Source organism: Cetorhinus maximus, chromosome 16, assembly GCF_964194155.1.
Source record: "Cetorhinus maximus chromosome 16, sCetMax3.hap1.1, whole genome shotgun sequence".
In the NCBI taxonomy this organism is placed as follows: domain Eukaryota; kingdom Metazoa; phylum Chordata; class Chondrichthyes; order Lamniformes; family Cetorhinidae; genus Cetorhinus; species Cetorhinus maximus.
The window spans coordinates 46,440,590-46,512,678 of NC_135894.1; the positions used below are offsets into that span (position 1 = coordinate 46,440,590).

Here is a 72,089-nt window from a genome sequence, read left to right on the forward strand (position 1 = left end):
TGAACCACTCTGGAGTACATGATTTGTGGTATGCTGCATCTTGCACAACTTCGCCATCAGAAGGATCCAGCACTTGCCACCAAGCGAGCAGCTGAAGAAGAAGTAAGAGACGGAGAAGAAGGAAAGGTGGAAGCTGCCAATACAACCCCTTTCTGGCCGGGTTTTCTGAAATAGGTTCATCTGATGATAGCACCAGTGAATGCAACCCCAATTCCCCATTCAACAACAGTCCTACCCTTTACCCTACCCCTCTATAATGGACCATCACAGCATCCTCTGAGTCATAATGCTTTTTTAAAAATTTCTTTCATGTGATATGGGTATCACTATCTATGCCAGCATTTGTTTCCCATCCCTAATTGCCCTTGAGAAGGTGGTGGTGAGCTGCCTTATTGAACTGCTGCAGTCCCTGTGGTGTAGGTACACCCACAGTGCTGTTAGGAAAGGAGTTCCAGGATCTTGACCCAGTGAAAGTGAAGGAATGGCAATATATTTCCAAGTCAAGATGGTGAGTGGCTTGGAGGGGAACATCTAGATGTGTTCCCATCTATTTGCTGCCTTTGTCCTTCTAGATGGTAGTGGTCGTGAGTTTGGAAGGTGCTGTCTAAAGAAGCCTTGGTGAGTTCCTGCAGTGCACCTTGTAGATGGTACACAGTTCTACCAGTGTGCATTGGTGATGGGGGGAGTGAATGTTTGTGGATGGGATGCCAATCGAGTGGGCTTCTAGGTCTTGGATAGTGTCAAGCTTCTTGAATGTTGTTGGAGCTGCACTCATCCAGGCAAGTGGAGAGCATTCCATCACACTCCTGACTTGTGTTTCATGGAGACAGTTGGTAGGTGAGTTACAGATGATGTGGCACGTTAAGCAGAGCTTGAGGTTAGGGCTTCAGTTGTAAGAGTATGGTATTTGAAGATGCATTCTCTGATCTTGACCACTTGTGGGAGGTCATTAAATTTCTTCTAACGCTGCATCCAGATTCTCAAAGCTACAATGTTGTCATTGACTGTGGCAGCTATCTGTTCCCTTTACCTGCTCAGAGTTAGTCTTGAGGGTCTCCTAGTCTCCTGTGGAAGATCCCCTCACTCCTCTTGTCCAACTCCTGTGCCAAGACCTCCAGTGCTGACTCTGAGAAACTTGGAACGTGTTCTCTGCCCTGCTACAACATTCATCAGTAGGGTGGTCATTCACCCAGTTTTGTACTAGACAATCCAGCTTTCAGTGGGTCTGCCTTTGTTCCAGTACTGGATGCTCTTATGCCCAGTATTTTGAACTTGGGAATGTCCAGTCAGAGGCAGGTCCAACAGGGTCTTTATCTTTGGGCATTCACTGAGCAACATAAATAATTTTAAATGACATTGATCTTTATATTCCAAAGCAGATTTCATTTTTCTGTCAGGGCGATGACCGAACATGATTTTTCTGAACAGGGCTGTTTTCAGGTTTGTGTTGGTGTTTTTTCAGTGACAGTTATGTTGCTGGCCAAGCCTTGGGGGTCCATCTGAACCTGCAAACCACCCCTCCCGGTGTGATATAACAGCCATTTGCTCAACTGCACCAGCCACAGTGCAGCTTTTACCAACACTGGCTGCTTCATATCCCCTGTTGGTGAAAACCTCACCAATGAGTCTTCACTCCTCCTCCTCGTGCTCCATTCATTCAAAACACGAGCTGCACGTGCAAATCAAATGTTTGTTTGTGCATTGACAGGGGAGGCAGTGGCGTAGTGGTGTTGTCACTGGAATGGTAACCCAGAGACCCAGGGCAATGCTGTGGGGCCCTGAGTTCAAATCCCACCATGGCAGATGGCGGAATTTGAATTCAATAAAACAATCTGGACTTAGAAGCCTAAAGATGTCTGTGGAAAGGGAAAAAATCCACTGTTGGAAAAACTCATCTGGTTCACTAATGTCCTTTATGGGGGGAAAACTGCTGCCTTTACCTGGTCTGGCCTACATGTGACTCCAGTTCCACAGCAATGTGATTGACTCTTAGATGGCCTAGTAAGACACTCCTTTCAAGGCAAACTAGGGATGGCCAGCGATGTCCATATCCCATGAATGAATTTAAAAAAACAAGATGTTTTTCCCTCTTTAGAATAAATGTCTAATAGTGTAACGATTAAACAGAAACTGGCTTAAGCCCGGACCTTAAGCTCATAATCATTATTGCTTGTGTGCATGCACCGGGCTTTGGGGGTGGAGGGGGGCGTGGTGGAGTAGAGTATCCTGTATTCTTGAGCTCTGTCAGTGACCATCCCATTAGTCAATCTTCCCAAGCCATTTCTAGTGCTTATTCTAACCTGAGTACACCTTCTCTTTAAGTAGTGCAGGCTGGCTTTTTAAATGGTGCTAGCTTCACAGGAGGCTGGGTCCTCTGCTGAGGCATGCAGCCACTCAATAGCATGTTTAGTGCTGGTCTGCATGCTACTGTCATTTAAATTAGCTGCCAGCATCACAAAGGAATGGTTGCGAATTAATTGCACACCATGATCCCCAAGTACATTTTTGAACCTTATTCAACTTTGCCCCAAAGAAAGAGGAACAGGCAAACCTCAAGTTCTTGAAGCAGCATCACTATTAATGCATTGATAAAACTTGGAGTGCTGAACTTATGATGTCAACTGGAACTTGCAGATAAGGCAAAACAATGTCACCACCATGTTTGCCTGTAAAAATGATTTTTTTTTTAAATGGTTTCCGGAACAATTGATGCTGAGAAAGCACATGTCATGTGCCACACCAGTGAGCTCCTCACACCCACCACCCAAAGCTGGTGCCCTTGCCATTGCCTGCCAGCCAGTCAGCCAGCAACTGCCCATGCCGAGTTAGTCAATCCCAAGCCAGGCCTTCTAGGCCCAGAGCTGCATTAGGGTATCCTTGAGGACCACCTGTGGTCTTCCCCAGTGAAAGTCAGCAACCTTCCATAGGCCTCACTGCAGTCTCTCGGGTAGCATTATGTGGGCAACTTTTGAGCCAACAAACCAGCTCTACTGGCTGACAACCAATGTCCTTGCTGTGGGAGAGCCCATGAGGCAAAAAAAAGCACCCAGAAGATAGGCACTAAAGGAATGCACAAAGGTGATTAGTTCACTCACATATGGAATATTGGATGGCTTGCTTGATAAGATTAGTTTGAAAAAGGTTCTTTGTTGCATTCCTGATTGCAAGGTCATTACTTTCTTGATGACCATGCTGTGCAGGATACAGCAGGCCATGATGACTCATGGCACACACTCTGGAGAGCAACACTTTACAACCTGCCTCCCAGGAGCCAGTAAAATCCTAATCATTAATCCTGCCCAGAAGGAAAAAAACAGTAAAAACTGGGAAATAAGAATATTGGTCCGAATTGTTTTTTTTTCCTTCTGGGTGGTTTGTTTCTACACAAATGCTGCCTGACCTGCTGAGTACTTCCAGCATTTTCTGTTTTACAACCTTTAAGTTTCCTGTCATAAAGAAGTTCTGGGCCACGATCACAATGCTGTCTTTGTCCTGCTGAAGACTGCCTACAAGAGCTGGGAGATTTCAGAGACCTTGGCCGGGATTTCCCGGTCCAGCCCGCGGCAGAACCCATTGGCGGCGGCAACAGAAAATCTCGGCCCTTGTTTGTAAAGTAGGGATGTCGCACACATTGCTCCTTAGTGAAATTGAGGTAAGAAAAATGCTCCCAGAAGACTGCAGGTGAACAGGGCCTCCTGGAGAGAGCCCTTCTCTCTTTCCTCCTCCCTCTGTGAGCAGCTTGTCACTCTTCCTTTGTGTCACCTCTGCTAATTTTCCCTGTCATTCTGCAAGCTAAGGGAGGATAGAGACAATAGTAAAATGACTGGGAGCAACAGAACACTTGAAGTCAGAACCAAGGTATTCACCATGTGCAAAACTACTTTATGTCAACTTCACCAACTTTAAATAGCAATAGAAAACTCTTCAACAAGCTCAGGCAAAGCCGGGAGAAATCAGTTAGCAACTAAACTGAAAGCAGATGATGATCCCTTTAAATAGCGATGGTGTGGGCCCTCCTGAATGCATGTTCAGCTGTGCAAGCTTAAGAAAGGATGTTAGCTGAATTGGTGAGGTCAAGATCGGTCTGCTGGTGTCAAATCAGTGTTATACACTGGCTGACATCACATTCCGCCTGCTTTGCATACTTTCAGAATGTGCACCTAGTGCCCTCACCAAAATGGCATCCAACTCAGCCCACTCCAGATGTGTGCACAAACCCTAAGTTCACTATTTGGGCCTGAAACAATACCCATAGCGCTGAAAATTGAGTGCTGCTTATCTGTATTTAGCAGCTTTGATGTTTAATGCACCAGGAAATCATGACAAATTGCTAATTCCTTTTATAGAACTTTCACCGTACATTCTCCTTTAATTCAGGCCTCTTGAGTATTACCAATTTCAATTGCCCCACCATTGGCAGCTGTGCCTTAAGCTGCCAAGGCTCTCAGCTCTAGAATTCCCTGCCTAAACCGCTCCTGCTCTCTACCTCACTTTCGTCTTTTAAGGTGCACCTTAAAAACTATCTCTTTGACTAAGTTTTTGGTCATCTGCCGTAATATCTCTTTATATGTTCTATGTCAAATTTTGTTTGATAACGTTTCTGTGAAACACCTTGGGAATTTTCACATTGTTATAGATGTGGTTGTGCATGCTGTTGTTGACACTGTTGACATTATCATCATCTGAGTTTATGGTCCAGAATTGGTCCAGACAATCATGAGCACCAAGAGAACTGACCTGTGCCCATGTTGATCCCTCAGCCTTGACCAGCACAAAGCACCATTAATCATCAGAGAACATATAATTGATCACCATAATGAGATTATGAACAACTGAAATAGCCTCTCTTATCGTGACTTGCAGGTGTAGAAGTTTTAAGTGAGGTTATCGATATAATCCTTCCACAATTTCTTGTGTTCATTATCACCAAAACATCTATTCTTTTGAACAGAAACATTTCATGTCATTTTTGAACCTGAAGCACTGATCTCTCATCCACATGGACAGACTTGAACACATCTGGCACATAAATGATTTCATCATCCAGCGTCAGATATTGCTGAACCACATCAAGCACTGTAGGCCCCACACTTCTCTGCCATAATTGTTCACTACTCAAACTTCATCCTGCAAAGATAGCTGCTGGCTTCTTTTCTCCAGGACCTACTGTACCCTTAACCCCTCTCCCTGACTTCTCCACCAACAACTCAGCCCTCCCATTTGTGACTCATGTACTAGAACACCTAGATCCCACTGCACCTCAGAATTCTGTCGCCGTTCTCCATTTAAGTAATGCTGTGCTTTTTTGTTCTTCCTGCCAAAATGAACATTTTCCCGCATTATACTCCATCTGCCAGATTTTTGACCACTCACTCAATCTATCTATATCTGTCTGCAACCTCCTCGTGTCCTTTTCACAACATACTTTCCTACCTATCTTTGCGTCATCTGCAAATTTAGCTACTATGCCTACACTCCCCTCACCTAAGTCATTGATGTAAAATAGAAGAAGTTGAGTCATTAGTACAGACCCCTGTGGGCCTCCACTCGTCACATCCTGCCAACCTGAAAAAAACCCATTTATGCATACTCTTGGTTTTCTGCCAGCCAGCCAATCTTCTATTCATACTAATATGTTTCCCACTACACTATGCGCTTTTATTTTACATAATAATCTTTGATGTGGCACTTTATCAAATGCCTTCTGGAAATCCAAGTACAGTACGTCACAGCACATGTTACTCCTTCAAAAAACTCCAATAAATTGGTTAAACATGATTTTCCTTTCACAAAACCATGCTGACTCTTCCTGATTGCTTGCATTCTTCTAAATACCCAGCTATAACCACCTTAATGATCAATTCTAACAACTTCCCCACAACAGGTGTCGAGCTAACTAGCCTATAGTTTCCTGTTTTCTGCCTCCCTCCCTTCTTGGTTGGAGGGGTTATATTTGCTACTTTCCAGTCTGATGGAACCTTTGCAGAATCTAGCAAATTTTGGAAAATTAACACCAGCTCATTGACTACCTCATTAGCCACCTCTTTTAAGGCCTTGGGATGTAGTCCATCAGGACCTGGAGACTTGCTAGCTTGCAGCTCCATCAATTTGTCCTGTATCATTTCCCTAGTGATTTCAATTTCACCAAGTTCCTCTCTCCCTTTCACCTCCTGATTTACAGCTATTACAGGAATGTTTTTTGTATCCTCTGTGGAGAACACCGAAGCAAAATAGTTGTTCATTTCTTCTGCCATTTCCTTATTATCTACTATTAGCTCCCCACTGGCACTCGCTAACAGACCAACACTCTATTTACTCCTTCCCTTTTTAAATGCTTGTAGAAGCTCTTGCTATCTGTTTTTACATTTCTAGCTAGCTTCCTCTCATACTCTAATTTCTTTCTCCTGGTTAACCTTTTAGCCATTCTTAGCCATTCCTTATATTCTGACAATCATCTGTCCTGCCACTCAACTTTGCGGAGTTGTATGCTTCTCCTTAAGTTTGATGTTTTCCTTAACTTCTTTAGTTGCCCACGGATGGTGGGTTCTCCCATTAGAATTTTTCTTTATAATAGGAATGTACTTATTCTGAATACTCTGAAATATCTCCATAAATTCACTGCGTCTCTATTGATCTAACCTTTAGCCGAGTTTCCCAGTTCACTTCTGCTAGCTAGCTAGTCTGCTAGCTAACCCTCTCTCTCTTTTTAAGATCCACTTTAAACCCACCTCTTGGACTGAGCTTTTGGTCATCCCTCTTAATTTCCGTCTATAGATTGGTGTCTTTTTATTTCTGAATATATTTTTGTGGACTAATTTGAGATATTTTTCTACCTATTTGTATATGCACAGGGCCTAACACCTGTTTGAGGCATTGACCCTGCAAAGCTTTGTTGGCTTCACTAATATGTTGGACAGTGCATTTCTGGCTCATAATGAACACAAGCTTCTTACCTGCCTTATTGGAGGCTTAGACACTCAACAGCAACTGAAAAGCAATGAGTTTTTTCCTATATATGTGACCACATGCCCTTTAAATGTGAAAGACTGTTGACCTGAAATTTCCCTGCTTTCTATTTGGTGAACTTCTAGCATCTGGCCCCAATCTTGCTAGTTCATTTGTATACAAATTGGGTCTGACCTAAGAACGAGAAGGGTCAGATATGAGTCCAGCATGTGTGACCAAGACTGGCTCTGCAATGTCTACAACTTTGCAGCAGTCAACCTCAGTGCTTTTACTTACTCTGCTACACAGTTTCCCTAAACAGTTAAGCTTTGCCTGTGAAGGTTGTGGTTTGTCTCTATATCATACTGTAGATACAGTAACTTCCTGGTTCTGTCATTGCTAAGCTGTTGGATAGCTGTTGAAATAAATCTTTGCTAAAAGTAGTTTTTGATATGGTGTTTTGGTTAATAGCTGTGAAGAAGTTGTTGAATGCCTTTGCCATTTACATGCTGTTTGTGTCTGGTAAGTGTTTAGAGCAAATGGTTTAAGCTGTAGCATTATTCAGTCTGAACAAAAGAAATGCATTGCTAGATGAATTGCTTATTTGACATTTTTAATGCAGAAATAAATATTTTGTAACTATGCATAGTTTATAATAAGTATAATTGTTTCAAGCCCTCATTTAAATAATATATACTGTGAAGTTTTTTAAGTTTGTTAGCAAAAGATCCATTGTTCAATAAGAAAACTAAACATTTTGTACCTGAAGTAAAAAAAGAATCACTTTAACATCGTACATTACATAGTAAAATTTATTACTTCTTCAGTTTCTACAAATTAGTTCACAAAATTTTGTGTGTTCATCCACCTTCTGATCTTAAATCTGATTATAATTTTCTTAATTTGTATGTTCTATGTCTTTTATTTTCTGGAGTTTGTCGTTCTGATTAATCACCCCTTGTGTCTCTTTTCATTTCTTGTTTCCTAGTGTAGAATAGTACAAATGCTCAAATAAATGAGATAAAAATACTTGTTTTTGCAGAGGAATAAAGTATAAGTGGAACATAAGAATAGCTTTTTAAGCCTGGCCCACCTTTCAATGAGAACATGGTTCACCTACACCCTAACTCTGTCCACTTGGCTTGGCTGTATATTCTTTAATACCTTTGGCTAACAAAAATTATCGATCTCAGACTTAAAATTTAAAATTGAAAATGTATCAATTGCTGTTTATGGGAGAGAGTTCCACACTTCTACCACCATCTGTGTGAAGAAATGTTTCCTAACTTCTCTCATGAATGGCCTGCCTCTTGATCTAGACTCCCCAGCCAGTGAGAAAAGTTTCTCTCAATCCACTGTTACGACCAGGATAGAAGGAATGTGTGAATTGTTAAGCCCCACTACTCCACAGGCCGTATGATTAATTTTAATGTTTAATTTTATCCCAAAGTGGCCAATTGGGTACCTATATCACTAGTGCCTCGAAGAAAAGAGACTATGACCAGGCTTCTTTCAAAAACGCAGAATGATTAATTTATTCTTAAAACAAAACTTCTTTTAACAAGTTGCAAGTACTAGTTAATAAACAATTGCAATCAGGGAGTATAGCTATTGAACTCTTCCTAAAATATTCTCCCAAACATGCACACAGACACACACACAGACAAACAAAGGACAAACAGGCAATATCTCTCTGCAGAGTTGGACTTTTAAAGAGGGTATAAGAATAAAGGATAAAGTCCATAGGGTCTCAACGCTGTCAACTTGGAGTTCTCTCGTGTGACAACTTGCTGCTGGTCCTGGTGGATACCTAGGAGTTCTCACCAGTTTGTTTCAGCTGTGTCCAATTGTAGACTAGTTGCACTCATGAGAGTTCTGGCTTACAGTTGATACACACAATTTAGGCAAAGGAGGAGAGAGAGAGAGCCTTCAGCTTCAGGTTGGTCTGCTATCTCTGCTGCTTCCAACCAAACTGCTCTCAAATAGCTTCCAAAGCAAAACTGCCGTTCTCTCCTTGTGGCCTCTGGTCGTAAAAGCTTTCCATTAATTAACACAACCGACTCCTCCAATCATAAAACTCCTTCAAAAAACCAAGTATACAATAGAGCCTTAGACTTGCTGTCTCCATTTCAAAAGTAGATCCCAGGCCAGTGTCCACCTGTCCAGCTCAGGTCATGTTCTTCCATTTTGTAAGAGAAAGATTCAATCTTAAAAAATATGCTTCTGACACTACCCTATCAATTCCTTTCAAAATCCTAGAAACTTCAATCAAATCACTCCTTAACAATCTATAATCTAGGGAATACAAGCCTAGTTGATGTAATCTTTCTGCAACTCTAACCCTTAGAACTCTGGTCACATTTTGATAGAATCGGTGCTGCACTCTTCCAATATAAGGTATGGTGTCCAGAACACTGTACAGTATTTCAGGCTTTGTATAGCAGTAGCAAAACTGTAGGAAAAGAACAATTTTAGATTCCTGCTGAGATTCATCTATGTTGTGATGAAATTTGAAAGAATCAGGCTAGTAATTCTTAAAGATGCACTGCAAACTCAGATAATGATATCAAGTGCTTGCCATGATACATTTCCTACTAAAAAAAAGAATTTATTTAACATAATTTATGAACTATTACAACATGCTACCTTTACAAGTAATTAATATTAGCAGAAACAACAAGAACAAAGTTCCATAATTAAACTTGTAATTCTAAACTTGACTAATCATAATGTAACATGACAGAATCAAACTGCTGTAGTCACAGTGGTAAGGCATTAAGTTGATAAAATATCCATGTATAGAAACAGCTCAAGTGTGCTTCTGTCCCTTTCTCCATTGATGAAACAATCGATTCAGTCATTTGTTCAATGCGCTGACAAATGTCTCTTAAGTGTCTTTGCGGCCACCATTGCACAGCTAAAACTGCTTCCATTTTACGTTGCTATCGCATGTATCAATACAAGATACTCACTGAAAGGCACCGGATAGAAACCATGTTTTAAATTCTGTTGTCAAAAATGTCCTAAGCAGTTCAAAAATATAAAATCAGTAGGTGAGTGCATCCCAGTGTTAAGTGCCAGAATATACCCAACCAGCAGTTCAGCTGCTCACTGCACTAAATTCTTTGGGGTCATGTAGAAGTTCTTTAATTAAATTGCCACTGGTGGGCATTTGCAATACTAAGGGTGCACCTAGGAAACCCATCTGTCAAAGAAGTGTCAAGAAGATATAAGAATGTCTATAATGTTAATGGAAATTATTTTAAAACTGAGTTCCAGTGGTGTCTGTGTCTATGTGTGTGTGTGTGTTGTGTCTTAATTGGATTAAAGCCAGCTGGTCCAAAGGCTTTGATGTATAGAAGAGAAGTAGGTTTGAAATGTTAATTAGGTAAATTACAAGGTGAAGTGTGAAGGGGGCAATTTGCATTTTTAAATAAACCATTCAAAAGAATGGGTGAAATATTACACCTAGCCAGAAGAAACCAAACAATGTGTTGACTTTTTTCAAAGTTTACTAATAAACTTGGTGTTATGAAAGGGTTTTATAGTTAGAAAAGGTAAATTTCAAAAAACCTAGCGATACAATGAGAATTTCCATTCAAAGAAGAAATATGTATAAAGGAAGAGAAGGCTGTATTAGGTAGAGGGATTCTAAGATCTAAAGCCTCCAGCCTGTTAGCCTCAAGCCACTGTCTGCAAGACCCAGAGCTGAAAGAAACTCATTTTGAACGTGACTGTCCAGGGTGTGCTGTGCCAGGGATCTGTTTAAATCTACGTGCTTTACTGTTGCCTTAACGGAGGTGTAACTGAGGGTCAAATTAATTAGGGGATTTTTGTAGTTATTATAGTAGTAATTTTGTAGACATATGTATGTGCCTACAATCTTTCTTGTAATAATAAATGTTTAATTTAGTTTTATAAAAAAAGCTCTTGAGACTCGGCGTTCTTATTACTGCTGAATTCAAAGCTTATATCTCAAAACGTACAAATTGCAAAAAATGGGTTATGACAGATGTTTAAAATTTCCCTCTGGGATTTGAACAACTCAACCTTTACCATTGGCTGTGTCATAATAGAAGATTCATCTGTGCCTGGTCCATAGGGTTATCGGGATCACTCCACAGAAAGATTAAGAAACTACCCTTCAACTCCCTTTGTAAGTGTACCACTTTAAAGATAAAAAAAGCCCCTTGTGACAAATTTTAAAGGCCCAGGCCATAGTGCTCAGTCTGAAGTTCCAGATGGGGTCCACCTCTGTATTTTTGCAGGTTTGTGATGATAAGTCAAGTAAGTGTGAGACATTGAAAGCATTTGTCATGCCCGTCTGACGTGGTAATGTTCTTGTAAGGTTAGAGAGAATCTTCACCCTTTACAAGGCCAGGAGCCAAATTTTCAGCCTCTCAGTTGCACCTGAGTTACAGTGGGAGGATGTCAAAAAGGCTAAAACTTCCAATCCTATTGCTTCCTTATTTTGCATTTATTCAACTGCCCAATTACCGACCATTACAGAAAGGATATCTGGTCACTATAATAAAGTGCTTTAGCCTTTAGCTTTCAGAGCTGTCAAATTAATCAGAGAGGGCACTGGGAACCCACCTTGGGAGGATGGAAGGGTGTACCCGGAAGTATCCTCACATGGCTGCAGACCCTAAAGACATGAGCAAAATGCCCATAGAGATGGGTAGTGGGCCCTAACTGGACCCTTAAGTGGTTCTGTTGGCCACTTGGTGGGTGGCTGAGCCATTGAGATGCCAGCCACTGTCCATATGCCATGGCAGTGGGAAATCTTCCAGCTGTCCTCCCAATGCCTTAACTCCTACCATATTGCCAGCTCTCCCACATATCAGCCTGACACCAATGAGCCTGGAAAATTCATCCCAATATTACAAGAGTGGTATGATCGCCAACCTAGAGTGTTCCTACAAACTGCTGAATATATTCCAAACCTTTAGGATACTTAAATACAATTTACACCATTTCATTAGGGTTTTGATGCTCAGCCTCATGGACCAGCAGGAGAACCCTTGTAGAAAATAATTATATTATGGGTAATAACAAGCCAAAGCCAAGTTGCACAACTCCCCTCCAGGAGAACACCTGTGATTCTGTTGTTAAATAAAGCAGTCCACCAACATTGAGTTCAGAGTGACAGAGAATCAACTGGATAAAAAGCTGATCAACACCAATGCATGTTATACACATTGAATCCTGGGCTATTTTTTCTCAGGGCTGAAGGTTTAAGTGGGGCACAGAGGAAAGTGGAGTTCAGGTCAAAATCAATCAGCCATGATCTATTGAATGACACAGCAGGTTTAGTGGGGTGAATGGAATTGGAAGACAGGAGTAAAGAAGTCGTGCTACAATTGTACAGGGTTTTAGTGAAACCACATCTAGATAATGTGTGTAGCTTTGGTCTCCACACTTAAGAAAGGATATACTTACATTGGAGGCAGTACAGCAAAGGTTCACTAAATTGGTCCCTGAGATGAAGGGGTCATACTATGATGAGAGGTTGAGTAAATTGGGCCTATATTCTCTGGAGTTTGGATGAATGAGAGGCGATCTCATTGAAACATACAAGATTCTGAAGGGGCTTGATAGGGTGGATGCTGAGAAATTGTTTCCTTTGGTCAGGGGATATGAAACATGGGGGCACAGTCTCAGGATAAGCAGCCAATCATTTAGAACTGAGATGAAGAGAAATTACTTCCCTCAAAGGCTTGTGAACCTCTGGAATTCTCTACCCTAAGGGTTGTAGATGCTTCATCGTTAAATACATTTAAGCCTGGAATAGACAGATTTTTAGTCTCTCAAGGAATGAAGGGATATTGGGAGCCAACAGGAAAGTGGAATTGAAACCCAAGATCAGCCATGATCGCATTGAATGGTGGAGCAGGCTTGAAGGAACATGTTTGTCTATTCCTGCTTTTATTTCTTGTGAATGGCTTACTCCTGCTCCTATTATGATATGATCTTATTCTGTTAAAGAGGCAGCCACTTGTAAGAGTTATAATTTCATAAGTCTCAGAACATCAGGTAAGCTTAAAAGTGGAGAAATCAGTTATAAAGTGATTTAAATAAATTAAGGTCAAAGGGAAATAATGGAGAAAGACTACATCAAAATGGAGTGTCTGTGATAATTATGTTAAAGAAGACTACCTGAGTTCAAAGGGAACCAAGATTGAAGGAAATTTATTAAAAGAGCTTTTAAATTAAGTTAATCTCTAAGAGGGCTAACAAAAAGAGCATAAGTAACAAATGGCACCTGTGAGAACTTAAAACAAAATGAATCAACCATAAGAAAGAAATTGTAAAAGGTAACAAAAGACATGTAACAATCTGATGGCAGGCATGAGGTGTGTTTGCTATAGGATGTTTAAGGTAAAAGTAAGGAGATTTTTAAGGGTAAATAAATGGCCTTGAACTCAGCAAATGAGTCTGTAAGAGGTCAGTGAGATTTTCAAGTGAACATCAAATCCCAAGAGCAAGCCATCAGCGATCAAATGTTGGAATAGTACAATCAGGGGTGTTAGAACCAAGAAATCAAGGCATGTGCTGAAAGAAGCAAATAAGGTGGGAATAATGAATGGATTAAAGTTGATAAAAGTCGTGCAAAAGGAATGAAACCTTTTTAAACTAAAAATAAAGCATTTGCAAAGGGATATAGACAGGTTAAGTGAGTGGGAAAAAAATTGGCAGATGGAGCATAATGTGGGAAAAGGTGAACTTGTCCACTTTGGCAGAAAGAATAGAAGCAGCGTATTATTTAAATGGAGAGAGATTGCAGAACTTTGTGGTACAGAGGGATTTGGGTATCCTGGTACATGAATAAAGTTAGTATGCAAGTAGAGCAAATGATTAGAAAGGCAAATAGAATGTTGTCGTTTATTACAAAAAGAATGGAGTATAAAGGTAGGGAAGTTTTGCTACAGTTTTGTGGGGTTTTGGTGAGGCCACATCCGGAGTACTGAGTATAGTCTCCTTGGTCTCCTTACTTAAGGAAGGATATAATTGCTTAGAAGCATTTCAGGGAAGGTTCACTCAACTGATTCCTGGGATGATAGGGTTATCTTATGGGGAAAGGTTAGACAGCTTGAGTCTGTATCCATTGAAGTTTAGAAGAATGAGAGGTGATCTTATTGAAACATGTAAGATCCTGAGGGGACTTGACATGGTGGATGCTGAAAGGATGTTTCCCCTTATGGGAGAGACTATGAGTAGGGGAAACGGCTTAAAAAATAAGGGGTGTCCCAGATAGGACTGAGATGGGGAGAAAACCTTTCCCCAGGAGGGGTGTTAGTCTGTGGACTTCTCTTCCCCAGAGAGCAGTGGAGCCAGGGTCTTGAATATTTTCGAGGCAGAGTTAGACAGATTCTTGCTTGACAAGGGAGTCAAAGGTTTTAGGGGGTGAACAGGAAAGTAATGTTGATGCCAGTGTCAGATCAGCCATGATCTTATCAAATGGCAGAGCAGGCTCAAAGGAATGAATGGCTTACTCCTATTCCTAATTCGTATGTTTGTATGTATAATGCGATCACAACAAGAAGATTCCAAGAGGAATCAGCTATAAGGAGCAAACTTGAAGATTGTCTGCATATTAAAACTTAATACACAGCAGTTAACCCAATTGGACTGTGGATAACTCTATAAAGTTGCATACCTAGACTACCAAAAGATATTTGACATAGTTCCACACAAGAGACGATTAGTTAAACTCAAAGTTATAGAGATTCAAAGTAAACCCGAGAATCGATTTTTAAAAAATTGCTGAAGGATGGAACACCTTAATTGGAGGCGTTATGTTGAGGTGGGCAGTGCTGAGTGCTGTGTCCAGGCCTAGCCCAAACCACTAATAAGGCATAACTGGATTCTAACAGTGCACTATGTTCATAATTACTGCTGAACCTCCTCACTTGTGATGAAAATCTAATTTCATATTTGTATAATATCACAATTCTCTATATGATAACAAAAGCACATTTTAATTTTATTTTAGAAGTTTATTGTATCATAGCTTCTACCTTAATTCAATGTGTATGTCCCAATTATTTATTTCATTTTCTGTAAAATTTTGATTAAAAATGAAGAATTCAGTGGTTTTCACTTCCTGTGAAAATGCTACAATGTAATTGCCTACTTACCATGCCTAATGACACCACAGTTGCTGGATGCATGGGGATCCCCTTGACGTGGTATCAGATTTAAACTGACATCAGGAAAAGGGGAAGTCCATGCCAGAGAGATCACCAGATCCTTTTTCACTCACTTTTCCAGAACCGCTTCATCAAGGTCACAGGGAGTCAGAGCCTATCCTGACAGGCAATGGGCATTAGGTAGGATACACCCAGGACAGGATGCCAGTCCATCATAGGACACACACACACTGGGGGGCAATTTTCTGTAGCCAATCCACCTAACCAGCACACCTTTGAGTGGTGGGAGGAAACCAGAGCACCTGGCAGAAACTCACACAGACAGATCCCCAAGGTCAGGATTGAACCTAGGTCCCTGGAGCTGTGAGGCAGCAGCATTAACCATTGCACCACCATGCCACCCGATCACTAGCTCTTTATGGACAATTTCTTCAAAGTCACTGGTGAGTGCCATTGCTTTGCTGCTGACTGCAAAATCTGGGTAATTGTATTCAGGATTAAGGTTTCAGAATCTAAAGCATTTATTTAATGGCTACTAATCAATTAGGCAGGCTAGTGAGGCTGTTCAGCAGTAATGATGAACTTAGTACATTGGCATTGTTAGATCTCAATTACACATCATTCAACAAGTTGTAAATTTTAAATAGTTTTTACAGTGAGACAAATAGTATAAAATTGTAAATTCTAGTCAGTTCAGTGATTTCTACATGATGGCAGGCATGGGGGGCGGAGGCAGTGGGGGTTGGGGGGGAGACTTCAACAACACATCTTGTGGGTAAGTGTAGAATCACTGACAACAATTTCTGGCTGTCTGCATTTAACTGTACATGTGCAGCCTCCAGAACCATGGTCATTTTCAGAGGAGAGGCGAGTAATGAGTGTGCATGCTGACAGTTTTGGTATCATGACTACCGTAAAATCCAGGCCATTAGAAAACCAGGGGTGCCAATGGAGTTAAAGGAAGCAGTTCATCAATTACAAAATGAGTTGGATCAAATTTGTAAGTGGGGAGAGAATCAGCAGATGAAATAAAATGCAAAAAATGGAAATAAGGAAAACAAATAAAAACATGTACTCTATGAATGATGGTGATATACCCATAGACCCATGAAAGAGGCCTGGAAATCGTACTAGATTTATCTTTCAACACTTCCAATGAATGCAATGAAAACAGCAATTAACAAAATCAATTGAATATTAAACCAATGAGCTAAAATAGTTAAAGAAGACATGGCCAAACTGTACAGTGCCCCAGACAGACCACATATTAGGTACATCAGCCAATTAGGGCTGTTGATGCAAAATGCTGATCTTCAATCATTAAAAGGCAGTGCAAAATAGGGCCATGTGGTTGACCACAATTGTTAAAGGACTGACATATATGAAAAGAGCAAATGGACTTTTCAGCCTAAAAAGGGACTTATAATAGATGATCCGAAAGCGATATCTTGGACAATTAAAAAAATAAAGAAGGTAAATCCTGACTATCACTTTAAATAAAATTAAGGAAGTACAGCAGGGAGACACATTCAAACTAACAAAAGTTCAATTTGGAACTGGTTCAAGGAATACTTTTTCATACAGATAAATGTATCAAATAGTAAGAGTAGTAAAGGGGGAAACCCTAGAATCTTTTAAGAAACAATTGGAAATGGAAATGGGACCATTCTTCGGATTTCTATGGATGGATGAATTAAAATGGGATAATTATCTTCCTCATCTGTGATTACATTGTGCTGCAGAGAGAATATTAAGATAGGATCTTGAATGGTCCACTTGCTTCCTGGTTGCCAGTCAACAGTAACCTGGCAACCTGCTATCAGGCCTGCCCTGTTAGACAATGAGGGATATATTGAGGGTCACATTGTGCATTCTAAAGAAAATTTTACAGGAACATTAAACAGATGGAATTTTGGCAAATGAAAGAAGAGTGAGTGCCAGAAGAGACCCCAAAAGGTAAATTTTACTTTTTTGGTTTTCCTTATGGGGAGAAGGGGAGCAAGAAAGCATCTTTGGGCTCCACGAGGAAAGTTTAGTCTGCCCTTGTGGTAATTATGGTTTTATGTAATGTGTAGTATATGTTTAAGAAGGATGTTATAATGGAAGATGACATGATCTTATGTAACCAAGAGAGGAGTAGCATGGGCTACCTTTATAGTCAGTAGTCTGAGTTAGTAAGGAGAAGTATGGAGACAGGGTTTGAGTTGAAAGCACACAAGCGTAACTGCTAAGCACCTTTGTAAATAAACAGAATGTGTTCCACCTAAGAACTGTCTGCTGATCAACTCTGTCTATTGTACCAACTCGGCCATCCCAAATCAAGCATGCAACCCAGATCCATAAGTCCCAACAAACTGGGGGCCAGGATCCAACAAATTGGTGATGAGGAAAAAGCAGCAAAAAAGCAAGGGAAAAGTGAGGATAAAGTGAAGATACAATAAACAGGCTTTGAGAATAAAACAAGTTAATGAAAGAAATCAAGAGAAACTAAATCGGGCTGTACCTCGCACGTTAATTGTAAGTAGGATTTCAGTCCTAATCATTGAAGCAATCCCCTCACAGAATGCTGCACTTCAAAGGAATTGATCCTTTTGATCCAGCCATGGATGATTGGTCTCATTATATTGAATGCCTCACGTCTTTTTTTCCAAGAGAACGACATTGTGGGGGAAGAAAAGAGGCGAGCAATCCTCTTACTCATGTGTGGGAGTAAAGCCTATGGCTTGATTCAAATTTTGACGGCACCCAGTGCCTCAAATTCAAAAAGTTTTGATGATTTGGTGGACCTCGTAAAAGGTCATTACCAGCCAACGGTTGGTGCAACAGTTCAAATTTAACTGAAGAAACAGAGCCCCGGGGGAGGCAATTGCTTGTTATGTGACAAGTTTGAAACAATTAACAGAACATTGTGAGTTTGGTACATTTTTAAATGACATGCTCAGAGATCATTTAGTGTGCAGTGTGAATGAGGACACAATTCAGAAAAGATTACTTTCTGAAACAAATTTGGATTTTAAGAAGGCGCTAGAGATAGCACTGGCCATGGAAAGTGCAGTAAGGGATTCGAAAGCCATACAGGGTATGAAAAATGGCGCCATCCTCCATGTTGGGCAGGAAGGCCCAGCCAAAAAGAGCACAAAAATTCAACACTCTCCTGAGTAGCGGGAAACAGCCACCACTAGCAGACGAATAAAAATAAATGACTTAGCAGTGAAAACAAGGAATAATGGCAACAGACAACCTTGTACCAATTGACAGTTTTAAAAAATCGACTGCTTTTATTGTCATCGAAATGGACACCTAATGAGACAGTGCAAGGAAAGAATCAGGCAGACTTTCAATCAAAAGTAAAACCCAATGAGATCTACAATATAGAAGAGCCTGAAGCAGCAAATTCAGATATTTATTCATTATTTAATTTGAAGGTTGGAAAAACAGAACCAATATATGTAACAATGAAGGTAAATGACATCTATTAGAATGGAAGTGGGAACAGGAGCTTCCACTACAGTGATTGGTGAACACACTTTCAAATATCTGAATTATGGTAAATATAAATTAAATTTGGAAGAAACTGATGCCAAATTAAAAACTTATACAGGTTAAGACATCCAAGTCAAAGGCATTAACAGAGTTACTGTCCATTATGGAAGTCAATCGGTAAAACTACCCTTGATGCTGGCAGCAGGTGAGGGGCCAAGTCTCCTTAGACAAAACTGGTTTAAAGAAATTAGGTTAGAATGGACTGACATTTTCTAGCTGAGAGCAAGTGGGTTACCAGAGCTACTACAAAAATATGCCTCAGTCTTTGAGGACAAACTTGGGAAGATCCAAGGCTGCAAGCAAAAATTCATGTGGATCCAGAGTCAGCCCGCCAATTCATGAATGCAAGATCAGTACCTTATGCACTTGGGGAGAAGGTCAACACCAAATTGGACGGATTAGAGAAACAGGGCATTATACAACCTGTGCAGTTCTCAGAATGGGTAGCACCAATAGTCCCTGTCCTTAAACCTGACCAAGGCATTTGAATTTGTGGAGACTGCAAATTGACAGTTAATAAAGTGGTTAAGCTGGACAGACACCCCATACTGAAAATTGAAGACCTAGATGCTAAGCTGGCAGGTAGAACCGCCTACACAAAGCTTGACATGAGTCATGCCTATCAACAATTAGTGTTAGAGAAGGCCTCCCAGAAATTTGTCATAATTAATACACATAAAGGGTTGTACCAATAAACCCGTTTGCCTTTTGGAGTCTCCTCAGCTTGCACCATACTCCAGAGAACAATGGAAAGTTTACTACAGGGACTGTCCCACGTTATAGTTTAGTTAGATGACGTTCTGGTGACAGGACTACTGAAAAGGAGCATTTGGCAAACTTAGAGGAAGTCTTAAAATGTTTCTAGCAGGCTGGAGTGCATTAAAAAAAAGTGCACGTTCCAAGCGAGGGAGGTAATCTATTTGGGTCACCGTGTAGATTCACAGGGCCTCCACCTGGTTGAGGAAAAAGTGAGAGCCATAAAAGAGGCACCTTCACCAAAGAACAACTCTGAGCTCAAATTATTTTTGGGAATGATCGATTATTTTGGGCGTTTCTTACCCAATTTGTCCACAAAACTGGCACCCCTGTATTACCTACTCAAGAAGAAGCAATGTTGGTCTTGGGAGACACCATAGAAAGAAGCTTTCATAAAGGTAAAAAAATTGTTGCACTCACCTAACCAATAGTACATTATGATCAGAGGAAAGATGTTGAGAATTACCTGGGTTTCTGGATTACTAGACAATACCACTACACCATTGCCTCCCCTGGCTGAACTGGTGTGAAGCAAGGTGGGAAAGGAGTAGGTCCTCCTTTTGGGTCCCCTGTGTCCATTGGAGGTACCCCTCCACAAGGTTATATGCAGCCTCCCCCTTTAGCACTCCCCTCCTGGCCTCTCAAACCTAGCCCCCATACCCCCCTCACTAGGGCCTGCCAGCAAGGCCCCACTGATACCTTGGACTTACCTCAAGTCTGGTCTCCATTTGCTCCTCTTCTTCAGGGATTTCCTGTGGTCCCAGCAGTAGCCACTGCTTGAACTTGGCACTGCTGGGATTAGACAGGCTGGCCAATCGGATTGGTTTGCAGCTCTCTAAGGCAGGGCTTCCTCCCAGATGGGGGCAGGAAGCACTGCCATCCGAAAAATGTTGCCCGCTACCATTTTTACTTCACTTTCTCTCTCATGCACATCACACAGCTTCTGTTAATGCAAAAAAGCAAATTAAATTTTTACTGTAATAAACTTCTGAAATGTATTATCTTGACTTTTAAAATTATTTAAAGAAAAACTATTGGGCAGAAAGTGGTAAAATAATATATACATTTATGTACTGCCTTTAACATAGAAAAAAAAAATCTCAAGGCATAATTCAAAGAAAAGGAAACCACCAAATGGAGATACTAAGCGCGCTGACCAAGAGTTATAAGGTTAGTGGTTGGGACGCATGTTCCCACAATCAGCTTAAGAACGAAACGTGCCTCACAACTGTTTTTAGATTAGATTTTTGTCAGTCACTTTTCAAAAGCTAGTAGTATCACAGATATATCAAAAAGGTTTATGCAAAAAAATATATCATGATGATATGGCAAGGTTGAGATACATATACACACACATATATATACATATATATATATACATATACATACGTAGGCCATCCCTAACTGCCCTGAGAAAATGTTGGTGGACCTTCTCTTTAAACTGCTTCAGGCCTTATGGGCATGGTGCTCCCTCAATCATATTAGGTAACAGATTCCACAGTATCGATTCAGCAATGCTGATGGAACACATATGTATTGCTGCTCTTGTCCTTCTCAAAAGTAGAATTTTCAGGGGAGGGAGACATTGTCAAAGTAAGCCTGACAAGCTGCTGCAGTGCATGTTGTAGATTGTACATACTGCAGCTGTAGTGCACTGAGGTGCGGGAGGGTAAAGACTGAGAAGTGGCAGGCAGGCTTGATCGAGCAAACTTTTCAGTTCTGGGTCTTAGCCCAGTCAAGTGGTCTAACATGGCAAAGCAGAAAATGCTTTTGATAGGCTGCAAAAAGACCTATGTGCAAACTATCTGAGTTTGTCCCAAGTTTCCACAGTATAGATCAATGCACCAGACAGAAGCATTGGATGTATACCTAGCCAAATAAACTACCTTGGTGTGCAACATGCAGAATCTGCAGTTCTTTTCAAATTGACACTGGTTGTTTCTTCAGATTTCAAGAACTTCCTTTATCACAGGATTTTCTGACTGCTTCCTTCATTCAAACAGATTAACCTCTTCCATAGAATCATTAGTGAGAATTTTCTGGCTGTTGGGCGGGCCGGTCGGGACCGGGCGTGGGCAGGCACAGAGCTGATCGCTGCACGCGAGTGGCACCGCCATTTTACGTGGGCGGACCAATTAAGGCCCGCCCAGCATGACACACAGCCAGTAACGCTTAGTGCTACCTGTGCGGGTGGGGGGAAGAGGGAGAGTTGGAGCCCATGCATGCGAAAGAGCGCAGAAATATCCCTGAGGCATGGAGTTGTCTCAAGAAGATTAAGTACATGTTGAAATTTTTTAATAAAGATAAAAAATATTTGCATATGTCCCCTCATGTGACAGTGTCACATGTGCTGGGACATGTTTATGAATTGTGCAGAAATTATTTATTTGTTTAATAAAACCTTCAGGGGGGCATGAGTTTTCCTGAAAAACGTGAAGGCCGCTTGGGCTCTTCGCCTGCCCACCAACTTTAAGGTTGGACAGTGTTGATAACTACTTTAATTGTTTTTTAATGGCCTTAATAGGCCGTTGACAGTTCGCGGGTACGCAGCTGCCTCCGGCGCGTGCCTGCCGAACGTAATGTCTAAATGACACACGCTGACGTCGGGACGCACGTCTGACCCACGCCCGGAAATCAACCTCAAAATTCTGGCCATAGAGTCACAGAGTCTTAACGGCATAGAAGGAGGCCATTCGGCCCATCATGTCTGCATTGGCTCTCCAAATGGGCATTATGACCTAGTGCCATTGCCCTGCCTTTCCCTTGTACTCTTGCACATTGTTTCTATTCAAATAATCATCTATTGTCCTCTTGAATGCCTCAATTGAACCTGCTTCCACCACACTTCCAGGCTTTGCATTCCAGGCCCGAACCACTCGTCGTGTCAAAAGATTTTTTCTCATGTCACATTTGCTTCTTTTGCAAATCACTTTAAAGCTGTGCTCTCTCGTTCTTGATCCTTTTATGAGTGGGAACAGCTTCTTCCTATCTACTCTGTCCAGCCCCCTCATGATTTTGAACATCTCCATCAAATCTCCTCTCAGCCTTTTCTCTCCAAGGAGAACAGTCCCAACTTTTCCAATCTATCCTCATAGCTGAAGTTTCTCATCCCTTATAAACCTCTTCTGCACTCTCTCCAATGTGTTCACATCCTTCCTATAATATGGTCCCCAGAACTGTACACAATATTCCAGCTGAGGTCTAATGAGTGTCTTATATAAATTCTGCACAACCTCCTTGCTCTTGTACTCTATGCCCCTACTAATAAAGCCCAAGGCACTATATGCTCTATTAACTGCTCTCCCCACCTGTCCTGCCACCTTCAATGACCTATGCACATATACACCCAAGACTTTCTGCTCCTGCACCCCCTTCAAAATTTCACCCCTTATTTTATATTGTCTCCCCAAGTTCTTCCTACCGAAATGCATCACCGCACACTTCTCTACATTGAACTTCATCTGCCACCCATCTGCCCACTTCACCAACTTGTCTATGTCCTCTTGAAGTTCCACACCATCCTCCTCGTAGTTCAAACATTCCCAAATTTCATATAATCCGCAAACTTTGAAATTGTCCCCCGCACACCAAGATCTAGATCATTAATATATATCAGGAAAGCAAGCATTCCAATACCAATCCCTGGGGAACTCCACTACAAACTTTCCTCCAGCCCAAAAAATATCCATTGACCATTACTCTCTGCTTCCTATTTATCAGCCAATTTTGTATCCACGTTGCTACTGTCCCTTTTATTCCAGGAGCAATAAATTTTCTTACAAGTCAGTTGTGTGGTACTGTGTCAAATGCTTTTGCAAAGTCTATGTGCACCACATCAACAGCATTTATATCATGGAAACTAGGTATCTGAAAATCCTAACTTTTTAACACGAATCCCACATTTGAAATGTGACTGCCAAAAAATACAAACTAAACCAATCACACCAACATTGAACTTAGTTTCAGTTACATCTTTCACAACCTTTCTCAGCCCTGTAAATGATGAGATTTGCAACTTTATTTGAACATAGGCTTTATACAAGATCTCCAGTTCAAGTAAAATACTGAGGGCTGGCTGCACTGTCAAATAGACCATCTTCCTCTGTCTTGTCAGATTGATATCAAAACTCCAGGTGTAGTTTTTCAAAATTTTTCAGATGCTACTGGTATCCTAACCAACCTTCATTACACAACCAAAACAATTAAAGGGGCTTTTCATTCCATTGCTATTTGTGGAAATTTTTGGTGTGAAATTTGCTGGTGCTTTTACCCTAGGCCACAAAGTTCCTCAGAGCTGGACCTGTTCCTCTGTAGTGACTTTGCTGGATGTACAGCAGAAACCCATTTACACAAAGTGCAGTTATAATATCTCAATTCTCTTTTTTTTCTACCTAGGTGTCCAGCCAAAGCTTATAACTAAAGGGAATGTAACCATTGCAGAGGGCAATTCAGTTACTTTACAATGTGGCTTTTCTGATGAAGGTGTCCAGTTGGTATTAGTTGAATGGAATAAATCCAGAAACAGAACAAAACTTGCTGTGTACCATTCAAACAGTACACATCATTATGATCAGCGAATAACAATGGAAGTCAAAAATCAACATTCCACAATCACAATCAAAGAAGCTCTCAAATCTGACAAAGGCTGGTATTCCTGCATATTTCATACCTTTCCAAATGGAAAACAAGAGGAAAAAATATATTTGGAGGTAAAAGGTAGAGTCTTAGAAAATATCCTACATTTTTAATTGCTCTGAATGGCAAAAAACTAACACAATGCTTAAGCTTATAGTATTTTTTAATGTGATGAACAAAAAGATGTATGATTTGTCAGTTATTCACACAAAAGATAAGTTTTTTGTGATAATTAAAAACACTACTTGTTCTGAGTTTTTGCTCAGACATTCTCATGTGCTCAGTGCCAAAGACTGTAAGACTGTTCCTGTAAACAAGCACCAATCCCTAAGAATCAGGGTGTACATTTATATGCAAAATATTTGATACAGCAGCAAGCCCAGGTGTTGAACTGAAGCCCTTGGCATATAACATTCAGCTCACTTTGAAACAGCACAGGAGAATACATGCCACATAAGGGGAAATGGAGGCATAGTGGTATTGGCACTGACTAGTATTCCAGGGTAGTGCTCTGGGGACTGGGGTTCAAATCCCACCATGACAGATGGTAAAGTTTGAATTCAATAAAAATTAAAAGCCTGGTGATGACTATGAAGCCATTGCTGATTGTCATAAAAACACATCTGGTTCACGAATGCCCCTTTAGGGAAGGAAATCTGTTGTCCTTACTTGGTCTATCCTACAGGTGACTCTAGGACCACAGCAATGTGGTTGACTCTTAACAAGGACAATTAAGGATGGGCAATAAACACTGGCCTGGTCAGTGATGCCCACATCCCATGAATACATTTTTTAAAAACATGAACTGAGACAGGGCCACTGCAGGACATCCATCACTGACCCCACCAAAGTCCACAGGAGCTGGAAGAGGTACCATGTTTTAAATTGCTGTCTGTGTATCCATGATGTCTAGGCTATGTCTAAAGTGCCAACAAGGTTAGGGGGCCCACAGAATCCAATGCAAGCAGCCATTTCCAGCAAGGGTGTTGGGTCCCTACTGAGAAATTTTTGTTCTTCTTCAAATAGTGCCACATGAAGTTTTTACATCCAACTGAACAAGTAGACAAGCCTCAGGTAAAGTGCAAAGGGAATGCTGGAAGTGCCAACTGTATGAAGAAACCAGCTGGGCAGAAAGACCCATGGCACTATTCAAAGAAGAAAAGTTCTAGTTTACTAGTCAAGATTCCTCCTTTGATCAGCATCACAGAAACAAATCAAATTAACTAGCCATTCATCTCTTACTGCTTATGGGATCTTGCAGTGCTCCATTTGATTGCTATGTTTGTCAAAATAACAACATTGACTATCACTAGAGCTTCCAGTCTTTGAAATGTGTAAAATGGGTGAAATCTAATTGATCTCCCATTATACTCACTGGCAGAATTTACATTGAAGTCAATAGGGACATAAATTGGATTGAATGTTTGATCACACTTAGAGTACTGTGCACAGTTCTGGTCTCCTTATTATAGAAAGGTTTTGGAAGTATTTGAGAAGGTGCAAAAGCAAAAAAGAATCCCAAGGATGATTCTGGAACTTAGAGGTTATATTTATCAGGAAAAACCGACCAGACTGGGCTGTTTTCTTTAGAAAAGAGAAGAATGAGGGGTGACCTGATAAGGGTTTGTAAGGTTATCCAAGTGCTTGGTTTTATGGATGTAGGGAAATGGTTTCCACTTGTGGGTAAAACTAGAGCCCATAAGTATAAGCTCGTTACCAATAATTCCAATAGGAAATTCAGGAGGAATTTCTTTATCCAGAGAATCATTCGAATGTGGAACTTGCTACCACATTGAGTAATTGTGGCAAATAGAATAAATGCATTTAAACTAAAGCTGAACACCTGAGAGAGAAATAAATAAAATGTTACATTGATAGGGATTTATTAATGTGGACGGAGAATTAAAATCTGCCTGGGCCAGTTGGACCAAGTGGCTGTTTCTGTGCAGTATGTTCTATGTAGTTTGATGTAATTCTATGCTGAGCAGTGTTGTAGGGTGGCCGAGTTGTATTGCTAGTGATAGAGTTGATCTGCAGACATCACTTGGGTGGAAACTTTGGACAGAATTTTGCCCTTGATGGGCAGGTGGGCCTGACTGACTTGGCGGCGGGCGAGCAGCCGATTGCCACCGCTGAAATGGACCCCGCCGCCATTTTACGTGGGTGGGCCAATTAAGGCCCGCCCAACGGGCCACCCGACGGGAAGCGCTACGCGCTTCCCGTGCGGGCGAGGGGGGATTCCCCAACTGCCAGAGTGCTCACTTTTTTCCCAACTGCCAGAGTACTCTCTTTGGCGCATGCGCACAAAAGAGCGCACATCTCCCTGAGGCAAAGTGCTGCCTCAGGGAAATCGCTGAAAGTCTGTGAGACATTAAAAATAGAAATATAAAAAAATCATTAACATGTCTCCCTCATGTAAAAATGTCACACGAGATGGGAAATGTTAATGAAGTACACAAATATTTTAGTAAACTTTTTTAAAACAGAAATCAAACCTCATCCCGCCACTGAATGAGGTTTGTGAAAAAATCACTTACCCGCCTGCCCGTTGGGCCCATGCGCTTACCCGAAGTTCATTTGGGACCCTCAAAATCCTGGTCGATTGGTCACTTAATGGCCTTAACGAGGCCTTTAATTAATGGCAGGCGCGCGTCACGCTACATAGCGCGCCCGCTGACCGAAACATTGCGATGCCGCCCGCTGACGTCGGGACACACGCGTGACATTTTAAGTGCTGACCTGTGGGCTCCGCCACCCGCACATCAGCCAGAAGATACAGCCCATTAAGTTTATTTACAATATACTCAGCAGCAACTACACGTGTGCTTTCAACTCCAACTCTACCTCTACACTGACTGCTGAGGTAGCCCATGCTACTCTCCTATTGGTTACTACAGGTTATTTGATTTTCCTTAACAACTATTATTCTTAAAGGTACATTACACACTAAATAAAACCACCATTAATACGTTCCTCCCCCTTTAGCTCAGCTATACATATTATATTTACAAGTACATATTTTTCAAGACAACATAATATTTACACTGGGTAAGGAATTTACAAGTTCAGTCTTTCAGGTGGTTTCCTGGTACGTGTGGAACGTCGCAGCTCCACAACTTCAGATTCTTTGTCAGGAATCTCCTTTTCCGGAATTGCCTGAACATCAGGTGCTTTGATGGGCACTTGCAGTTCTGTATCCTCAACTCTTACAGGAACATCAGACATGTCAGTCCTGGGCTGAATATCCTCAAGAGGAAACGCAGGCCTGGTCATGGTCACTGGTGGGACCAAATCTTGGTGATTTGTCTCTCTCTTCCTTAAATGGTCCACATGTTTACAGATGATCCGGCCTTCCACCTCCATGTGGTAAGATAGAGGTTCAGTCACCGCACTTATTTCACCCAGTTACCACTTTGGTCCTTACCCGAAGTTTTTCACGTATACCGGCTTTCCCATGATAAATTTCCTCTTGCAACCAAGCCAGTCTTGTCTAGTTTTCTGACTTCCCTGACTCCTTTCCACCTTCCCCTCTAAATTTGGCATTATTAAGCTCAATCTCATCTTGAAACGGCATTTTAACAATAACTCCGCAGGTGTAACACTTGTTGTTGTGTGAGGGGTAGTCCTGTAATGAAGGAGAAAGCGTGCTAGCTTGGTTGCCAAGGAATCACCAGTTCGCTTTCTCATGCCTGCCCTGAACGTTTGAACCGCCCTTTCAGCCAGTCCATTTGAGGAAGGGTGGCACGGTGCAATTTTCACATGAGTGGAACCATTGAGGCTGATAAACCGTTGGAACTCAGCACTTGTAAATGCCGTGTTGTTATCAGAAATAACCACTTCTGGTAGTCCGAGAATGGCAAAACTCTGACGTAGTTCCTCAATTGTTGCAGCCGACATTGGTGACTTCACCTCATGTATGTCCAACCATTTTGAATGGGCATCGACAATGAGCAGAAACATTGTTCCCAGAAAAGTTCCAGCATAGTCAATGAGTAACTGCACCCAGGGTCTACCTGGCCACTCCCATGGGTGTGATGGAGCTGTCACTGGCAATTTTTGCAGTTGCTGACTTTGCACACAGTGCTTTAATAAACTCCCTATTTCACCATCCATCCCTGGCTACCATAGCTAGCTGCGTGCTGTGGTCTTCATTAGGGAAATTCCTGGATGGACACTGTGTAGCTCAATTAAAAATGGCTCCCTTCTCTTTGGAGGAGCTATTGTCCTTGCTCCCCACAATAAGATGCCATCCTGGCTGGTTATTTAATGTCTTCTGTTGAAGTATGGTTTCATTTTGTCAGATACGGGCACCTGAGACCAACCATGTAGCATTTGTTCTCATACTTGAACTCGGGCTGGGTCCCTACTTGTCCAGTCTCTGGGCTGTCGAGCATATACCGGCGAGGAATCTAAAAAACTTAACAATAAAACATGTTCCTGTGGAACTGGGACATGCTCATCGTTTTCTTGTAAAAGTAAATGACTAAGGGCATCGGCATTTACAATTTGATTGCCAGGCCTACGTACAGAAGTGAATTCGTACACTGCCAGGATTAAAGCCCTATTAGTATTTCTGTATCTTCTTTCTACGTGCCTTCTTCTTTCTAGCACAGACTTTAATCTCGGCCTTCTTTTTCACTTCACTATTGGCCAGACTTCTCTCAGCTGCAAGCTCAACTTGTCTGAGCTCAGTGGCTGAGTCTCCCAAAACTTCATCATCTGTCTGCTTCTCGGAAAATTCTGTGACTTGCTTCCAAGGCCTCTTTGGCTTCATTTAGCTGATTCTTCAGCCCTTCCAACTCTTTGTTGTATTTGTTTGCTGCCTCCTGGAAAATTGAACATTGTTGTGTTTTCTCCGCCAACTCATTCTTCAGTTCGTTCAGAGAGGTGTTGAATTCTCTCTGTTTCTCTTCATACTTTCCAGCGATACAGCTTTGACCTGAGGGAATATTGTAGTGTGTGAAGCTCTTTCAACAATTTTTCTTTTTCCTTTTGAAGGTTGCTCAGCTCATCTCAAACTCTGTCATCAAGCAGAGTCCCTTTGAGTTCCTTCTGCTGTTCTTCCAGAGTTTGGCCTAAGACAACCTGCATTTCTTCAGGTTGTTGAGTCCTTACACACTCCCTTTTCAAAACAGGAACGCTTCCAGCTTCCTTTTGGAATCTCAGTGGCCAATGAAGGTTGATTTCCCTTAGCCAATTTTGCCCTAGAAAGCTTGGTCCTCTGCCTCTCAATACCAACACTGATAGCTTTGCCGATTGGCTTCCATAATGGACAGTTACTCTGCTTATACCTTTTACTTGAATGTCTTCACCTGTGTAAGTTTTTAGCTTGGCCACTGTTCATTCCAAACTTAATTGATGTTCACCATTATTAAATATCTGAAATTTTGTTCCCAATTACTGTGTTGGAAGCTCCCGTGTGCACTTCCATTCTAACAGGTTTACCATTTACTTTCACTGTGACAAATATTTGTTCTTTCAAACTTTCAGATGAAGCAATGAGTAAATGTCAGAATTTGTTGTTTCAGGCTCTTCTACATTGTAGATTTCATTGGGCTTCTGATTTTGTTTACAAGCCTGCTTGAATCTTTCCTGGCGCTGCCTCATTATATGTCCATTTCTGTGACACTAGACGAATTCAATTTTTTAAACTGCCAGTTGCTAAAAGAATGATTGTTTCCGCCTCCATTAAAATTATTCTTCGATTTCACTGCTAAATTATTTTTCTTCATTCTTTGGCTTGCTGCTTCTTAGCAGAGTCTTGCATTTTGCGCCACTCTCAGCTGAGGTTTCCCACCCGACATGGAAGGCGGCACCATTTTGTGTACCCTGTATTGCTTTTGAATCTCTTACAGTGCTTTCCATGGCCAGCGCTATCTCTAGCGCCTTCTTGAGATCCAGATCCACTTTGAACAATAATTTCTGAATAGCATTCTCTTTCACACCACATACTAAACAATCTCTGAGCATGTAATTTAGAGTCATGCCGAACTCACAATGTTCCATTAGCTGTTTCAAATTTGCTACGTAGCATACAATTGGCTCACCAGGGCGCTATCTCTTGAACTAAACCTGAACAGTTGAAAATGACCCTTCACTAGGTCTACCAAACAATCAAACTTCTTCAAGTCTAGGGCACTGGGTGCAGTCAAACTTCGAATCAAACTTTTGCTCCCACAAATACGCAAGAGGATTGCTCGCCTCTTCTCTTTCCCCGTAATCTCGTTCGCTTGAAAATAGAATGTGAGACGTCTATTTATTGACACCAATTATCTGAGGCTGGTTCAAAAGGATCAATTCTCTCAAATTGTGGCATTTTGAGAGTGGATCATTTCTTCAGTTCGGAGTTTGCTATTTACAATCACTGGGTGAGGTCCAGTGCCCTATTTCTTTTTAACTTGATTTCTTCTGTTCAATCCTGTTTTATTCTCATTGCCAGTTTGTTGTAGGGTGGCCAAGTTGTATTGTTAGTGATAGAGTTGATCTGCAGACACTTCTTGGGTGGAAACATTAAGTTATTTACAATATACTCAGCAGCAACTACACATATGCTTTCAACTTCAGCTCTAACTCTACACTGACTGCTGAGGTAGCCCACACTATTGTCCTATTGGTTACTACTGATTATGTGATCTTCCTTAACAAGTATTATTCTTAAAGGTGCATTACACACTAAATAAAACCATCATTACTACAAGCAGCCAACCAACTCAATTGAAATTTTCAAGACTGAGGTTGATAGGTTTCTGTTAAGAAGGGTATCAAGGGCTATGGATGAAAGACTGATAAGTGTAATTGAGGAACAGATCAGGCATGATCTAATGAAATGGCAGAACAGGCTGGAGGGGTTTAATCGTCTACTCCAGTCCCTATGTTTCTAGATTGATTTCCCACTGATTTATAACTTGTAGTCAGGAATTACACACAAAATTAAGACATCTGATTAGAATCAGGGCTTTATTTTTTGGTGTATTGGTTAATGATCAATAATTGATTACAGTAGTCAGTTTAAACAAATGATTAAGCTGTTTTGTCATTAACAGGTGTTAACATGGTCGGGATGAAACATCTTTTGAGAAATTTATCAATCTACATTTCAGGTGATAATACTAACCAAATCTTCTTTCTATATAATTTGTTTGTTATCTTCTAAATTTTCATAAATAATCCTTAATCATCCTTTACACCAAATGAATGTTTTAATATGGAAGAATATGATATATAGTCTGTAAAACTTAAGTGTAGAAAATTTTGCTAGATATGTAAAAGAGAATATGAATATACTGAGTATTTTTGAATTTACCACTTTTGACCCAATGTTAATTATTTCTGCGTGGGAGCTCTTGTGGCGCAGTGGTAGCATCCCTATCTCTGGGCCAGAAGATCTGGGTAAAAGTCCTGCCAGGAATTGTTGGCATGAAAAGAGAATTTATGACATGGTTCAAACAGGCTGATAATCAGCCCATAAATCCTTCCCCAGTATTCGCCAAAGGGGGACAAAGTGTGTGTGAAGAAATTTGTTATCATAGAGGTCTTATGCCATTTATTAATCTAGATTTATAAGATTTTAAATTCTACACTGGCCTGTCTTAATTTTATCATATCCCTACACTTTTAGTATTTTAATCAATTTAATGATTATTGAGCTATCATGGGTGCATCACCATCTACTGTTAGGTGGTAGTTGTTTTCAACCTGACTGTGCAAATGCCACTTTGATTTTATTTCCTCTTAATGCAGCTATTGATTGAGAATTCTCTGGTTGCTGTACTCAGGTAAAGACTATCAGTGGTTGCCCATTCCCTTGTGTAATTTTGAAAGGAAAATTGACACTTTTCAAGGGATGAGTAAATAATTAACAGCAGCATCAGTTTACAAAGATTTTGTATTACAATTTTTAACCATTATTTCAAACAGCATCAATTGTTGGAGCAACAGTTGTGATTTTGATCATTGCATTGGTGTTATGGAAAATGAAGAGAAAACTATCAACTTCAGGTGAGTAAACTGCTGCAATGTGACTGTGACAAAATTCATTTCTATTTAATTTTCTTTAATTTCTTATAAGGCGTAATAACTCACAAACCATATATTTGCAACTACCAGCAGGAAACCTCACTTGCCAGAGCTTGCAAGATCATTTATGAGATCTCAGAAATTGCCCCTATAGACCTGGCTCTTCCAATAGCAACAGAAGCGAATGTTGAGACATTCTGCACTGATGCACCTCGGGATCCTAAGGAAGCGCAACCCACACACTTGCACGTATTTATCCGTGAAGTTTAAACTTCCAATAGGCAGAATTACACTGCCCAGGCCCCTCAGAGAATGTCTCCAACACCTACCTTAACACCAGAGATGTGTTTGATGCACAGGGTATACACAGAAATACAGAAATTTACCCCTGGATACTCCTGCTGTAAATCACAAGAGTAGGACCTGGGTTGACAGCGGAACCTGTATTGGGAAGGTCTAAAAATTTGACTAAACCTGAACAATTAATATACAAACCCCATTCTATACCATGGAAAGGTGAGATTTGAGCATTCCATAGTAGGGTATTGTGAGACTGGATCATTCTATGCCAGGGAAAGATGAGATTAGATCATTCTAAATGAGGGAAAGGTGAGATTTGATCATTCTAGACCAGGGAAAAGTAGGTATGGGTCCATTTTGTACCATGAAGCGATGAGACAGAGAATCAAATTGTACCATAGGAAGGTTGGACAGACAGTAATATTGTACTATGAAGAGGTCAGACCTAGGGCCAAATTTTCTCTAAACAGCCCCACATTCGGCAGGGAGGCCAGTGGCAGATTTACATCAAAGTGGGCTTTGCTGTGGCTCCTTAACTTACTCATGCTTCTGGGTTTTCTGACCAATTGGAGAGAGTGAGTGGGGTGTTGTGGTGGCATAGTGGTATTGTCACTGTACTGGTATTCCAGAAACCCAGGGTAATACTCTGGGGACCCCCGTTCAAATCCCATCACTAGCCTAGGGTAAGGAGTCTGTAGGGCAGGCAGACAGGAACAGAAACACAGTCAAGTTTGAAGCCACCACTCACCTTCCTAGGTCAGCTGCATGGCCTTCCAGTTTTTCCTGTACTCAGGCAGTGATTGAGTTACACTTGCGGGCCTCTAGCCGCACTAAGTTGGCGCACAAACATCCTGGGTCCACTCGGCACTTGTCTTTAAAAGTGCTTTCTGAAGTTGAAGGGCACCTTTGGCTCACTGTCCACCTCCTGCTGCTTGGTGGAACTGATTCTTTGGGTCCAACACTGTCCAACCAGTGCCTCCAGAGTGGGCAGTCTCTTCTCCACAGTCACCGTTGCTGCTCAGAGGAGGGGCAGCTTGCAACCCCAAATGTGACCTCTGTGACCCCATGTGGGATTGTACCCCACAGCTTGGGAATGCCTGCAGTAGAGAATTGCTGAGCAAAGGGAGGATTATTTACAGATAATGTCCCAGACACCACCATCACCATACCTGGGTGTGTCCTGTCCCACTAGTAGGACAGAACCAGCAGAGTTGGTGGCACAGTGGTATACAATCAGGAGGGAGGTGCCCTGGGAGTCCTCAACATTGACGCGGAACCCCATGAAGTCTCATGGCACCAGGTCAAACATGGGCAAAGAAACCTCCTGCTGATTACCACATACCGCCCTCCCTCAGCTGATGAATCAGTGCTCCTCCATGTTGAACATCACTTGGAGGAAGCACTGATGGTGGCAAGGATGCAGAATGTACTCTGGGTGGGGGACTTCAATGTCCACCACCAAGAGCGGCTTGATAGCACCACTACTGACCGAGCTGGCCGAGTCCTAAAGGACATAGCTGCTAGACTGGGTCTGCGGCAGCTGGTGGGGGAACCAACAAGAGGGAAAAACATATTTGACCTCATCCTCACATGCTGCAGATGCATCTGTCCATGACAGTATTGGTCGGAGTGACCACCGCACAGTCGTTGTGGAGACGAAGTCCTGGCTTCACATTGAGGATACCCTCCATCTTGTTGTGTGGCTCTACCACTGTGCTGATAGGATAGATTTCAAACAGATCTAGCAACACAAGACAGGGCATCCATGAGGCGCTGTGGGCCATCAGCAGCAGCAGAATTCTACTCGAACACAATCTGTACCTCATGGCCCAGCATATCCCCCACTCTACCATTACCATTAAGCCTGGGGATCAACCCTGGTTCAATGAAGAGTTCCGGAGGGGATGCCAGGAGCAGCACCAGGCATACCTAAAAATGAGGTGTCAACCTGGTGAAGCTATAACATAGGACTACTTAAGCAGCAAATGATAGACAGGGCTAAGCGATCCCACAACCAATGGATCAGATTAAAGCTCTGCAGTACTGCCATATTCAGTTGTGAATGGTGGTGGTCAATTATACAACTCACTGGAGGAGGAGGCTCCACAAATATCACCATCCTCCACAATGGAGGAGCCCAGCACAGCAGTGCAAAAGATAAGGCTGATGCATCTGCTACAATCTTCAGCCAGAAGTGCCAAGTTGATGATCCATCTCAGCTTCCTCCGGAGGTCCCCAGCATCACAGATACCAGTCTTCAGCCAATTCAATTCACTCCACATGATATCAAGAAATGACTGAAGGCACTGGATACTGCAAGGCTATGGGTCTTGACAATATTCCAGCAATAGTGCTGAAGGCTTGTGCTCCAGAACTTGCCGCACTGCTAGCCAAGCTGTTCTAGTACAGCTACAACACCGTCATCTACCTGGCTATGTGGAAAATTGCCCAGGTATGTCCTGTACAAAAAAAGCAGGAGAAATCCAACCCAGCCATTTATTGCCCCATCTGTCTACTCACCATCAGCAGTAAAGTAATGGAAGGGGTCATCAACAGTGCTAACACGCGGCGCTTGCTTAGCAATAACCTGCTCACTGATGCCCAGTTTGGGTTCTGCCCGGGCCACTCAGCTCCTGAATTCATTACAACCTTGGTTCAAACATGGACAAAAGAGCTGAATTCCCGAGGTGAGATGAGAGTGACTGCCCTTGACATCAAGGCAGCATTTGACAGTGTGGCATCAAGGAGCCCTAGCAGAACTGGAGTCAATGGGAATCAGGGGGAAAACTCTCTGCTGGTTGGAGTCATACCTAGCACAAAGGAAGATGGCTGTGGTTGTTGGAGGTCAGTCATCTCAGCTCCAGGACATCACCGCAGGAGTTCCTCAGGGTAATGTCCTAGGCCCAACCATCTTCAGCTGCTTCATCAATGACCTTCCTTCCATCATAAGGTCAGAAGTGGGGATGTTCGCTGATGATTGCACAAGGTTCAGCACCATTCGCGACTCCTCAGATACTGAAGAAGTCTATGTCCAAATGCAGCAAGACCTGGACAATATCCAGGCTTGGGATGACAAGTGGCAAGTAACATTCGCACCACACAAGTGTCAGGCAATGAATATCTCCAATAGGATGGAATCTAACCATTGCCTTGCTTACAATTTACAATTTAATGTAGATCATTATCTTTTCTTTTTTTTAAAGTATATGATTGGCACTTTGTGAGACATATTGGGAGAATTTAAACTGCTGATGATTTGATTGTTTCCCCTTCCATTTTGAAAAAGCATGTTTTGGTTCTTCACACTCAGCTTTCTGATGTCTGTTGAGAGAAATTCCCACTGTCAAAATTACTTTGTAATTTGAAAACATAAGAGCAAGCAGTCAACTGAATCATTTCTATTAATAGATAAAAACATGTGAAATCAACAGAGTTCTAGTCTGTCAAGCCTGCACCACACAACCATGATGCATGGAGCACCACAATTAGACACCCATCTCTACAGTACACATACACCCACCTGCCCATCATCACTCATGTAATCTCCTGGGAGAGACAAACAAAGGAAAACAGAAACAAAACCAATGGGGAAGAAAAAAAATCTGGGAAATTGCTCTATCCCCATTGGTAATTTAACTTAATCCAAGAGACAACATAAATCATGTGTACGCCACTTGGTATATTAGCAACCTTTTATAAGAGGTGATTTTCTCCCTAATCTAGAACTGGTCCAGCAACCTTCAGAGGGCAGGTAGAGAGTCTGCATTCACAATATGAACTGGTGACTTGTTCCATAGTTGTGGTAACTCAATGTGTAGTCCCTCCTGCTGTCTTCTCATGGCTCACGTGAGGTTCTGTGGGAGCTTCAACCAGTGAGCCCTTTGTATGGGCAATCCATGTACAGTGCCTCAGATTTTATTTCGTAGTGAATAAGATAACTGCGGAGGAGAAGCGGAAAGCGATCCTCTTAAATATATGTGGCAGTAAAACATACAACCTCATTTGTAACCCGACGGCCCCGAGCATGCCCAATTCCAAGTCCTACAATGAATCAGTGGATCTCATGAAAACACACTTCCAGCCAAGCCATCCAGCATTTTATATTTAATTAAATTTAATTATTTAGGGCTCCAGGAGAGTCCATCGCGACCTCAAGCAGTTAACAGAACACTGCAACCTTGGGGACACATTAAACAATATGCTGCGGGATCGATTAGTTTGTGGAGTTAAGGATGACGCCACTCAGTGCCATTTACTCACTGAGGTCAACATCGACTTTAAGTGCGCCCTAGAAATCTCCCTCGCCATGGAAAGTGCTGCAGGAGCCTCGCAGGCTTTGTAACACATGGAAAATGGCGCCATACTTCATGTTGGGTGGTAACCTGCCACCAAGCATGGCGCAAAAGTCAGACCTGCAGGATCAAAGCACGATTCAATGCCTGCTATGAGAAACATGAAAAAGTCTAGCAAAAACGCTTCAGCAGCGACTTCAAGGCAAAGTTGTTATAAATGTGGGGGTGACCACAGAGTGGATACCAGTAAATTCAAAGAGGCAGAATGAAATTACTGTTATAAGAAGGGTCATATGGTTAGGTAATGCCGGACAAAGTTAAAGCAGCATGCAAAATAGCAAACAAACATGATAGAACAACGGCTGAAGTTTCTGCTCCTGACATTTGCTCCTTACATAATGTGACAGCTGTGAAGACTGAGCCTATTACTGTAAAACTACAAGATAATGAGAAGCTGCTGAAAATGGAAGTGGACACCGGTGCCTCGCCCACAGTGGTGGGAGAGCACACTTTCAGGTACCTTAATGAATTAAGGCAGCCAATAAACCTGGAGTGGACAACTGCTAAATTAAGGACATACACGGGGGAATCCATTCAGGTAAAGAGCATTGTCACAGTCCCAGTCTCTTTCAGGCAACAGACAGCCCAGCTGCCTGTAATAATTGTGAAAGGAGAAGGATCCAGTCTTTTAGGCTGAGACTGGCTACAGAAGATCAAATTGAACTGGTCACCTAAAATCAGATGGAGTTCCAGGACTTCTAAGAAAATACAACATGATTTTTTGGGATGAACTAGGGAAGTTAAAAGGCATGCAGACCAAGATACATGTGGAGCCATAGGCGACACCTCACTTCTTTAAGGCAAGGCCTGTGCCTTTGTTACGACGTGGCAGATGATGTGTGCCAGGCGAATCAAAACCACGAGGGAAACTTGGTCACATGGTCACAATAATTTTGCAATTTGTATTTTATTTCGAGATGCATGTCTTGAATTCAGAAGTAGTAAGTCCACCGAGACTCTAGAGATTTTTTTACAAAGCTGCATTAAACATTAACAAAAGAAAAGATTTCAAGCACATATATAGGTTTACAAATTACTACTATAATAACGCCTAAAACCCCTAATTAATCTGGCTTCCAGTTACACCTCCCGTTAAGGCAACATTAAACAAAAATATAGATTTTAAATAGATTCCCGCCAGTTAATATCAACATCCTGGTCAGCAGAATTCAAAGTGGCTTTTCCCACCTTTAGTTTCTGTAGACAGCAGCTTAATGCACAACCACTGGAGGCTTTTCACACTTCTGGTAGATGTTGTAATGCCTTCCCAAAACACAACCTCAATCTCCTTTATACATGTTTTCCCCTTATCATGCAAATTCCATTGTTCCCATATGTGTTTGGAACTTTATTTTTCTCATAATATGAATCTATTCATGGTGCTAATTCTATCAGTAACCTTTGGGAAAAATAAACACACTGCTTAGCCTAGCTTCTGTGACTGGGTGTAATATTCCACCCTCTCTCTGAAATTCAAACTACCCTGATTTATCTAAAAATGCAAACTCTCCTCCCCTCATGTTCTAAAACTTCAGCCATGTTTACGTATTTAGCATTTCAAACTTAGCTTCTTTTTACAAGTCAAAGCCTCCAGACCAGCTGTCTCCAATTCAATTAATTCCCACACAGACACACAGGGCAGAATTTTGCCTTAGGTTGGCGGGCGGGCCCCACCAGCTCAGCGGCAGGCGGGCAGCCAAACTCCGCCGCCATTTTAAGTGGGCGTGCCAATTAAGGCGCTATGCGCTTCCTGTGTGGGGTGGGAAGGGATTCCCCCTCTGTCAAAGAGCACACTGCTCCCTGAGACTAAGGGCTGTCTCAGGGAGATCAGTGAAAGTTTTACAAACTTAAAAAATAGAAAAATATAAAAATTATTAACATGACCCCCTCATGTGAGAATGTCACATGAGATGGGACGTGTTAATAAATATCACATAAAATTTACTAAACATTTTTAAAGCGGACACAAAACCTCATCCCGCCACTGGATGAGGTTTTATGTTTTTTCTATTGCCCGCTGGGGCTCCTGGGCTGCCCATCAGCCTTAAGGTTGGATGGGTAGGGCCTTTAACTACCTTAATTATCCTGTCAATGGCCTTAATTGGCCATTGACAGGTCGGCGGGCGGACAGCTGATTATGCTGCGGGCCCACCTTCCTCAATATTTAAATGGACCGAGATGCTGTTGGGGGTTCCTCCCGACATCATCCCACGTCATTTTCCCATCGGCGAGCGGGCCCCGCCCCCAAATTGCCGACGGGGAAATTCAGGCCACAGAGAAACCATCCAAACCCCACTATTATGCTACTTTTACAATAAATCACAATAATATTATGAGAATTATTATATTTTCAAGACAGCCTTATACATTGAAAGAGAAACTTTCCAACAAGCCACTGATCCAGCTGTGATTAACGTCAAACCGTCAATTCCTGAGGTGACTGATTGACCTAGAATAGACATGCTCAATGCCCCAGTAGAGTTGCCAGACCCAGAATGAGCACTTTCCGAGATCTGTCTCCTGCTGCAGTTCCAGATCCTGTCAGTCCTGTTGAGGAACCTCAACTGTTAGAGTTACACCACTCTAGCCAAATAAGAAGGGCACCTCAGAGACTTGATCTTTAATCACCTGAAATTGTATATATGTATATGTTGTTGGATGTTCAAATGTTTCCCTGTAAATAGAAATTTTAAAACACTAAAGGGGGAGGAAAAGTGGTAACTGAGGGTATAGCTCTTCCTGTGTTTATCAGGGGGTCACATGAGGTTCTGTTGTGGCACTGATCAGTGAGCCCTTTGCACGGGCAATCCGGGGGTGGGGTGGAGCTCCCTGACGAGAGTCCTGGTCAAGGTAAAAGCATTCGCAAATCTCTCTGTAATAAAATTAACTGCTTCCTGATGAAACCTGTTTGCTCTGTCGAGTAATCACAATAGGCCTGCTATTCTTTTGAAAAAGAATCATTTAACATCTAGCTTAGCTCTACTGTTAACTAATTTATATGTTGATATATGGTCTTTCCAAATATATCTAATGGAAATAGCCTCTCAAGGAAAACACAATCAAGCCCTTTAACATTTTTATATACAGCTATCAAATCAATGCAAAGTCTAAGCATTTCTAAGGGGAATAGACCCGGCCTTTCTGGATAATACTGTCTTTTAAGCTCAGGATGATTCCTGTGGCCCTCCTTAGGACTTTTTCTGATGTTTCTATATCACCCGCCATGAGAGCGGAACATCATCTCAGTTCCAGGATATCATGCAGGAGTCCCTCGGGGTAGCGTCCTCGGCCCAACCATCTTGAGCAGCTTCATCAATGACCTTCCTTACATCATAAGGTCAGAAATGGGAATGTTGATGATTGCACAATGTTCAGCACCATTCACAACTCTTCAGAAACTGAAGGAGTCCGTGTCCATATGCAGCAATACCTGGACAATATCCAGGCTTGGGCTGATAAGTGGTAAGTAACATTTGCACCACACAAGTGCCAGGCAATGATCATCTCCAACAAGAGAGAATCAAACCATCTCCCTTTGACATTCAATAGCATTACCATTGTTGATCACCCACTATCAACATCCTTGGGTTACCACCGACCAGAATCTGAACTGGACCAGCCATATAAATACTGTGGCTACAAGAACAGGTCAGAGGCTGGGAATTCAGAGGAAAGTAACTCATCTCCTGACTCCCCAAAGCCTGTCCACCATCTACAAGGCACAAGTCAGGAATGCGATGGAATACTCTCCACTTGCCTGGATGAATGCAGTTCCAACAATGCTCAAAAAGTTCAACTTCATCCAGGACAAAGCTACCAGCTTGATTGGCACCCCATTCACCACCCCATTCCTTCCACCATCGACGCACATAATCAGCAATGTGTACCATCTACAGGATGCACTGCAGCAACTCACCAAAGCTCCTTTGACAGCACCTTCTAAACCCTCGATTTCTACCACCTAGATGGAAAAGGACAGCAGATGCATGGGAACACCACCATCGCAAGCTCTGCTCCAAGTCACACACTATCCTGACTTGGAATTATATCACTGTTCCTTCACTGTTGCTGGGTCAAAATCCTGGAACTCCCTCCCTAACACCACTTCAGTATACCTATACCACATGGACTGCAGCGATTCAAAAATGTAGCTCACTACCACCATCTCAAGGGCAACTAGGGATTGCCAATAAATGCTGGCCTAGCCAAAGATGCTCAAATCATGAAGGAATAAAACAAATAGATGCAATATTCCAAATGCAATTTAACCAAGATCTTGTACAAAGACAAGCTGGAGCGCTTAGTTTTTATATTGACTAGTTCTAAATATGTAACTTAATAACTCAGTTTAGCTGTGGTTTCTTGGTATTGGTCATGAGCCTTTGAGAGAAGAGCAATGACAACCAGATCCCTTTCTCTTTACACTGATTTTAATATAGTACCAGGTAGCACCTAAACAGATGTCCTGGTGCAGGCTTGTCCAATCTTTTTGAGTGGGGGGCCATATCTCAAAATTTTTCTCACTCATGTGGCCAATTTACAAATTTCAGAAAGATAAAGTTTGCTACAACATTAAACATGAATTTCCAAAATAAACTGAGGTATGAAATGAAATCATTTGATGAGCAAAAAAAATAAAGTCAAAGCAATGAATTGATAAAGAAATGAGTGCTAAATAAAGATGAGTATTAGAATGTGATAGGGTGAGTGTATGTGTGTCTGGCTCACTCCCAGTCTCAGGGTGTTCTCTCACTCACCTGTGCCCACTGTGAGAGTGGATAAGAGTGCATGTTGGTGTTGGGAGGGGTGGGGATGAGGTTGAATGAGAACCCCAAGACTGGGAATGAGCCAGACTTATACAAACACTCTCCCCCCTCACACACTCACACTCTCTTTCTCCCCCTCCCCCCTCACACACTCTCTCCTCTTCACTCACTCACAGTCTCCACTCACTCATTCAGACACTGGTGGGCCCCAATCAAGCTCACCTGGGCCCCGCTCTGGCTTCCTCATGCCCTGCTGCAGCTCCCTTGCACCCTGCTCCGGCATACCTGGGACTGTCTCCAACTCCCTCACACCCGCTCCGGCTGACCCTGAGCCCCCTCCAACTCCCTCACTCTTGCTCTGGCTCACCCTGAGCTCCCTCCAACTCCCTCACTCTTGCTCTGGCTCACCCTGAGCCCCCTCCAACTCCCTCACTCTCGCTCTGGCTCACCCTGGGCCCCTTTCCAACTCCCTCACACCTGCTCCGGCTCACCTGGGCCCCACTCTGGCTCACTCGCATCCCGCTGCAGCTCGCCTGGGCCCCGCTCTGGCTCACTCGCATCTCGCTGCAGCTCGCCTGGGCCCTGCTCTGGCTCGCCTGGGCCCTGCTCTGGCTCGCCTGGGCCCTGCTCCAACTCCCCTCACCCCCCTCTCCCTCGCCTGGCCCCTGATCCATCTCCCTTGTGGCCCACGCCCTGCCCTTGCTCTCCAAGCCTTGGAACTTATCTTAAAAACTTACCTTCCCACTGTTTGCCACTTGTCCAATTACAAGCTGCTTTGTCTCTGCATTTGCTGCTGATAGGCTCACTGCAAATGCAGGGAGGAACCAACCTGTGATTGGCTGAGCAGCTTTACAGCATTTGTCAAATATAAGTGAGTTGAATGTCCAATAAGTTTGGCAGGCTGAATTCAGAGGCCTCAGGGGCCGCAATCCATTGGCTGTAAGTTGGACATGCCTGTCCAAGTGCAATATACTTATTTAAGTTAACGGAGTTTTGTCCATTCCCCCAGCATATTTGGATCCAATTACAAAAATCTCTTTTCCCCCGCACGCTTGACATTCACACAAATTCTAGTGTCATCTGCAAATTGTGGACCATTCCTTCCAAACCTGCATCTAGGTAATTCAAGAGTGATCCCTGTGGGACATTACTGGTAACCAGCCTCCTAACAGATCAATAACCATTCACCACAACTTCCTGCCTATGGGAATATAGTTAATTCACAATCTATTGGAACAACTCCTCATCAATACTATAAGATTTTATCTTATCAAGTAACCTGTTACAGGGTTCTCGTAAAAGACTTTTTGGAAGTCTACCAGGATGCCATCATCTAATAACCATGTAAGTTCTTCAAAAAATTATAATGAATTAGATAGACACAGCTTCCTTTTCCGGATTCTGTGTTCGGTATTTTGTTATTCATCGAGACAACATCTCTCTCAATTTCTTCCAGCATCCTATCTGTGGAGGGGAAGTCTTGTCAATCTAATTAAATGGCTTTCTTTGAACATATGACAAAGAAGTTTCAGCGTTAAGGCAGTGAATGTGTGGTATTTGGATTTTAGTAAGGCCTTTGATATAGTTACTCTGGAAAGGCAGTACTGGAAATAAAGTAGAAATATTTTACAGTGGAAAAGTAATTGGTTGACTTATATGGTGCAGCTGTGCAATTTCCACAATCTGCTTCACCACAATTAAATACCAGGGCTTATTTAGATATTGAGGATAGTCTATGACCAGAAATGAAATTATGATTTATAAATGGCTGTGATTGTGCAGGTGTGCACATGTGCGACTGTTCATCTGTTCCTATTAGTGCTCTGGAATTCAACCCATAATGCAAATGAAGTAGATTCCACTGGATTGACAGCCCAGACAAAGAGACTTGCATCAACTTCAAGCAGTTCAAGATTATATCAAAGTAACATAAGACAGATGCCTGTAGATACTCCCAATTCCATGAGTATTGCTGTGTGATAATGCCCATTGCTGGCTGCTGTACGAAGTGGGATTCCAGTGCCATAATATTTGGAATTTCTCGTGGTAAGCACATCATTATTAGAATGCTTTACAAGATCTATTCCTTCACCAATAAATTATCACTGTTAATATATTAATTTTATTTTAACTACAGAACTTGGTCGAAAACCACGCAAGAAGATGCCATTTTATGAAAATGTGGATAACATACTAAACACACGTATGTATCATGGCTTACAACAATACAATTATACATTATGTAATGGTTTCATTCAACAGGAAGTAATGTACTTTAGTTAGTATTGCATGTAAATCACATGGGTCATTACTTATCGATGAACAATTTAGTTCCTGATGCATCAGTAGCCAACAGTCCAGTCTGATCCCGCTAAAGCACACTTCTGCCAAATGTGGATCCTGTTACTCAGGTGGAATCTTACCAGTCATACCGAGGTGACTTTCATGGCAGGGCCCAAAGGAAAGTAAGATGGAAGAGCGTGTTGACAAGTTCCTGCTTCCAGTTGATCTTTCCGTAGGTGGGATGAGAGTGGGGCAGCAGCAAGTAGCCAATTTGAATATGTAAGTGCACAGTTCTGGGTAGCTAAGGGTCCTGCAAAGCCTCCTGTACTTAACCTGCACAGGAACTGTAGGGATCAGCGGGACAGAGTCGTAAGCCATTCCATTGAGGGATTTTCACCCCGCATTAGTGACCTAGCAGCTATGGCTGCAGTTTGTTTTAAGAAAATGGAAACATCTACATTCCCCATCCTTCTGCAAAAGTGCCCTCCTCTCTTGGTGGGACTGTCATCCTTCCAAGACTGCAGGCCCTCTAATTGGGCCTGCAGTCTCAGGAACCTACCCACCGTCCTTAATTAGACAGTAGATTTGGAGGCAGCCAGTTAGGAGGCCACCTCCCAAAAGACTGAGCTGGTGTGTGTGCAACGCAAGTGAGGGACGGAACCCGGAAATGGTGTCAATCAAGAATTATTTTTAAAGTAGGTAATATTCCACCCTTAGTAAGTTGGAGAATTACAAATGTACTGAGGAGACAAAATGCATTCTCAAATATATAGAAAAATCTGACTCAGGCTGACACTCTGTCCCAAATCGTTAGGGATAGCACCATTAACATATGTGGGGTCAAACACTTACACCTGATCTTTCTCTGGTGGCATAGGTACCCCTGGCAATATCAATGCATATCTCACAGAATTCTCAGTGTAACCTGGAAATATAGAATCATAAAAAATTACAGCACAAAAGAAGGCCTTTCAGCCCACCATTTCTGTGCTGGCATTTTGAAGGAACAGCCAGACTTAATCCCACCTCTTTGCTTCTTCTCCATAACCCTGTAAATTCCTTATACTCATGTACCTGTCCAAACCTGCTTTACAATTTTTTAATTGAACTTACTGCCAACTTCCTTTCAGATAGGATGTTCCAGGTCCCAACAACCCTCTGAGTGAAAACATTTCTCCTCATTCCCCTTCTAGATCTTTTGCCAATGAATTTGAATCCGTGACCTCTAATTATTGACCCACTCACCAGAGGCAGTACTTTTTTCCTCTATTTATACCATCAAAACTTCTCATCTTGAAAACTTCCATTAGATCACCACTTAAGCTTTTTGGGTCCAAAGAGAACAATCTTAAATTCTCTAACATCCCACAATAACTGAAGTCCCTTGTCCCTGGTAACATCCTGGTGAACCTCTGTATCCTTTCTAAGACAATTACACCTTTCCAGAAGTGTGATTCCCAGAACTGTCCACAATACTCGAGCTGAGGCCTAACCTGTAATTTATAAAATTCTAGCATGATCTCTTTGCATTCATAATTCCATTTATTTATAACCCCAAGTAACCAATATGATTTTTAACTACCTTATCAACTTGCCCTGCCACCTTTAAGGAATTGTGTATATGGACACCAAGGTCTCTCTGCTCATCTACACTTCAAAATCATACCTATTTTGTCTTTATGTAAACGTCCTCCCAAAGGTGCATCACTTTACACATCTCCACATTTGACTTTATCTACCATGCTTCTACCCATTTCACCAACATGTCTATATCATCCCGAAGCCTGTAACTGTTCTCATCACTATCTATACTTTGCCATGTTTCATATCACCTATAAACTTTATAAAGTTTCTCCCTACATCCAAGTCTAGGTCATTCATAAAATTTGACATGAGCAGTATACTCAAAACTGACCCCTGGGGAACACCACTACAAACCATCTCCCAGTCTGAGAAACTTTCCTCCATCACCACCATCACACTTTGTTTCAAGTCACTGAGCCGATTTTGTATTCATGTCTCCACTTTCCTCTTAATTCCATTGGCTTTCATCTTCTTAAGTTTCTATTTGGCACTTTGTCAAAGGCCTTTTGGAAGTCCATATATGCAACATCTACTGCAATACCTTGAATTTCAATGTTACCTCATCAAAGAATTCAATCAAGTCACGAGTCATGCCCCAAACTCAAATTGAGACATGGATAGAAGGCATAAGAATGCCTGATGCCCTCCCTTTTCCCCCAGTCTCCCCATTCCCATCCTCTCCCCTCTTCCCTGTCTCTCCCTACAGCATACTCATGCTTCCTCTCTCTCCCCTCCCCCTTTACCCTGCACAAACTCAGGTGAAGTCAGGTTCCATCAAACCTCTGGTCCCTCTAACAATCCACCAAATGAATTCCATCTCAAGAAGAAGCAGGTTTCAGATTTCTCTGTTTTCAAAGGTGAAATTACTGTTAGCTATAATATTGGACGATGCTTAGTGTGTTTGGCATTCCTCTGGCAGTTTGAATGGAGAACCTGGTTTCATCATTATCCATAATATATTGTTCTGTTGATACTATCAAAGAGAACATCTTATACTGGGTATAAAAATCATGACAACATGGATTGCAGGAACAGGCAAACAGAGCTGCATTTTATGCTCTTGTGTGTACACTTTGGAAGGAGTAATTTGACAAGGAAGTATTCAATGAATGGCATGACACTAGAAAGTCCTGAGGAACAAAGGGACCTTGGCGTGTGTGTCCATAGATCTCTGAAGGTGGAGGGGCATGTTAGTGGGGCGGTGAAAAAGACATATGAGACCCTTGCCTTTATCAATCAAGGCATAGATTACAAAAGTAGGGAGGTCATGTTGGAGTTGTATAGAACCTTGGTAAGGCCATAGCTGGAGTACTGTGTGCAGTTCTGGTCACCACATTATAGGATGGATGTGATTGCACTGGAGGGGGTGCAGAGGAGATTCACCAGGATGTTGCCTGGGATGAAACATTTAAGTTATGAAGAGAGGTTGGATAGACTTGGGTTGTTTTTGTCGGAGCAGAGAAGTCTGAGGAGCGACCTGACCGAGGTGTACAAAATTATGAGGGACATGGACAGGGTGGATAGGGAGCAGCTGTTCCCCTTAGTTGAAGGTTTAGTCATGAGGGGACATAAGTTCAAGGTGAGGGGCAGGAGGTTCAGGGGGGATGTGAGGAAAAACACTTTTACCCAGAGGGTGGTGACGGTCTGGAATGCACTGCCTGGGAGGGTGGTGGAGGCGGGTTGCCTCACATCCTTTAAAAAGTACCTGGATGAGCACTTGGCACGTCATAACATTCAAGGCTATGGGCCAATTGCTGGTAAATGAGATTAGGTAGGTAGGTCAGGTGTTTCTCACGTGTCGGTGCAGACTCGATGGGCCGAAAGTCCTCTTCTGCACTGTGAGATTCTGTGATTCTGTGTGGGCCTGACTGGACCTTCAGGTCTGGAGTTTAAAATCTATTATATTCTTACTAATAATTGATGACAATTCTCAAATATCCTTATGGATGGAAACTGCTTTACTACAGACAGTGCAAGCTGTCTCCTCACTTATCACACAGTAACAAAGGATTCTCAAACACAAACACATAAACAAACTGAAAACAGTTAAGGAACATAGCAGAAGCAATACATTCACAAACATTTCAACAATCCACAACACATAACACTGCAGTTTGTCATCAACATGTGTGCTTTCACCACTGGACTCTGTTTATAAATTGTACTTCTTTCTCAACAGAATGTAATCAAAACTCAGACACAAGTATGTCAGTGTACGAAAATGTGGATAACATAACAAACACCAGTAAGTAACCAGTAATTTGTTAGCAAAATAAAAGCCCAATGGATTAAAGGGCATTGGCTGCATGGATATTTGATTGGTTAAGGGGCAGAAAGCAGCACATAGTGGTGAATGGTTGTTTTTCAGACTGGAGGCATGAATACAATGGTGTTACTTAAGGGTCAGTATGTGATCACTGCAATTTCTGATATGTACTGATGATCTAGACTTGTGTAATCAAAGTTTGCACAAAACTTGGAAATGTATAATCAGTGAGGAATATCGTAACAGACTTTGGGAGGATTTAGACAGATTGGTGAAATGTGGAAACAAATGACAGATGAAATTTAATGCAGAGAAATGTGAAGTGACTACATTTGTTAGGAAGAATGAGTAGAGGCAATATAAACTAAATGGTACAAATTTAAAGGGGGTGCAAAAATAGAGAGACTGAGGGACGTAAATCAACAGATCTTTGGAGGTAGTAGAACAAGTTGCGAAGGCTATTAAAAAGGCACACATGGACCTTGGCTTTATAGAAAAGGCATAAGAGCACAAAAGCAAAGAAGTTATGGTAAACCTTTATAAAGCATTGGTTAGGACAGTTCTGGGCACCACACTTTAGGATGGGAAGGCCTAGGAGAGGATGCATAGGAGATTTATTCAAATGGCACCAGAAATGAAGGACGTCAGTTATGTGGACTGAAGAAGGGATTATTTCCATTAGAGCGAAGAAGGCTAAGGGAAGATTTAACAGAGATGACCAAAAGTATAAAAGGTTTTGATGTAAATAAGGGGAATCTGTTTCTAGTGAAAAAGGGTTGGTGACCAAGGGACACAGTGAAGTAATTGGTAGATGAATTAGAAGCAATATGAGAAAGACTTGTTTTTTACAGTGAATTGGTATAGTCTGGAATACAGTCCCTGAAAGGGTGAGAGAAACAGATTCGGTAATAACTTTCAAAAGGGCATTGGATTAATATATGGAAGTATTTGCAGGGTTATGGAGAAAGATTAGAGGAGCGGAACTGATTGGAAAGCTCCTTCAAAGAGCTAGCACAAATACAATGAGTTGAATGGCACCCTTCTCTGCTGGATCATTCTATGGATGGAATTTAATTCCCCAACCCCACCACCCCAGGAGTGGGCTGGGAAGCAGCGGGCCTATATAATTGGGTCGGAAGGTGCATCATGGAGAGCCTGTTGCCTGCCCAACTATAGACCCACCACCCAACCACCCCCCACCTGATTCAGTCAGAGGCAGGAGAATTCAGGAAGTGCCTTTCATACAGATGGCAGCTGAGGCCTTTAAATGGACAATTAAAAGCCAGTGGGAGGGAGGGAGGGAGGGAGGGCTGGCACACCAGGTGGGGAGTACATCCTAGTGGCCTCCCTGTGAGCTCAAACAGGGGTGGGGGTGGGGGTCTCATAATTGTGCACCGTGCCCCAAGTAGTGTCTCCCCATCCCTGGTCACAAGGCCCACCTGCTGAAAAAGCCCCCTCTAACCTCCCCCAGCAGGCATCTGTTTGACTGGCCCCAGCAAGCCTGCCCAACTCACCTCTCCTCTGGAGCCTCCATCAATGCTGCTGCTCTAGGTCTCCTGCAGCACCAGCAGAGGTCACCAGTCTTGGTGGTGCTGCTGGGGCTGAAGAGCTGCTGGCCATCCAATTGACTGGCAGCTCTTGGAGGCTGGCTCTTTGCCTCGAAAGCCCCAGAAACCCTGACGGCCAGCAGTTAGCTGTCTGCTGGGCATTTAATCTCATCAGGACTCCCGGAAACAGTCCCAGCCGGACTGCCACAAATTTCCAGCAGGGGACAGAGCTATTGCCCCAACCGTTAAATTCAGCCCATTGTTTCTATGATTCTTTGAAGTTGTATAAGATTACTGCATTGTTGATAGTGAATATCTATGTAATTCCATTGTCATGAAAATTACAACTTAGCAAACAGAAGAATAACAAGAAAACAAGTGAAGAGGGCACTCAGTAGAGTGTATATCTTCGTCATACTGCAATAACTTAACATTATTACAATAATGCAGGTCTTCCTTGGGTTTTGTTCTTGCCTGGTTGATGCTCTGTAACTACAAAGCAGAAAAAAAGAAACAGTGTTAAGAGCCTCTGTCTCACTGAGGAGGCTTCAGGTCAATCCACATCCAACAACTTAAATACTTAAAAGTATTAAAAGATGAGCACTTGAAATGCTATAGCATACAGGGCTATTGGATTAAGTGCTGGAAAATGGGATTAGAATAGATTGATGCTTGTTGGCTGGCACAGACACGATGGGCTGAAGGGCCTGTTTCTGTGTGTATAACTCTATGACTTTAACCTGCCATGAAAACTCTGCTTGCATTTTGACAGCTGTGATAAAGTGCAGCACAGCAGCTGGGACAATCCACAACATTTCAAAACAATCAACGATATTCTAAATCAAACCCCCAACAGGCTGAAAGAAAAAGTCAATTTGCCCTACCTCCCAATATTAACAGATAGATGTTTTAAAAAAATTCTAGGATCCGGATCCAGAATGGCATGTTTGCCAAAAACTAATCGGTTATTTCTTGGACAAAATCCTATCTGTGTACCAATTTTTATTGTAATCTGTCCATTAGTTTTACAGAAATATTGTTTACAAATAGTCTAACGGGCAAAAATATTGCCTCTGCTCACTTTCAGTGGCAGAGTTAATCAAATAACCCATCATATTCTCGAAGGAAATATCTATTCATCCTATTTCCCAACATTAATGGATGGATCCTTGAAAAACTTCCAGGATCTGCATTCAGGTCTTCACCAAAACTTAATCAGTTCTTGCTTGGGCCATACCCTATCAGTGTACCAAGTTTTATTGAAATCCGTGCATTATTTTGTGAAATATATTGTTTACAAACAAACAGAATAATGGGCTGTAAACATTACCTCTGCCCACTTTCAATTGCAAACGTGAGCAGTTTCCCATCCATGCAATATCTGATTTGATGCTAATCACCGTCATGGAAGACATTGCAGAACATGGTGGAGAAAAGCATGCTGAAGAGGGTTGGTGCTAGCACGCAGCACTGTTAAACTTCATTAGTGACTGGGAATGGGTCAGAAGACTCATCATCATCCAGGACATGCATGAGCATACACTCAAGGAATTGTCAAATCATTGTGATCAATTACTCAGGGCAGCTGAATTTCTTCATTACTTTCCAAAGGCCATGGTCAAATCAACGACCATATGTAGAGGTCCATGATCTGGTCTTGGCATTTCTCCTGGAATGTCTAACTACAACCACCAGATCAGTGGTTCCATGACCTTTTTTGAAACCGCACTGACTCTCTGGCAGTAGACCCTGATCCAGAAGTTGTACTAAGCTGTTCAGAAGGATTCTGGCAAAGATTCTGCCAGCTATGCAGAGGAGTGAGATTCTTCTAAGAAAGCTGCAGGTTTGGTGAGTGCCTTTCCATTTGTACAGGTGGACAATGTAGATATCTTTGGATTCTTGAAGGATGGCTTCTTGCTCCCACATAGACTGAAAGAGCTCAGTGACCTTCTTGACCAAGCATTAACCTCCAGTCTAGTAGGCCTCAGCTGGGAGAGCATCAACTTGTGGAGCTTTGTCTCTAAACAGGAGTTTGATTGCTTTTGTTGCTTCTAACAGCATGGGAGGGTCATCAAGAGAGCAGTTGATGGTAACCTGTGGCTGCCTGTTAATTGCTTCTTTATTGATGAATGAAGGCCATTTAAGGATGTGGTTTAAGTGGGAAGCTGCTCAATCTGAGATGACTCCGGGCATAAACCAAGGTCTCTAAGGACATAGTTTGTCATTTCCTGTTTGCCGATGACTGTGTATTAGCTGCCGGTTCAGAGCTGGACATCCAATGTAGTATAGGCTCGTTCTACAGTGCATGTGACAACTTCAACCTTATGTTCAACATGAAGAAAACTGAAGTTATGTACCAGCCTGCTCCAGGAAAGACCTATCTCCTGAGCTCAAGGTTTCACTTCATGACCAGAAACCGTCAGCCTAGAGTATGTTCACATATCACGGCTGTATTCTCTCCCAAGCTGTCTATATTGATGACGAGACACATGCAACAATCCCCAAAGAAAGTGTAGCTTTTGACAAACTTTGAACTTCAGTCTGGGAATGAAGAGGAGTAAGTCTACCTATCAAACTGAAAGTCTATAGAGCAATAGTCCTGCCCACTTTGCTCTCTGCTTGTGAAACTTGGAACTGTGTTCTAGCTTCCCTCTAACCATGAAGAACAGCCACTTTCATTTGAGCTGGCTTCAGAAGCTTCTGAAGATCAAAAGGACAAAATACCAGATACTGAGGTGCTCACCCAAGCTGCCATGCCAAGCATCCACACTATATTGAAACTGTCACAATTGAGTTGGGCTGGTCATGTAGCCAGAATTCCAGACACTCGTTTACCATAGTGAATCTTCTATGGAGATCTTCATAGATGAAGGTTGAGCTTGAGTCTGAGATGTGCTCTCATAGCAGTCAAAGGAAATGCTATGAGGACACTCTGAAGGCTTCACTTGGGAGTTTTGATATTGACTTCGAGTCCTGGGAGAAGCTTTCCCAGGATCACTGTATCTGGTGCAACCAAATAAAAAGGCGTGGCATCCTTTGAAAGTAAGCAGATATCAGAGGCAGAGAGAAAACACAAGGAGAGGAAATCCCAAGCCGACAAATTGTCCAAAACTCAATCAACTGCGGTATCCTGTCCTACTTACAGCAGAATCTTCCAGGCGCAGATTGACCTAAGCATCTATGTACCCACCGGAACTCTACCAAACACCCCAGATGATGAACATGGTCATCTTCACCTCGAAGAATAAACAAGATGGGGGTAATAACAGGAAGCTAATTTTGTGAATGAGCAGTTTGAAGTGAGCCTGCAATTCTCTGATATGCATGGTTGCCAAGGGATACTATCCACTGGTAAAATTAGCCCAAGGAATCTTGGATTGATGATGTTTCAATTTAGTAGAAAAAGCGAAACATAACACTCTGGTGACAATGTGCTAAAGATGCACTGTGTTCTTGAGAAAATGCTTGGTTAATCTTCTTTCATTTATAAATATCTAATGCTATGAGGTGTAACACATCACTCTCATCACTTGTCCATGATACCATTATGAAAAAGTAGCACATGGTTCTTGTCCATTCTCAAGTAAAAAGATTTGTTAGTTGTGCTTCAATAAGTTAATAGGGCTGATAATGTGGCCGTGACACGGTAACACCAGGGCCATGGCACATTGGGCCTCAAGATGCTCATGTAATCTGATAATATGAAGTCAGCTTATTAAAATAATTTGCTGACACTCCAATGTGTATCTTACTTGAGGCACACGGAATGCACTAAAGTCAAAGTGGCATTTCTCCTTTTTAGACCGCATAAGGTTGAATGACCAACACCTTCAACTGGAAGTTCTGCAATGAAGGATGGCTCAGTTTTGAGGAGAGAACTGTACAGCAATGAAGGGTACAGCCAGAGCACTCTTGGATGGAAGTGATTGACCACATCAGTGTAGCATCAGTCCACAAACTGACCTCAGATGAAGATGATGATTTTTGATTCATGTCAAGGTATCAAAATGTGCAAACACGTAACAACAGCAAACCAAACTCTTTTATTGCTCTTCACTGTAAGCATGGTACAGCATTAGAGAGAAGGAATGACAATTTGGCAATTGTCAATCTTTGTAAATGCATAGTCTTGCTCATTTTCCCGGCACAGCCAGGTCATAATGCTTTTAACTTGGCTATTAAATGGTTTAATCATAGAGTAACAATTTCTGTGTTAGCACAAGGTTCCTTACAACTGCAGGTTTAGAATCTCAAGTAATCTTAGCACTTAGCACTTTGGTAGCTGAAGGCCTCCCAAAGTTCATCACAGATATAGTTTGTTGAACATTGTTTAACTCCTAAATTATGTATTTGCTCCCTCACAGACAGATCCATACAGTAGTGATTCAGTGTAATACACAGCAATCTCCCACCATGTACAACTATATTTTGAGGAGTGTTAATAGATTGGATAGATAGGTATCGGATAAAATATGAAATAAGAGAAATGTGAGATCATATATTTTGAGAGGAAGATTAAAGGAAGGAAGTACATACAAAATGGTAAATATTTAAAAGAAATAGAAGAACATAGAGACTTGGAGGTTCAGGTGAGCATTTTTCTAAAAAAAAGAGCAAGTTGATAAAGCTTTAAAAAAAACAGATGGGATTCTAGGTTTACTAAAGACAGCATAGTGTCCAATAATAAAGAGATCATGCTAAACCTAAACAAAACTTTCATAGGCAACAGCATATTTTTGCCAATTTCCTTTGCTTTTCACCCAGAACATTTATTTGCCAGATGTAAAGCAGAAGAATAATGGTGGATATTGTAGCCCTGGATTTTTCTGGATCACAGTCACATTCATGCTAGTTTCTCAAGTGATCTTGCCAATGGGAATTTATGCATAAATTTCCTACGGAGCTCATTTAGCTACACAGTGAATAAATCTCAAAGCAACGTAAATGATTGAAGAAATTTGCATATGGCAATATTTAGGCATAGCAATAGTGTAAATCAGTTATATTTATATCTTCTCAAAAAAGTGCAACTTTGCTCTTATGCCGGAAAGTTGCAGGAAATTCCAGGTCAATGCCCTATTTTAACAAAGCAGTATTTAGGAGCTGGTGTTGAAACAAGCATCAATTGCATACCCAGTCCCTCATGCTGACCTTGGCATCAAGAGGAATGGACAATTTTTAGCTGCCAGCCCTCATCTGCATTCCACTGGGCAGCTGCTAGCTGGAAATGTATGGGAAGCAGTAGCTGGACAGCAGGCAGGAGCAGAAGTTCAAGCATCAGAAGGGCACTGGCAAGTAGATAAGACTAAGGAAGGGTTTGTCAAGAGGGTCTCACAGGAGGGAAGTGAGGAAGCCCAGAGCAAGAGAGGCCTAAACTTTCCTTGTGGGGCCCAGCTGAGCATTCCTATTGATTGATGCAGTTCATATTTATAAGTGTGAGGTATTGCAATTTGGTAGGAAAAATAAGGAACAGAAGTATACACTCAATGGACAGATGCTCAAAGGCATGGATAAACAGAGGGACCTAAGGATCCAAATAGGTAATTACCTGAATGTGTGAGTACAGGTAAGTAAAAATAAGGACACCAACATTTTAGATTTATCAATAAGAGACATCAGTATAGAAATTCATTTGTATTTTTCCCATTTTTTGGGTGTCAAGCGGACACCTAATATTGCGATGGGATATCCCATGCTAAAAATGCATTGTCCATTATCTTGGTGTAGGTGCTCTGTAGGTGTCCATGGCACTCGCCTGAAGTAAATGTGGGATACCAGTTTTCTATCAGCAAATTTTCAAAACTGAATTCAAATTCTTAAAATGTCAAATTGGGATCTGAGTTCACGTTCCCAGGATTATTAGTCCACATGTTTCCCGCCATCCCTAGCATGGTTGACAAGGCTCACCACCATGTCTATTTTATTTCCTGTACTTCTGCTGTCATCCCTTCCCCTCCCTCCCTTGTCTCACCTTCCACCGCATCAGCCTTCATTTTCATGCAATGATCCCCCAACTTTACTGCCCCCTCCAGTGTGATGCCACCATCAAATACATCTTCCCCTGCTCTCCTCTCTCAGCATTCTGAAGGGACCGTTCCCAGCTGCGATATCTGGTCCACTCTTCCATCGCCCTTAACACTCTCTCCCTTTCCTATGACACCTTTCCATGCAAGCGCAGGAGATGCAACACCTGTTCTTATACCTCATCCTTGCACCATCCTAAGCCCCAAACACTCCTTCCAAGTGAAACAGCAATTTACTTGTATTTATTTTAATTTACTGTATTCACAGCTCACAACAGGGTCTCCTCTATATTGGGAAGACCAAACCCAACCTGGGCGTTAATGAACACCTCTATTTGGTCCACAAGCTTACCCCTGAGCTTCCTGTTATTTGTCATTTCGCCACCTCGCTGACCTTTTGGCCCTTGGCCTTCGACAGTGAAGCTCAATGAAAGCTCAAGGAACAGCACCTCATTTTTCAACTTGGCACTCTACGACCTTCTGGACTCAACAATTCTCTTTCTCCATTTTGTTTCCAGTCTTTTTACTGGTTTGTTTTTCTCCTTTCTTTATTCCTTTGCATTGCATTCAAATGGCCGAAATGCAGCCACTTTCACACCTCATTCTGACACATTTTTTGTTCTTTTACGATACCCATTGCCATTCCCTTTGGCTTTTGTACCATGAAACTTTTTGTCATTTATTCTTTTCTGCCCACCCTATCACAGACCTTCCCTTATATTCTTCCTCCCCCTCCCCCTTCTATGTGTTCAAAATGTATTACATTTCTAACATTCCTCAGTTCTGATGAAGGGCCATTGATCTAAAACATTAACTCTGTTGCTGTCCATAGATTCTGCCTGACCTGCTGAGTATGTCAGCATTTTCAGTTTTTTCAGATTTCCAGCATCTGCAGTATTTTGCTTTTTTATTTGTCCAGGGCTCTGGTTTACTATTTCAATAACATAACCACTATAGTTGTTTGGTAGTACAGAACTTGGAAATTGCTGAACAAAGAGACATGTCTTGCACTCATCAGGACACTTTGCAAGAATGCCAATATAAGGGGAAAACAACAATTTATACTGCATGTGAAAAGAGTGCTGATTGGTTGGCAAGTGGATTCTGATTGGTAGCAATTGCCATGGAGAATGCACCAGTGATGGTGTATGACAGTTAACTGCCATGGTTGTTTGAAATTTAAACCAGACAGCTTGAATCAGGCATTGCCCTGAGGAATGAGTCAGTGAATGGCTGTAACTTATTTTGTTTAGCTGAAACAGGCGCAATGTTTATACATGTTCTTTCTGTCTGCAAAGAACAGGGCCCTGTGGATTAATATATGTAGCTTCCAGTGCACGCAAATGCGCCACACTACGAGCCCAACTGACAACCTTAAATTAGTTGTCAGTGTAATTCTTAGCACACTGAGAATTATTTAGCAAATGTTGTCCAATCGTGAAATCACATCTAATGTTGGACACTGTGTTTTGAGTTTTGCAAGCACGGGTTGGTTGAGTACAATCTGTACCTTGCCCATTGCAAACAGCAGCTGAGACATGCTGTTTACATGATCCGCCAGTCTTTGGAACGTATGGCCTACCTACCTAGCATCGCAATTCATATTCATATATCACATTACTCATTTGTGTATTAGGCAGAATGTCTTTTTGGCTTTAGTTGTTCTATACTCATTTCATGGTCAGATGTTCATGCTGTTCAGATATTTGTCATGTGGTAGAATTTCCTATTTTGAAATTGGGGATGTGGTGCAAATGATAAGGGCCAAAAGGGTCAAATTTCCTGGAAATAATGAAATGCAACATCTCTTTTCATTCGAAAACAAGTCAATACATCTTCCCATTCACACAATAGTCCACTGCACATTGTTTATTTTTTTATATTGCATTTATGTAACGTGTTAAAAGCAGCTCCTAGGTAGTATTAAGTTAGAATGTTATTTTAGCACTTCTACCCATTCCCAGCATTGTAGCTTCTAACATTGGTGTTAACAGGGAGGTGAAAAATAATTAACACTGCAGCAGACAGTAAAAACTTTGCTCAGTGAGTCTGCCACTGAGATCATCAACAATCTTAGGGATTGTGATCATCCATCATCTGTTTCTTGTACGATTCTGATAAAACCCTAAATTTCCGGGGTTGGAGTCATTGGCCATTTGCAATGTCTAAAAATTCATTCTATTTATGTACGTATGTTTTGACCAATTTCGAGTTCATTAATAAAGTTGTTGTGCAGTTTTTGGTTTCAAGTACCTTATATCTATCAACATAAACACACTAATAATGAAATGCTGTTGACTTTAATTGGCATAATTATAAACCAAAATATGACAAAATCTTTTTTTAACTGTTTAATTCCCAGGTTTAGAAAAAATATATAAACAAATTGTCTATTCTTTTCTCCTAGTATACGATCACCAGTGATGAGCTTTCACTGTTTTAGTCAAGAGTCAGGCATTCAACATGAGAAATGTTATTTATTTAAGCTTTAAGCACAGACCACATATTGCAAACCCTGAGCATCTACAAAGAGAAGAGATGTGTTAAAGTGTCAGAGGTAGACCCTTTGTTGGAACTGTTCTAATGAAGAGTCTATGCCCAAAATGTTAACCCACATTTCCTTTTATAGGTGGTTTTGGACCTGCAGTATTTTTCCAACATTTTCTATTTTGTATCTAGATTTATTTGTTTGTGTCCTGAAAAATAACTGTGTTGCACTCTGATTTAAAACTATCTCAATTCTCCCTTCATATTGTGGTATGACTAAACTTGACATCATTCTGAACATTAATATTTCTGGTCTTGAAATCTACTCACCATACACACAGTGTTTGCTCTTGTACATGGAAGTACAAAGGAAACATTGACAGGAATTACGTCATAGGTTACTGTCAGAAGAGTACTTAATGTACTTGTCTCAAATGCTTTTTTTCTGCCATTTTAATGGAGGCATTAACCTACTTATTTTATTGCATCAAGTAAGGACCATTGATTATCTCATCATTCTGCCATACACTAAAATTGATGAAACTCAGAAGTAAGATAAGATATTAGATTTTAAAAATTTGGAAAATATTAGCAATTACTTTCCGAAACAGGCTTCATGTAATTGCACAAATTTTGCTGTGAGTGGCGAAGGAACAGCTTTCATCATTCACTTCATGTATAGTTGCTAAGATACTTTTCATGTGCTTGTCAGGGGAGATTTCCAGTTTCCGAGCATCTGATTCACTGTGGGACCCACAAGAGGGGATCTGTGGCATCTATGACCAAAGCAGGCAAAGAGAAGGTTCTTCAACCAATCAGGAAAAATCCTTACTGAGTCACACAGACTGCAATGCAGCAAATAAAAAACAAGAAATATAAATTGCATTTAAATCATTTTACAGGAAGCAAAATAAAGATTGGGACAGACACATAGGATTAAAGGGGGGGAGATGTATAAGAGAAAGCAGACAAACTATTTAAAAATTTTTAAAAATCTACAACATTGATTTTCTTCTGAGGAAGTGAAACTTAAAACTTATAAAAATGTTTTTTCAAAGCCCGGGAGGTTGTTCAGCCATAATTTTCACTTACTACATTATTAAGAACTCAGGTACTCTTGATTGTACAATTGAGCAAGAATAGTGGGAATTAGTCAAAGTTTATGCTATTATGGCGATTTCATTGGTGAAGACTACAACAGCATTACCTTTGGAGGAGCAGGGTATCACCAACAGTAACATTCAGATTTCCACATTAAACTGTGCATGTTCAGAGCCAGGGGTTGCTGTCAGTTTTACCCAGTAATAACAGTGAGCGCTGGCAGCCTCACCATTATTAGTAAAGTAAAATCTGGACCATTGTGTGCAACTTAATTGTTCAGTTAGAATGCTAATGATATAGTGAAGCACATACTATATGAATGTACACAATTAATATTTCTCTTTGTTTTACAGAAATGGAGATTAGACATGCCCAATGACACAGCTGGTGATTTAGTTTTGTCATCTCAGACAGGACGATATGTTGTACACTCAATCAAACAGAACTACTGCAATAATGTCAGAACCTTCCACTTCAGGCACAGTACAGTTCAGTTTCTTTCCTCCATTCCTGCCCCTCAGGCTTGTCACTATTTATACAGTTTGCTACTTAACAGACATCTTCAGAAAGACCTGCAAATATCTATTCTGACTTTCCAATTATAGGATTGTGCCTGGGATAATACTGGCCCTACCATCTTACCTCTCTCTTTTTAATGTTTTCTTCCTTTCTCTCCATTTGCCTACCTTTCTCTCCTCTCTTTCCTGAAGGCGTGATGCTTTATGTACAAGTTTACATAGTTAATGTCAGAAGGCTAGTCAAAGATCAAGCACCACATTTGGACATGACCATGTGTTATCCAATCCCCACACAAAAGCACTCTCCAACAGATAAAACCAGATAGTAGCAATCAGAAATGAGAAGTTTGTCACTTTTCTTCTCTCTACCTCAGGGGAGCAAGTGTAAGCACCTCTACCATGGCAACAGCTGAGTTCAGCTAACTCAGAGATTGAATCTGGGGCTGTGTATGAATACAGGTTTGTCTAAATCTTGATTTCCTTGAGAAGCGATCTGAAAAGCTGGAATCATTGCAATGATCAGAGGCCAAATCTTGCTGTCAAATTAACAGTGAGATTAATGGCACCCACCATTATTTATATATAAATGCTACTGAAACTTCAGGTGTGGAGCAGATGCTCAGTTAAGTGCCAATATCCAAAAGTTACTGCCTAAACAGCAACATTCCACCACCATTAGCTTCACAAAATTACATCTTACCACTTGCCTCATATTGAAATGTATTGGATGGTGTGAAGATGCTGTGCCTGCAAGATAGATACAAAGTAAACTGGCCGAAAGTTAAGTTTTGTGAATTCAAGCCTAAGTATCCTTTTAACAGGGTGGTAAGTGTCAATTATTGCAAAACAATCTCTCTGGCACTGAGAATTAACTACTAGAATTGTGGAGTTGCATTCCTTCAATTATTAATTTTTTTTAAAAATCCATTCTGTTTCCTTTCTCCCTCTCATAATCCAATCTTTCTTTCCCTCAGTTTCTGTATCTGAATTGACATTGAATCCACTCACTAACATGGTGGCCATGACAATAGGAAAAAGGTCAAAAAAGATATAAAGATATTTAAGATAGAATGACTGTTAGGGGGAAATTATTGATAAACAAATTAAACCTAGAGAGGATAAAACCTCTGGTGTGGGCGGATTGAGTTGCACATATTAAAAGAAGCTAGGGAAAAGAAAGCAGAAGCACTATTGCACATTTAAAGCAACTCATAGAAAAGGGAATTGTGACAGAGGACTGGAGGACAGCTGGTATTATTCTTATATTAAAAGGCAGTTAGAATAAGTCCAGAGATATATAGACCAGTTAGTTTAACATCAGTTAGGAAAGATAATGGAATCTTAATTCAAAGATGTAATAAGAAATTTATTTAGAAATTTACATTTAGAAACTGAAAATACAGTAGATAAGTCAGAATGTATTTCAAAAGAGAAGGTCGTGCTTGATTAACTTTATTGAATTCTTTGGAGACGTAACAGGAAAAATGGACAAAGGTAATGAAATGGATATAATAGCCCAAATCTCCCACTCAGGGTCGGAACCCCTATTTCTGCCACTGATCAGGCAAAAAAAGTACCCACTTACCTTCCTCTGATTTTTCAGGCAAATCTTCTGATGAAGATCCTGCAGAACTCAGTCAGCACAGGAAACCTCAGAAACATCAGCAAAGGAATCCATGTAGAAGCCGCACCCCCTTTTTATGCCACTAGCTGCCCTATTCTGGTAAGTGGTCACTAACACATTGAAAAGCTTTGGGACATTGAAACAGCTTTTCAGTGTGTTAGGGAATGAGGGTTGTAGGGTGAGTGAGCAAAGTGGGAAGGGGATAGAGTGGGTGTAGTAAGTGGGTAAGGAGGTAGGGTGGATGCAGTAAGTGGGTAAGGGGGTAGGGTGGGTGAGGTAAGGTGGCAGCTGGGCAGGGTGGCAAGGTCAGATCAGGTTGGGTCGGGGATATTGATGGGACAGTGAGGGAGATGGGAGGTTGGAGGGGTTAGTCAGATGGTGGGGGGATGTCAGATAATGGGGGTTAGTCAGGTCAGATCAGGGATTAGGGGGATAATCAGAGGGTTGAGACGGGGGAGTCAGGGGAGTCAAGGTGGGGGAGTCAGTTGTTTAGTTACCCAGGAGTTAGACCCCTAGAATTTCTCTGCCCAACATTTCCTGGGTAACTAGTAAGTTCCTGGATAAGTAAGTCGGAACTGTCCCAAGTCTCTAACCTTAACTCAGAGTTTGGAGAATTTTTCGGAAGGTCCATGGGGAGCAGGGAATTGCCCATCAGAAGTTAAAATTTCCCAGGCAATTCCCATGGAGTCAGTGCGTTGGAACTTAAGAGAGGTCCCGTAGCACATCTTTGGGGTATGTCAGGCCTCTGACAATCTGGAGAATGGAAGATCTGGGCCAATCTGTTTGGACTTTCAAAAGCATTTGATAAGGAGATGCTTCTCTAAGGCTAGATCACGTGAGATTAGAAGAAGGAGACTCATTTACAACATAAACTCTAGCATGTTGGCCTAAAAGTACATTAGAATATATACATATATTAATATTTGCAACACAGAAGTAGGCCAATGCGATGTTCTAATTTATACCTGCTTCTCAGTCTTTCCATGGTTTCTCTCAATTCTTCAATCTGATTGGACATGCAAAGTTGGCTACACTGTCCATTCAGGTCTGATATGCCCAGTGTCCCATATTGCGATGCTATCATCCCACACTTTCAGAAACTTAATGTGCAAAATTATTTTGAACTAAAGGATGCGGTGTCAAATCTAACTAATGGCAGGCACTGTTAAATGCCCTGCTACAGGAAAATTTGTCCCTACATTTTAGTGTGAAGATTGTATCCCATTGTATATCCAGACTTGAGGCCTTGAATCGCAATATCACATAATAGAATTTTCTCAATAAAGTTTAATTTTTGACTCACTAATGTGTCCAGTGCTCGATCTGATTTCAGCAACAAAGAGGAAAAGATGCCCTAATTACAGCCAATTGTACAACAATACATTATCATAAATACTCTATATGAACAATCTAGAATTAAAATGACAACAACTTCACTACTGTAAAAGGGTATTACTGCAACTTTTTTTTTGTGAAATAGACTTTGAACCAAACAAACGACAATTGTTTATTACAAATCAGTTATCTGGACCTCAGAGCTGAAGATAATTGATAGCGATGAATGAACCACTGGTTGGTTACAGTGAGTTGGGGAATATGCTTTTTCAGAATGTTCATTTGTTTCTTTCTTATTTTCTTCAGTAGGCTGCCAAATATTCACTGGTAAAGAAGATGCAGGAAAGAACTCAAGCAAATACACTTTGTGATTTACCAGATGTCAATATAAATTAAGGACAAAGAGCGTGAATTATGTGAAAAAACTCTTATAACCAGGGAGAAAATGTTTGTTGGGATATTCAGGCTTTGCAATTATTTTAAATGGAATTTGTAAGGCGGCGCACAATTTTCCCAGGGATCCTGATTAAAAGTAAGGAAGATATGGGTTTGCCATTTTAATGGAGATGCTGAGCCCTGGTCATATACCAAGACAGTACTTGTGGGGCAACAACAGGAAATGTGTATGTCGGAATTTCCAGAGGCAGTACACAGCCTTGGACAGAAAATGGAGGAGTCCTTCTCTAGAATGAGTACCATGATGTCTCAGGCATTTGCACAGATGACCACCTTCATTGAGAGAGTGGCTAACCTCATGGAGAGTGAGCTCAGCAGGCCACTGTGCATGCTTGCCTACAACAACGGCCCACACACTTTGGCAGCCAGTTTACACAACATTGATCAAAGACTTACCTTGGTAGCTGGACACCTCACTCGCATGCAGCTAAGTGCTCTCCTGCTCCTTGTTAATAGAGAAGTGCAGCAGGACCCTGTGAGGGAATATGGGGACTCTTCTCATGGTACCTCATTTGTGGTCCTTGCCTTCCCTGAGAGAACTGTACATGCTATGTCCTGCTCCGATGACAGAATTTACCCCTGCACAGATGCAGGTTGGGGGTAGTCTTTCATGCTGTCCCCGCAGGCTCCAAAGCCCCGAGGACATCTGCCATGGGCATCTCATGTCAGGACAGGACTGAGCAGCTTGTCTCTAGCTCTGCTGAAGCCACAGGGGTAGCACTGCATGGAGACCATATGAGGGAAACATCTTAGTTGCACAAAGGGAAACACTTGGGTGTTTTGCATGTTGTTATTATTCCATTGATACTCTTGATTTGAATGAAAGAATGAAATTGTGCAAACTATGCATCATCATGGCCTCTACTTTGTTGGATTTCCCAATTAACCCTGGTCAGTTTTATCCTGGTCAATGAGTGAGTCCCTTAATGAAGTGGTTTGCTGGTGTTGGGGTGACAGGGGATTTGCACAGATGTCATGATGAAAAGCATTTAATGCTGTAAACATGCTCCTCAAGAGAATCATGCCTGGATAAGGCTGCCCTGGGCTTCTCTGGTTGGCAGGTCTGCAGCTGCAGGGACCAGCAGCACATCAGGGTATTCTTTTTTAATTATTTGGTGAGATGTGGGTGTTGCTGGCAAGGGCGGTATTTGTTGCCCATCCCTAATTGCCTTTGAACTGAGTGGATTGCTGAGCCATTTCAGAGGGCAGTTAAGAGCCAGCCACATTGTTGTGGGTCTGGAAACATGTGTAGGCCAGACCCGGTAAGGATGACAAATTTCCTTCCCTAAATGACATTAGTGAACTAGATGGGTTTTTACAACAATCAATGATAGTTTCACAGTTCCATTACCGAGACAAGCTTCATATTCCAAATTTATTAATTGAATTCAAATTCCACCAGCTGCCATGGTGGGATTTGAACCCATGTTGCCAGAGCATTAACCTGGGTATCTGGATTCCTAGTATGTAACATGACTTCCATCTGTCAGAGGATCGGTCCTGAGATCAACTCCGACTGTGTGGGTGGACACTCCATGCCATTGACGCTCAGGTGGCCCTCAACTTCTATGCCTCCAGCTCTTTCCAGGGGTTCAGTAGGGGATCTTTGTGGAGTCTCCCAATCAGCTGTCCACAGTTGCATCAAACTAGTGACAGGCACTCTGTTCAGGCGTGCATTGACTTTCATTCATTACTGTACGGACAAGGCCAGACAGGGTGAGCGAGCCAGAGACTTCGCAGTGAGACTGGCAGAGGGGCAGAGGAGCTGCTGCCATCATCCGGAGTGCCCTGAGAGGAGCCTGCAGAGATGACAGGCAGGTCGTGTACCAACATCAGGTCGCTTTGGACCTTCCTGCTCACCATTGATGGACGGGCAGCTAGCTGGGATGCTGGGTGCCCAATCCATCTCCCACACTGACACTGACCACCTGAGGTCATTGCCGGTATGAGGGCTTGCAGGTCCGAACGCATCCCCAGGAACCCCTGGAGGAGCCTCTCCATGAGAGTTGCCACTCTCTCCATGGAGGAAGTATTGCGCTCAGCAATGAGGGTCAACGCAGTGCTTATGCTCCACAGGGACTCCTCCACAACAGACACCATGGCACGCATTCCCTCATGTATCTCCGCCAGATCCTCCCATACACCCTGCTGGACATCCAACATCTGCTGCCTGAGGAACGACTCCAGAGGCTCATCATCAGCCTTCGACTGAGCATTGTCCTGATGCCGAGCAGTCCTCCGATTGCCAGTGCCCTGGGCATTCTCTGCCTCCGCCTGCATCTCAAGTGAGTGTGAAGTGCCCTCACCAATGTGCCCTGATAGACTACATGGCGACGTTATGCCCACCGGGGTGCTGGTATCTGCACTGGTACCTGCTTGACAGAGAAGGTGTGACGCAGGTGCGTGGTGAGCATGGTGGTCCTCAGGGGTGGGTCTTCAGGCTCCTCATAACGAATGGCTGCTGGTGAACCTAAAAGGGAGAAGGAGGACATGTCAGTTTAAGTCATGAAACTGTCACTGTGCATGCCAGGCAGCCTGATGAGACAGAGATATGCATCATGGTGCCCTCGTCTTTCAATTATCAATGGGTATTCCAGGTTCGAGGCTCACGTCAAAATACAGGCTACACTGGAATGGTAGCAAAATCCGACATTCTCACCTCAGTGCACTCTTACCTTCCTCTGGCACCCTAACCTCACCGCGGCTGCTTGACCAAGGTGCATGGCACCTCTCCAGCTTCAGGGCCTCCTGCTCATAGCGCATGAGGATAAGGAGGTGTGGGGGTCCTCCGCCAGTCCGCAACCTCTCAGCATTGTTATGGGATGTTTTCTCCTGAAAGGGCAGAGTAGCATTGATTAGTCCACTCTACCTGCAGCGCCAATGCAGCCTGGCCAACCCCAGGCTCAGCAATTCATAACCCTGGAGGCACAAGGCACTCAATCCAAGCAGTTAGGGCTCACCCCCTTGGCCAGCTCCTGCCTCATTGATATTTGCCATTCACACTCTAACACCCCTCAGGTCCACAGGGGGATGGGCAGCTCTTAACTGTTCTGCAAAGTGACCCATGCCAACTATGGTACTCACCATTCCCGATTGCAGGAGATCATTGAAGCGCTCCTGGCACTGCACTCACTGCGCCTCACCACATCATGGCTACTGACCCTGGATGCCACCTCCTCACAGGCCTTTTTGGCAAAGTGGGGGAGGCTCCTCCTTCCATCCCTGGGGATAAGGGTTTCTCTCCTCACTACCACCTCCTCCAGGAGGGCTGCGAGGCACTCATCCGAGAAACGTGGGGCCGACTGCCCTGCTGGCCTGCCCTCCCACCTGCTGTGTCCACCCACCACGGTTTTCACGTCCTTCCATGTCCTTCAGTGCCAATTCAGGAGTTTGATGGAATAATTGCCTGGATTAGTGGAGTACCAACAACATTCAAGAAGCTCAACTCCATCCACAACAAAACCGTTCACCTTCTCAGCACTCCATTGAGCATCTTAATGTTCATTTCCTTCATTGCTGTAGTGCGTCCCATCTACAATATGCACTGGAGGAACATTATGGCAACACCAGCCAAAGCTGCAACTCCTACAGCCAAGAAGGACAAGGGTATTAGGCTCATGGGAACATCATCACCTTCAGTTTATCTCTAAGTCACATACTATCCTGACTTGGAAATATATCACTGTTCATTCATCATTAGTGTGTCAAAATCCTGGAGCTCCCTCCATAACAGCATTGTGGATACACATGGATTGCTTTCAGCAGTTCAAGGAGATGGCTCACCACTTTCTGTAAAGATAATTAGGTGTGGACAATAAATGCTGGCCTTGCCAGTGACACACACATCCCATGAATGAGTGGAAAAGAACCCACTGATGTGTCTACTCGAATGTGAGAAGTAAATCCTCTTATATTCTAAACTACATTTTCATTGTCAAGCAGGAAGGATGCAATCACAGTAACAGATCTCAGTCTTCCAGTAACCAAATTAAGAAAACAGTGCTTTATAAACCTTTGAATTATTTTAAAACTAGGCCACACATCTCTAAACTGTACAAAGCGATTGAAGACATTCAAATTGATTTACAACCAGGCACCATCCTGCAGCTGTAACTTGCAAACTTTCAAAGCTACCTCTTGCTTTTCTTATCCTAAAGAAAAAACACTATGTGTTTTAGTCTACTCAAGCATTTTTAACTTAAAATTAACACCATCATGCAGCTTAATAATATTGATTCCTGTACTAGGTTATGAACTCAGAAAGTGAAAAATTTAATGTTAGATTCCAGATCATGAGCCCAAGAAACATTCACATCGTTTAAATCGAAAACAACAGAACCCAAAGTATCTTTAAAATGATACATATATGTATTCATACACAGCATTTGACCGAGTGTGGCATCAAAGAGGCCGAGCAAAAGTGAAGTCAATAGTAATCAGAGGAAAATCTTCACAGGCTGGAATCACAACTAGCAGAAAGGCATATGGTTGTGGTTGTTGGAGGACAATCATCTCAGTCCCAGAACATCACAGCGGGAGATCCTTAGGGTACTGTCATAGCCCAACCACCTTCAGCAGTTTCATTACTGACCTTCCCTGCATCATAAGGTCAGAAGTGGGGATGTTTGCTGTTGATTGTGCAATCTTCAGTACCAGTCACAATTCTGAATTGATACTGAAACAGTCTGTACTGATTTTCACCTGGACAATATTCAGGCTTGTGGCCACCACTGACCGAGCTGGTTGAGTCCAAAAGGACCCAGCTGCTGGACTGGGTCTGCAGCAGGTGGTGACGGAACCAACAAGAAGGAAAAACATACTTGACCTCATCCTCACCAACCTACCTGCCACAGATGCATCTGTCCATGATAGTATCGGGAGGAGTGACTACTGCACATCCTTGTGGAGACAAAGTCCCATCTTCACATTGAGGATATCATCCATCATGTTGTGTGGTTCTACCACTGTGCTAAATGGGATAGATTTCGAACAGATCTAGCAACTCAAGACTGGGCAACCATGAAGCACTGTGGTCATCATCAGCAGCAGAATTGTACTCAAACACAATCTGTAACCTCATGGCCTGGCATATCTCCCACTCTATCATTATCACCAAGCCAGGGGATCAACCCTGGTTCAATGAAAAATGTAGGAGGGCATGCCAGGAGCAGCACCAGATATACCTAACAATGAGGTGTCAACCTGGTGAAGCTAAAGACAGAACTACTTGCATGCCAAACTGCATAAGAAGCAAGTGATAGACAGGGCTAAGTGATTCCACAAACAACAGATCAGATCTAAGCTCTACAGTCTTGCAACATTCAGCCTTGAATGGTGGTGGACAATTTAAAAAACTCACAGGAGTAGGAGGCTCCAAAAATATCCCCATCCTCAATGATGGGGGAGCCCAGCATGTCAATGCAAAAAATAAGGCTGAAGAACTTGCTACAATCTTCAGCCAGAAATACTGAGTGGATGATTCATCTCGGCCTCCTCCGAAGGCCCCGAGCATCACAGATGCCAGTCTTCAGCCAATTCAATTCACTCCACGTGATATCAAAAAATGGCTGAAGGCACTGGCTACTGCAAAGGCAATGGGCCCTGACAATATTTTGGTAATAGTACTGAAAACATGTGCTCCACAACTTGCTGCGCCCCTAGCCAAGCTGTTCCAGTACAGCTAGAACACTGGCATCTACCCAGCAATGTGGAAAATTGCACAGGTATGTCCTGCACACAAAACGCAGGACAAATCCAACTCGGCCAATTTCTGCCCCATCAGTCTACTCTGAATAATCAGTAAAGTGATGAAAGGGGTCATCCACAGTGCTATCAACCGGAATTTATTTAGCAATTACCTGCTCACTAATGCCCAGTTTGGGTTCCACCAGGGCCACTCAGCTCCTAACCTCATTACAGCCTTGGACAAACATGGACAAAGGAGCTGAACTCAAGAGGTGAGATGAGAGTGACTGCCCTTGACAGCAAGGCCACATTTGACAGTGTGGCATCAAGGAGCCCTAACAAAACTGGAATCAATGAGAATCAGGGGGGAAACTCTCTGCTGGTTGGAGTCATACCTAGCACAAAGGAAGATGGTTGAGGGTGTTGGAGGTCAATCATCACAGCTCCAGGACATCATTGCAGAAGTTCCTCAGGGTAGTGTTATCAGCTCAATCGTCTTCAGCTGCTTCATCAATGACTTTCCCTCTATCATAAGGTCAGAAGTGGGGATGTTCACTGATAATTGCACAATGTTCAACACCATTCACGACTCCTCAGATATTGAAGCAGTCCATGTCCAAATGCAGCAGGACCTGGACAATATCCAGACTTGGGCTGACAAGTGGCAACTAATATTCACGCCACACAAGTGTCAGGCAATGACCATCTCCAACAATAGAAATTCTAACCATCACCCTCGACATTCAATGGCATTACCATTGCTGAATCCCCCACTATCAACATCCCTGGTGGCTACCATTGACTAGAAACTGAACTGGACAAGCCATATAAATACTGTGGCTACAAGAGCAGGTCAGAGGCTAGGAACCCACAGCAAGAAACTCACCTCCTGACTCCCCAGGGCTTGTCCACAATCTACAAGGCACAAGTCAGGAGTGTGATGGAATACTCTCCACTTGCCTGGATGAGTGCAGCTCCCACAACACTCAAGGAGCTTGACACCATCCAGGACAATGCAGCCCGCTTGATTGGCACCTCATCCACAAACATTCACTCTCTCCATCACCGACGCACAGTAACAGCAGTGTGTACCATCTACAAGATACGTGCAGGAACTCACCAAGACTCCTTAAACAGTACCTTCCAAACCATTCCCACCACTACCATCTAGAAAGACTTCCAGTTGGTGGTGTTCCCTGTACCTGCCTTCTTAAACCACTGCAGTCCATGTGATGTAGGCGCACCCACAGTGCTGTTCGGGAGGGAGTTCCACGATTTTGACCAAGTGACAGTGAAGGAACAGTGATATATTGCCAAGTCAGGATGGTGAGTGGCTTGGAGGGGAACTTCCAGGTGGTGGCGTTCCCATGTATCATGAATCAATGAGAGATTCTAACAGTCTGCCCTTGACATTCAATGAATTACCATCGCTGAATCCCCCACTATCTTTGTGGATTACCATTGATCCATGACTTAACTAGACCAACCAGATAAATACTGTGGCTACAAGAGCAGGTCAGATGTTTGGAATTCTGCAGCAAGTAACTCACCTCCTGATTCCCCAAAGCTGATCTGCTATCAACAAGGCACAAGCCAAGAGTATAAAGGAATACTCTCCACTTGCCTGGATGAGTGCAACTCCAGCAATACTCAAGAAGCTCGACAAAACAGTTCACTTGATCAGCAACCCATCCAGCACCTTAAACATTCACTCCCTCCATCACCAACACATAGTGGTGGCAGTTTATGCTATGTGGAAGTGCAGTACAGCATCCCACCAAGCCCCCTTCAAAAGCAACTTCCAAACCGTGACCTCTACCACCTAGAAAGACAAGGGCAGGGGACACATGGGAACACCACCACCTGGAAATGTTCATTCAAGTCACACAAGAGACTGCATTGAACTATGTTGCTACCCCTGCACTGTCGGCGAATCAAAATCCTGAAACTCCCTTCTGACCAGCACTGTGGGTGTTCCTAGACCACATGGACTGCAGCAGCTCAAGAATTCGGCTCATCACCACATTTTCAAGGGCAATTAGGGATGGGTAACAAATTCTGGCCTTGCAGGGATGCCCACATGAAATGGAAGAATAAAAAATAAAATCCTTGCCATCCCGTCACTGAGTTTTCAATACTTAACCTTCACCCCTACAGGATTGCCTCATCTCATGCACATGGTTACACAACTAACCAGGTCCCACCAACAATACCATCCACCACATACGAAATAAAGGGACAAAAATATTTAATCACTCACAAACATACACTGTGATCTTACGTTACAATACCCTTTTGACTTTTGTGCAAATGCAAGATCTTATGTTTACTCTTACAGACATTACAATGTGGTGCGACTGCACAGCTGAGGTGGAGGCAGGCTGCTGATTGCAATGCCCTGTTGCCTCAGTTGATGTTGGCAGCCAAACTTGGTTCCCTGAGGCCAGGAGGGCCCTAGTATGCTGAGGGGCTCCTACACTGGGGTCACTGGCAGAGAGGCTAAGGAGTGACTGCTGGTCCATGGAGCGTCCTGAGAGGAAGTCCCTGAAGAGACCGGTTGGAGTTCCACCTCCCTCTCAATGTGAAATGGCACCTTCCTGACTACAGGAGGAGGAGGAGCGCCTGGATGGAGATCCAAGCACCTTGTCCTCCCTTGGCTTCCCACCGGTGCTTACAGCCCAGGATGTGAGCAATTGTATGCAGGTCTGAGCACATATCTAGCAGCTGTTCTGCTGAACTTAGCCCTCTAGGACAGTCACCAAACCCTCCATGGAGGAAACAGGAAGAAATATTGGGTGCTTGTGATAAAGGGACAGCAATAATCATGGGTGACTTTAATCTACATAAAGAGTGGAAAAATCAGATTGGTAGTCGTAGCCTGGATGAGGAGTTCAGAGAATGCTTTCAAGATAGTTTCTTAGAGAAGCACTTTCTGGAACCAATCAGAGAGATTATATTGGACTTGGAATTGTATAATGTGACAGGATTAATTAATGACCATGGGATAAAGTAACCCCTAGGTAGCAGTGACCACAATATGATTGAATTTTACATCCAGTATGAAAGAGAGAAGAGTGGGTCTAAGACTAGTATTTTAAACTTAAATAAGGGCAACTATGTGGGCATGAAAGCTGAGCTAGTTGAAGTGAACTGGGATGCTACGCTAGGGGATGTATCAATAGAGAATCAGTGGCAGACATTTAAGGGGATATTTCAGGATACTAAGAATAAGTATATTCCAACTATGAATAAAAATTCTAAAAGGTGGACCTACCATCCGTGGTTGACTCAAGTAATTAGGGAAAGCATTAAAGTTGAGGAAAAAGCATATAACTGTACAAAGATGAGTGGCAGGTCAGATGATTGGTCAGAGTATAAAGAATGGCAGAGAATGACTCAAAGGTTAATCAGGAGAAAGAAATTAGATTATGAGAGGAAGCTAGCTAGTAAAGTAAAAATGAATAGCAAGAGTTTCTACAGCTATTTGAGCAGGAAAAGAGTAAGTAAAGTGAGTGTTGGTCCTCTAGAGAGAGACAGTGGGGAGTTGATAGTAGATAATAAGGATATGGCAGATGAAATAAACAAATATTTTGCTTCTGTCTTCACTACAGAGGATACAAAAAACATTCCAGTTATAACTGTAAAGCGGGAGGTGGAAGGGAGAGAGGAATTTGGTGAAATCACAATCAATAGGGAAGGGGTACTGAGCAAACT

At 42.3% G+C, this 72,089-nt stretch overlaps 1 protein-coding gene across 2 annotated transcripts; it reads left to right on the forward strand.

Annotated features, from left to right (window-relative positions):
* Window positions 1–7,341: 7,341 nt before the first annotated feature.
* LOC144691949 (T-cell immunoreceptor with Ig and ITIM domains-like) lies at window positions 7,342–59,873 on the forward strand. 2 transcript variants are annotated; one of them, XM_078560515.1, is made up of 7 exons: window positions 7,342–7,467; window positions 23,793–24,113; window positions 31,076–31,132; window positions 31,950–32,030; window positions 43,604–43,669; window positions 47,513–47,578; window positions 59,111–59,873. In XM_078560515.1, exons 1-7 carry the CDS (start codon window positions 7,398–7,400, stop codon window positions 59,134–59,136), a joined length of 687 nt encoding a protein of 228 aa, XP_078416641.1. In that variant the 5' UTR covers window positions 7,342–7,397; the 3' UTR covers window positions 59,137–59,873. The 2 variants fall into 2 exon arrangements, with proteins under 2 accessions (XP_078416641.1, XP_078416642.1); XM_078560516.1 differs by lacking the exon at window positions 47,513–47,578.
* Window positions 59,874–72,089: the final 12,216 nt, after the last annotated feature.

Bases quoted from the DNA above. Each gene is read 5' to 3' on its own strand.
- LOC144691949 (XM_078560515.1), top strand. From the start codon at position 7,398: ATGGTGTTTTGGTTAATAGCTGTGAAGAAGTTGTTGAATGCCTTTGCC. The intron at 7,468-23,792 runs GTAAGTGTTTAG...TTTTCTACCTAG, and splicing joins TTACATGCTGTTTGTGTCTG to GTGTCCAGCCAAAGCTTATA. The intron at 43,670-47,512 runs GTATGTATCATG...CTTTCTCAACAG, and splicing joins GGATAACATACTAAACACAC to AATGTAATCAAAACTCAGAC.